This window comes from Carassius auratus, chromosome 1, assembly GCF_003368295.1.
Source record: "Carassius auratus strain Wakin chromosome 1, ASM336829v1, whole genome shotgun sequence".
NCBI classification, from domain to species: domain Eukaryota; kingdom Metazoa; phylum Chordata; class Actinopteri; order Cypriniformes; family Cyprinidae; genus Carassius; species Carassius auratus.
The window spans coordinates 25,188,804-25,247,125 of record NC_039243.1 but is presented as its reverse complement, the minus strand read 5'-3'; the positions used below and the strand labels follow the sequence as shown (position 1 = coordinate 25,247,125).

Genomic DNA, 58,322 nt, shown 5'->3' with positions numbered 1-58,322 from the left:
ATAGAGCTCTATAATTCAATTTTTTTACTAGTACCAATTATGATTGTAGAGCTCTCTAATTGAATTATAGAGCTCTGTCAATGTATTCTTACTAGTAACAACTGAATTAAAGAGCTCTATAATTCAATTTTTACTAGTAAACAATTCCAATTAGAGAGCTTCTACAATTCATTTATTACTAGTAGAATACAATTGCAGAGCTCTGTAATTCAGTTGTTACTAGTAATAATCCAATTGCAGAGCTCTGCAATTCACTAGAGAGCTCTCTAATTCAATTGTTACTAGTAAAAACTGAATTATAGAGCTCTCTAATTGTAATTGTTACTAGTAAAAACTGAATTAGAGAGCTCTTTAATTCAATTCTTACTAGTAACAATTCCAATTACAGAGCTCTATAATTGTATTATTACTAGTAAGACTCCTATTCATGAGATGCAAAACAGATTGCAGATATCCCGCCTACAACAGTGCCATTTCAAAATAAAAGCCCTGTAGCGTGGTTCTAAAGTATCCATGAAATATTTTACAGACTTAGGTAACATTAATCATGTTCACATTAAGCAAAATTAAGATGATGCCTGAGATGAATATTTACAGTGTTTTAGAATTGATATGCAATAAATAGAAATGATTGTGTTTGTTTGTTTAGTAAAATAGAAAAACATTAGGCCAAATAGTCTTAAACTTTTTTATAAATTTTGACTCGGGGTTAAATCTAGCCTAAAGTTTTTTTCAAGTTTTTTTTTTTCTTCTTCTTTTTTTCTCCAGGTTGCAATATTGTTTTATATTTTGCCTTCAAATAAGCTTATGCCTGTTGTGGTTGCATGTGTTTTGTTGTTAAGTAAAATGAACAAGAGAACACTGAGGAATTCTGACTCTTTTGTATATATAAAAATATATATTATCGTTAGTCTCATATCATAAATTGATAAAAGTTATATTTCCAATGTTTTTGGTAAACAAGAAAAAACACATTTTTTTAGAAATCACATTGTTATTTTTTATTGATATTATAACAGTACATTCAACCAGATGTGTGGATAAGTATGCAAAAAGAAAAAGATCCATCATCAATTGCCTAACCAATAAAAGTGACTTAGGCAGAATATGCCATGACTTTCTCTTACATATAAAATGCAAACATAACAAAACTTGTTTTACTCTCCTAAATGTAACCAAGATGTGTAACTTGTGAACCCTAACCAAGTGTTTCTATTAATGTCTAACCTTAACCACTGTTTTCCTTTTCTACCCCTAATCAAAGTTCCACTTAGGTGCTGTGCAAACATAACCAAAGTTTTTTTATTCTCCTAAATATAACCAAGATGTGTAATTTGTCCTGACGGCAGTAATGGGATGGGACTGTAGGCAGTACAGAGAGCCATTCTTTCAGGAAGGTCTGGTCAACATCTGATATGGGCACACATGGGCCAGTCTTGTTGATCTCGGGTTTACACGGATCAGTTTTGGATTTTAACCATGATCCGATGGTTCTGGGGGCGATGCAAAGTGTTGAACAGAAAAGATTCTTACACACAGGTAGTTTACGTCTATCTGCCAGTTGCAGGTGGTATAATAGGGACGTTGTTCTCCAAGATGCAACACCACCTTTCTTCTGTTTTATGGGCACATTTTGGACTAGAGTCTGGATATACAGCTTGCGTGTCTCCCAGAAAGGCATGGACCAGAAATTGTTGAAGATATCTGTTCCATGCTCTTCAGTCAGTTTCTCTGACTTTAAGTAGTGATGTGATGTGCAGGGTGGGCCCATGGTCTTTGGTGGTCTCTCCTGTCCCATTGGATTCTTCTAATTCTCCCCCTTAAGACGCTTCTCCTTTATCAGCTCTCTCGTCCACATATCTGGCCTTGGTGCCTATGACGTTGAACAGCAGAAGTTTCAAGTACATCTCCTGCATCTCCTTCACTGACAGCTCCTTGAGCTGTGTCTGTATCACTACCATTATCTGGGCTGTCATCTTACTCAGGTGTATAGTCCTCATTCAAGACAGTGTCATCGATTTCACTATTTGACGATAAATCAGGATCTGATTCTGCTCTGGAGGCTTTACTGGCTGTTTCCTCTTCTATTTGTTGCCACATGTCTACGCCATTACCTTCTTTCTCAGGTCTGCTCTCATCTAAATCCTCCAACTCCACTACAGTGGTATCAACTTTATTTCCTGACATTAAAATAGAAAATGGAGTGCTGTTGAGTATTTTAACTCAGTAAATCATGTTAAATTCATAGGTCCACTGCAAAAAAAAAAAAAAAAATTCTTACCAAATACTTCTTATGTCTAGTCAAAATGTCTAATTTATATATATATATATATATATATATATATATATATATATATATATATATATATATATATATATATATATATATATAAAAAAACTATTTTACATTTTTTATTTTACTATTTTTACTTTTATTTGCATTTAAAATAAAAAGTAAATGCTTGAAAAATTACTTCACTTTATTTTTTCCAGCATCTTTGCATATCTGAACCCATTCCAGCAGTGACTGTATGATTTTGAGATACATCCTTTCACATTGAGGACATTTGAGGGACTCAAACACAACTATTTAAAAAGATTCAAACATTCACTGATGGTCCAGAAGGAAACAAGATGCATTAAGAGCTGGGGAGTGAAAACTTTTGGAATTTGAAGATCAAGGTAAATTGTACTTAATTTGTGTACCGGGAAACATACAAGTATCTTCTGTTGCTTAAGAAGGGCAGAACTAAATGGGAAAACAATTATATTTCAACAAAATAAGAAAATTTGGCCATCTTCATTGTGTTCAAAAGTTTTCACCCCCCAGCTCTTAATGCATCTTGTTTCCTTCTGGAGCATCAGTGAATGTTTGAATCTTTTTTAATAGTTGTGTTTGAGTCCCTCAAATGTCCTCAGTCTGAAAAGATGCATCTCAAAATCATAAAGTCACTGCTGGAAAGGGTTCAAATATGCAAAGATACTGGAAAACTGAAGAATCTGCAGGACCTTAAAGATTTTTCTGAAGAACGCTGCTCAGTTTAACTGTTCAGAACAAACAAGGGACTCATGCACAACCATCACAAAACAGAAAGACAGTCGAGGATCATCAGGTAACAGAACACAGTATATATAACTTTTGAGTGGGGTTATTTTAATAATTTCAGCAATTCTTTTGTCTTGTGGACTAAATGTTACTATCTTTTATGTACAATATCTTACTCAGGACAGTACTAAATAAAAAATAACACGCATTTACTATGATCTCACTTATTTTTTGAAAATTACTCATATTTTCACAGATTCTGCAAGAGGTGCCCAAACTTTCGTTCCCCACTGTAAATGCATAAAAACTATCATATTGTATTATTTGTCTGATGATGTTCAATTATCAATCAATCCATCCATAACCAAGATAATTACTAGACGATTTTAATTATCATTATTATTACTATCATCATTATCATAGATTTTGGCCTTTATCATAGACTTTGGCCTTTTCAGAACTTTACTATTATGATCATTATTATTATCAATATCATTATTATTATTATCATTACTATTACTATCATCATTATCATAGATTTTGGACTTTTATCATAGACCTTTCAGTGTCCCACATTATCACTAAAGAAAAATGAAATGTTGGGTTTAATTAAAAATATTATGTCAACAGGTTCCACAAAATTTGTTTAACTAATCTCAACAAACAATAATTTAGTTCATTTTACAAAAGATATTAAAGTAAACTAAATTAACAAACCTTAGTAGAATCAACAAACAACAATTCAGTTCATTGTACATGAAAATTGTGATAAATGATGACAAAGACAAATCAATGATTCCGCTTCAGAAACACCGCACCCTTCAATAAAGATTTTGTAAGACCATAACATCAAATCCGTAAATAAGAGTGCGGTCGCTCAATACAAGTCAACACTAAGAGTGCGGTCGATCAATACAAGTCAACATTAACATCTGCTTATTAATTAACATTCATCAAACAGACCACATATACACGTTTGAAATGAAATGTTACATTTCCAACCACATAACCATGTGATTTGTTCTAAATTATATTAGAACAAGTTCATTAACTCAACTGTGATCTGTTATTACTCAGGTACCTATCTAATGGTGCTACACTTCTGCAAGAGGGTGACAGAACAACAATTACCCATAATACACTGCAAAATCCTCAGCCAATGAGATTCAAGTCTGTATTGGTTTTATTAATCTGTTACTTTTATGCAACAGTTATGTTGGCTGAACAAATCATTTTTAAGTAAAGCTGACAATACACACTTTTTTTGTTGAATGAACTAGACTAAATTAAGTTCACATTGTTAAAGTAAATTGGCAAAAGTGAAAGTAAATTTTTTTGAGTGTAGGAAGCACCAGATTGTTTTTAGACAACTTGCACTAAGAGCACTAATATGTCTATAATTTCTTTTATGAATGTGTTATCTGCATTTTCTCTTTTTATTTTGTTAGGAGACGTCCTGGGGTTTTTAAAATGGTATTGTGTTTGAATTTAATGTTTTGGCTACAAATCGCAGATATTGCAGACTGCTCAGCCCTGCCTCTCCACCGTGTACTTCGTCCATGTCAGCTGGGGGCGCCAAAATTTCCCGCCTGCCTGTTTATATACCCCAGTTGAATATGCATAAGGCACGATTAGCATAATGATATGTCACCGATTACAGAGCTCTGTAATGCAATTGTTACTAGTAAGAATTGCTATTGTAGAGCTCTGTAATTCAATTTGAACTAGTAAGATTGCAATTACAGAGCTCTCTAATTCTAATTGTTACTAGTAAGAACTGAATTATGGAGCTCTGTAACTTAATTCTTACTAGTAACAATTCAATTATAGAGCTCTGTAATTTAATTATAGAGCTCTATAATCCAATTGTTACTAGTAACAATTGAATTAGAGAGCTCTATAATTAAATTATTACTAGTAAGAATTGCAATTAGAGAGCTCTGCAATTGAATTCTTACTAGTAATAATTTGATTATAGAGCTCTATAAATGAATTACAGAGCTCTCTAATTGAATTGTTACTAGTAACAATTATGATTCGAGAGCTCTGTAATTCAATTGTTACTAGTAACAATTACGATTAGAGAGCTCTCTAATTCAATTGTTACTAGTAACAATTCAATTAGAGAGCTCTGTAATTCAATTAGAGAGCTCTGCAATTACACATATCTTTAATGTGTATTTTTACTAGTAATAAATCAATTGAAGAGCTCTGTAATTCAATTGTTACTAGTAAGAATTCAATTAGAGAGCTCTATAATGGTAATTGTTACTAGTAAGAATTCAATTAGAGAGCTCTATAATTGTAATTGTTACTAGTAAGAATTCAATTAGAGAGCTCTAAAATCATAATTGTTACTAGTAACAATTGAATTACAGAGCTCTATAATTGTAATTGTTACTAGTAACAATTCAATTAGAGAGCTCTATAATCCGAATTGTTACTAGTAACAATTGAATTGCAGAGCTCTATAATTAAAAATGAATGGAAGTCAATGGAGACATATGACTAGTAATAAATGAATTGTAGAGCTCTCTAATTGGAATTGTTACTAGTAACAATTGAATTAGAGAGCTCTATAATCATAATTGTTACTAGTAAAAATTCAATTAGAGAGCTCTATAATTGTAATTGTTACTAGTAAGAATTCAATTAGAGAGCTCTATAATTGTAATTGTTACTAGTAAGAATTCAATTAGAGAGCTCTATAATTGTAATTGTTACTAGTAACAATTGAATTATAGAGCTCTATAATTGTAATTGTTACTAGTAGAAATTAAATTATAGAGCTCTTTAATTGAATTGTTACTAGTAAAAATATAATTACGACGAGTAACGCTGGGACGTTTTTATGCTGAAAGGGCCTCCCATAGACATACACGTTTTAGCTCATACCCTAAGAGTGGCAGTTTCAAGAAGATATAAAACAGGTTTCCTCAAATCTTTCCCTGGAGGGTCCAATGCGCTGCAGAGTTTAGCTCCAACCCTGATTAAAGTCACCTGCCTGTGATTTTTTGAATGATCCCAAAGAGTTGAATATTGAGGATCCCATTGTAAACGAGATGATTCATCTCAAGGAGCTTGTCCTCTTAATAAAAATTATTGTCAACATTGATTGGCATTGATTAGCATGCTTAGGTGTGTATAGGGTTAGAGTTAAAGATTTGAGGATCCCTGCTATAAAAAATTATCTGTGGGGTATTTTGGAGTAAAACTTAGCATACACACTCTGGGGTAGAGCTGAAGATCCGATGGGTTTGGTCGAGTTCAGGCTTAATTTATATCATCTTATGTGGGCTTGGGTCGGGCTCGGGCTTGCGCTCCAGTTTGCGAGGTAAACGAGCGGTCATGTGATGTGTTTTGATTAGCATGAGAAAGATGCAAAAATGGATGTTGAGTAGGTGTAAGCTGTCAATCAAAATGTACTTGTCGGGCTCTGGCCAAAACCTATCGGGCTCAGGTCCTGTCGGGCCTAACTTTTATGGCAAGATTACAGCTCTACTCTGGGGACATCAGAGAACAATTTAAACAATTTAAAATATTGTATTAATGCATTCTGTGGCACCTTTAAGATGTACATGTCATTTTCTACCCTAATTTTAGCCCTTTTTGATTTAAATGGTTAATTTGAAGGGGCGTGTCTGTTGTGAGACTTCATTGTATACGTCCACTGCTATGATATGATTTCTTGAAAGCTTTTACTGAATATTTACTGCTAACAGCTGCCAAGTTGTTGTTGTTGTTTTTTTGAGAACTGTAGAGCTGTATACTCATGTTGCATCACAGTTAGTAGCTCTGCCCTGTAGCTAAACACAGTAATGTCTGGTGAGCATGATGCAATGGTCTCTTTATTGCAGTGCAATTTTTGTAATGTCACAAATACTTATCATATTATTATAACTTAACACAGTGAAAACATGCATGTTAACTGTCAAATGCAGAAATCAAATCACTGATTTGACAAACCACCAGCCGGGAGAAGATTTGTGATTTTAGAGGGAGGGGGAATGATTTTATGGATCACAGTGATAGAGTAGAAATTTGTCAAGGTGATAGATAAAAGTCTGACCACTTTGGGAGTGCATCATGAATAAGAGTGCATTTACTGTACTCTTGGTCACTTTTTTATTATTATTTGTTTATTAATTTCTTTTGGTAAATAGTATAGCTGTCTGATTGGGTGTGCCCATGTAAGATCTAACCAGTGAGTGCAATGTCATTTTTGGATGAATAAATCTTCTGGGAATTCTCTCTATCAGAAGGACCTATACCTAACTTCACTGTTGTGTCCATGTTTCTCAGAGAGCGTAGCCGGGACCGCCACAAATCCCTCAGTAAGGAGAGTAGTCGCTCAGAGAAGTCTGTCACTATCAACGCTCCACCAGAAGGGCCATTGTTAGGAAACCAATCAGTGCGAGGAGAAGAGGTTCAGGTGAGAGAGGTTTTGTGTTATTTTTAGGACTGTAAAATGTGAATCACTGGTTAAATTTAAATTTAAATTAGTGTTAACTTATATATATATATATATATATATATATATATATATATATATATATATATATATATATATATATATATAAATATATATATATATATATATATATATATATATATATATAATTCAGCAACCTGCATGCATGTTAACTGTCAAATGCAGAAATCCAATCACTGATTTGACAAACCACCATTTGATTTAGGGGGATGGGGAATGATTTTATGGATCACAGTGATAGAGTAGGAATTTGTCAAGGTGATAGATAAAAGTCTGACCACTTTGGGAGTGCATCATGAAAAAGAGTCCATTTACTGTACACTTGGTCACTTTTTTCTTTTGGTAAATAGTGTAGCTGTCTGATTGGGTGTGCAATGTGCACTTTGTTTTTCAATCCAATGTAAATTAATGTACCAATTTCATGAAAGTTAATACATTTTTGACTAATGTTCACTAAGTGTTTTTGCAGAAATAATTTATAGTATTCGTTAGTTTTCTTCTGCTGCTGCTGCTGCTGCTGTTGAATCTATGGCAGGCAGCCCATACAACCACTTGTGGAAAAGTTATGAAAACTGGCACATGGATAGAGGACAATCTCAACATTAACTATAGCAAGTTTGAACACCAGCAGCTCAAATTTTCAGTCATGTTTATGCTAATATTTTTTTAACTACAAAGTCTAGGGGTGTGACAATACACGTATCATGAGACAATACACAATAGTTTATAGAAGTAAAATAATACCATATGTCTTTGAAAAAAAAAACGTTGACTAAAACTAAATGAAAAAAAAAATAATGTGTTGAATTAACAGTGCTTGCATTTTAATGTATTTCCAGGGCTTGCATTTTTAGGTCCTGAAATTTAACATAGTTTTTTATTTGTGCTGTGAATATTTCAAAATATTGCACACATATTTTCATAATTAAAAAATTAAGTAATTCTTATTCACCTTCCTGAATTCACTTCCAAAATATTAAATATTTTTAAAAATACAATGTATAATATTTGACTTTCCAAATTTGCTTCCACAAATTCAGTGGTTAAAGGTGGCGCAAGTGGCTGTTGAAGAAGTAATTTACAAAAAATGAACTGCAGAAATTGAGCAAGTGCTAAGTTGAAATTTTGATTGTCGGGGCCAGTATTATGGGATCAGAATCCAGCCAAATGTATTGCAGTCACAGATCGAAAGATATTAAGCATAAATCAAATATTTAAAAATACATGTAAAATAATAATGCATAAGACAGAAGAAAAATTTTTTTTTTTTTTTTAAACTAACCAACAGCGCAGTTATGGATCAAAAAATAATAAGTGTAAATCAAAAATGTAAACACATAAAATTAAATTGAACAAAACTGAAACGGGTTCAAAAATTTCCAAGTCACAAACAAAATCAGGTTTCCTGCTCATATGTTTTTTTTTGTGTGCTTATGGTCTTTTCCCCTTTCCACTTGTTTCCACGTTCTTCGCTTGCGTTCCTAAATGTTGCAGTTAGTTTCATGTAAATCAGGACAGGCTTCAGCGTCACCATTGGGCTACAAGTTCTAGATTGACAGTTGCTTGTCTAGCCAATCAGTCCAAGGGGGAGTTGACGTCACTCCAATGCGACTCGTGGCTGCTGTGGCAGGTGTGTAAAGTAGAGGGTGGATTTTCAAACCTCTCCCGTACCACTCCTGCAAAAAGAATAAATAAATAAATAAAATCCCGTCCCAATCCCACAAAAAACCTTGGGGAAAATCTTGTCCCGTTTCATTTAAGAATGACTCACATTCCCTCCCACTCCCGTGTTTTTTTTTTTTTTTTTTTTATTGAACTGAATTCATGTGATAATATGTTACTACATATATCTTTTAGATGAAAAGCTATATTTGAGGTCTGTGAATGATAGGTGGGCTTTTGGATGTCCTGCCCAATGTAGGCTACTATAGACCAGCCGTTAACTATCTGTCCTTTATCAGCCACAACAAAATCAAACAGGAGGACAGGCAAGTAGAATTGAGTTAAAAATTACTTAATTACTCTATACTTTATTTACAAGGTAGGCTATAAAGTTGAGGATCAAAGTGTTATTAGGATTCCAGGTCCCACTGACATTTGGCAGGTGATGGAGATTTACCGCTGATTACAGAGACGGCTTTACTTAACCGCGTGTGATTTACCATGCAGCCCTACTGCCTAAAATATAAAGTATTGCTCACTAAACCAAACTAACAAGACGTGTTCACAGGCTAGATATCAGCCTACTCGGACTACATAGAGCTTGTAGAAAATATCATAACACACAAAGGGAATTTTTCTGTCACCCACTAACAAAATAATTATTGTCTAATTAGATTGTCTGCTATGTGCCTGCTGACGCTGGTTATCCATCTTCACACAGCAGCCACGAGTTGCATTGGAGTGATGTCAACTTCCCCTTGGACTGATTGGCTAGAGGATCAGCTGTCAATCTAGAACTTGTGGCCCAATGGTGATGCTGAAGCCCACCCTGATTTATATGAAACTCTAACTGCAACAATTAGAAACGTAAGCGCAGAATGTGGAAAAAGAGCAAAGGGGACAAGACCATAAGCACACAAAAAAATTACATATGAGCAGGAAAATTCTGAATTCATGTTTCAGTTTTGTGCAATATAATTGTAAATGTTTTCACATTTTTGATTTACGCTTATTATTTTTCGATCCATGACTACACTGTTGGTTATTTAAAAAAATTGCATTTGTTTTTCTGTTTTGTCCGTTATTATTTTACACAACTGTTTTTAAATATTTGATTTATCAGGGCTCCAAACTGCGACTAAAACGGTCGCATTTGCGACCATAAATATTAAAATGTGAGTGAAGTTTTTGCTGAGGTCGCCACTGGCGACTAGGCATATGTATTTACATGTTATCTCTTAAAAAAATTGCATGTAATGCCTTTTTTACTGATTGTTTTGCATTCACATCTTTTGTTATATTCGCGCACTGAGAGAATGCGCATTGACGTTTTAGTGGGAAAAAGAGTTTTAAACAGTCCTCAACTGCCGCGCAGCAGCGCTGACACACACCTGATAAACGCGCGAGAGAGAGAAAGTGCAGAAAAACAGCGTCTATTTTGTTCATAACTTGAACAAACTACAACAGGTAAAGCTGTCATCTGTGTGGATATTGGCAAAATCGTTAGCAGTTCTCGTTTATAATCATAAGGCTTCTTCTTAACAAGATCTTAGTCCATGCTGTGTTCTGTTAATGCATGAAGTTCATTATTTGACGTGCACTTGCCTTCCAGTAATCGCAAAAAGCTTTGTGCTTTGTTACTTTTTAATTTACAAAGTATCAGCTTTAAAATTATTCCAAATGGTTCTTGTCACATGACCTGTGGTACGCTTGCGGGATTCTGAAAAGTTGAGATGTTTTTAACTCGATGCGGTGCGGACGCACCTGGAAAAAAACGAGCACGTCGCTTCCATTATGAGCACGCGCGCATACCGCGTGCCTGCATTAGAAATAACGAACGTGACCGCGCACAAGACTTGACATGTGAACGGTCCCTAATGCGGCAGGCGCGATCGCGAGTAGTGCCTCAGTTCAAGCAGCAAGAGAACCTATCATACCTTGCTCTTTACTACTAGAGTACATAATGAACATGAATTAACATCAGAAGGTAGGCTTTTTTATAAGAGATTCTACAATACAACACTTTCAAACTGCAGAAAACGTGTAAAGCTTGTAAACATTGCAACGTAATATTAACCTCAGTAACCTTTCGGGGTCCATCATCAGTCAGCTAGAAAAATAACTATAAAGAGGAGCATTTTGCTATATTTATGAGCTATTGAATTTTAATAATTTTACTTAACCTGTTGTCTACATGATTCAACTCCTCCTATAAAATTTAATTTTACTAATTAAGAAAAACAGACTGAAAGTGTGAGAGACATGCACTCTTAAAAATAAAGGAGCTTAAAAGGTTCTTCACAGAACAATTTTGGTTCCACAAAGAACCATTCAGTCAAAGGCTCTTTGAAGAACAATCTCTTTCTGACCTTTTCATAATCTGTTATTGTCTTGAAATGTAAAAGGTTCTTTATGAAACCATTTAGACAGGAAAAAAAGGTTATATGGTATCATGAAGCACCTTTATTTTTAAGAGAGTATGACAACATTTACAGGATGCATTGAGGAGGACCCCAAACTATACTCAGGGGCCAAGTGTTGCTTATGGTTCATGATATTGGTACAGATTTTGTGTAATAAACAACGCATGACTGTATATTTCAAGTTGGAAAAAACATTTAGCTCCCACTTTAAGTGAACCTTCATTCCCAGGTCATCTACAAGATGGAATAAAATGCTGATAAAGTCAAGAAAAGATGAGACATAAACATGTCAGTATGATTAAAAAGTTAAAATGTAAAATAAATAATTTAAATAAAACACATAAACATATTTATTCTGTGGCACCTAAAAAAATAATTTGGCGCCTAAGTTTTTTTCTTATAGGAGCCAATGGCTCCTTACTCTATTTTTTTGTTTGGAGCCCTGTTTATGCATATTTTTTTTGATCTGTGACTGCAATACATTTGGCGGGATTCTGATCCCATACAGTATAAACGTGGGAAAGTTAATTGTGGTTATGTTTTCTTCTTCTTCTTCTTCTTGCTTTACGGCGGATCACTCCTAACACTCCTAATTGAGATTGTAGATAGAGTGTGGTCCATTTGAAGGATAGGTGGCTAAATGCACTTAAAAGTTATCTGCTGTAAAGCAAGAAGAAGAAGAAGATATTAGGGCTGGGTATCGATTCAGATGTTCCAGATTGATTCGATTTCGATTCACAAGCTCTCAAATTGATTCGATTTCGATTCTCGATTCGATTTCGATTTTTGATTCTCGATTCGATTTCGATTTTCGATTCGATTTTCTATTAGAGCTGTAATCGGGCCTTAAAAGTTAAGCCCATGTCCCGAGCCCGACACGTACATTTTGATTGACAGCTTTTTAAAAGCCCGAACCCATTTACAACCCAACATTATTCAAATGTATGCAGCACACAGCTCTTTTGCCTTTGTCAGGAATGAGTCATTTATACATGGTTTAACATAATTTATACATGACTAACGTAATAGGACACTTGGAAGTTTGAACAAAGAAATAAAATAAGTCCTCTGTAACATCGTAACATCTCAGCACTCTATAAATAGCCCTAGGTATAGGCTCATTTAGCATATAAATAGGCCAACGCACCAATAAAAACAAGTCTTTCTTAAAAAATTTAATTAAAATAAATTATAAATTAAGATGGGTATTTGGCAATAACGAAATTAATTAAGATAAAGGCTCTGCCGGATTTGCTGACATAATAAAATAATAATGCCAACATTAGCTTATATAGCCTACTCTGTCTACATTATGCATTTAAGACTCAAATAATATTTAGTTATTATTTGAAAAACATTTACTTAAAAGATTAGGTAAGGCCTAAGTTTTTGTGGAGGAATGATTGAATCCACTGTAGATGTCTTCAGCGCGCTCCTGCGCTCGATGATGGTGCGTTATTATTCACTCATTATTCTCATTATAAACAAGGTCAAAACTTTTCCAAACCTCAGACTTTGCTTTAGTTGCTGGTGCTACTAAAACGTAATCGTTAAAAGCAAGCCTCCGTTTCAACTACTCAGCATACATTTTCGCATCTTTCTCGCGCTAATCGAAACACATTACATGACCGCTCATTTACTGCACAAGCCCGAGCACGGCCCGATTGGTTCGATTGGCAATGGGCTTCTTCACACTGGCTGAACATGTGCAATTGTGCTTTTGAAGACAACTGACCACGCGCACCTGTCCGCGTGGTTGTCTGCTCAGACTCGATACACACTCTCCGATGGCGATGTTTACATCAAGCTTGCATAGCGGTCCATAGCGGACTCGAGGACGCAGAAAGTATAAGAGGCTTTAAGATGCAGTCTGTTAGACGCGAACGGGAGCATGACCTGACGCACATTGCAGAAAATGTGTTCAGCATATGGTGAGCCGCATTTGAATTCGTGACGGAACCACTGCTTTAAACTGAATGAATGAATGACAGGTTCGTTGGTAACATCTATGGTAACATCGCACAAGGCACATAAGAGGGTGACATCTAGTGGAGAAGATTTGTAATTAGATTAACGCTAATCTTACGTTCAATGTCTGCGGAAATAAATATGGAAAAAAAATCGATTCATGGCCTTTGAGAATCGATTTTGAATCGACCACATTTTAAAAAACGATTAATCGAAAAATAGATTTTTTTTACCCAGCCCTAGAAGATATGTCAGGCGCCAGCTGTTGAGAACACTCTCAAAGCCATAATTTCCATCCACTTCCATTATATGACTGGCCTACTGCAACGGTTTGAGTTACAACTCTTTGTTTGTGTTCTACTGAACCTACATCACCTACATCTTGGCTGCCCTGGGGTTAAAGGGGGGGTGAAATGCTCGTTTTCACTCAATATCCTGTTAATCTTGAGTACCTATAGAGTAGTACTGCATCCTTCATAACTCCAAAAAGTCTTTAGTTTTATTATATTCATAAGAGAAAGATAGTCTGTACCGATTTTTCCCGGAAAAACACGACCGACTGGAGGCGTGACGTGTGGGCGGAGCTAAAGAAACACGAGCGCGAGTAGGCTTTTGTGTTAAGAGCATGTGGAAGCTGTGACACCGTGAGGAAAAAAACAAACAAACAAACCATGGCTAACAGTCAGATTCAGCTGTTTATTTATGATCCAGAATCAGATCCCGAGGCTGAAACTGAACGAGAGCAGCAGCATCAACGACTCGCTCCGAGCGGGGCTCGAACCCGGGTCTCGGCATGGGAGGCGGACGCACTAACAAGAAGGCAGAGATATTTGAAGCAGTTTTACTCACCGCCTGCGGTTCCAACACACGATTGTGACCCTTTTTCGTTGGGATTGCATCATCCTTAAGAAATGAACGATACGCAAATCCGGCGTCAAACTGGGCCTTGTTTGTAAAACAAGCATCTTCGAAATGCAGGGAACAAACACAAACACTTGCACAACTCCGTTGATGCTCTGTAAAAATAAACTCCATCCACTGGTCCCTTAATGCTGTTTTTTTTTTTGGTAATCTGTGCAGGGTTGTCTTGCCCTGGCAACCAAAAATACACTTCTTTTTAGACATTTCGCGACGCTCTCGCTCTGATCACTGAATGCCTGTGCTCTCATTGCTCTGCTATACGGGAGTGCGCGCTCTTCCGGCAGAAGTGCCCTTAAGACCCATATAAGGAAATTCCGCTCCATCTAACGTCACACAGAGCCATCCTCGAAAAAAACTTTAGGAAACTTGTGACAAACCTGAAGGAGTATTTTTGGAACAGAAATACTCGTACAACTTCATTTTTGAAACTTTGTCCATGTTTAGCATGGGAATCCAACTCTTTAACAGTGTAAAAAACTCAGTATGCATGAAATAGCAAATAATTGCACCCCCCCTTTAAGCAGATAAACATGAAATATACACATAACGTGGAATCCAGTAAAAGAACTGTATAGCCACACTAGTGCTGGGCGGTAAACCGGTTCATACCGAAAACCGGTGTATATTTAATATACTGCATTCATACACTCAGCGTTCAGAACAAAATATTTATGTCTAATTAGATTGTCTGCTATGTGCCTGCTGACGCTGGTTATCCATCTTCACACAGCAGCCACGAGTTGCATTGTAGTGATGTCAACTCCCCCTTGGACTGATTGGCTAGAGGGTCAGCTGTCAATCTAGAACTTGTGGCCCAATGGTGATGCTGAAGCCCGCCCTGATTTACATGAAACTCTAACTGCAACATTTAGAAACATAAGCGCAGAATGTGGGAAAAGAGCAAAGGGGACAACTCTTTGTTTGTGCATATGCTGCGCTGCGGCTGCGCGACACCGTTTCAGATGGACCCTTTACAATGTTGCACTTCTAAGCAGCGACTGCGAGGCGTGGTGAGGGTAAACACAGCAGTTCTCTGGTGTTACGTTATAACGCCTGTATCACACATAGTCCGTCTGCAGTACTTATTAATAGATTCCAGCTGCACGAGGTTGCGGTGCGTCGTCTGCAGCAGTGCAGCGATTGTTAACGTAGTGAGTCTATTTTTGCTGTGCTGTAGGTGCTGAATTAAAGTGAAAGCGCATTGTTCGCGGTAAAAATTAACATAGATTGACATGGAAACGCAGTCAAATGGGTTTTTGGCCAAGTTTAAAACAAGAAAAAGAGCACTTTTAGATAAACAAGGAAAACAATATTTATGTTTAATATACTAATATATTAAGACCCGTGGGATTGCTTGTGATAAAGATTTAAATGCAAAATGTGTGAGACTGTTTCTGACTGTGGTGTTTTAATTTTAAATATTTTAACAAGAAAAGTAGGTTAATTTTTGTGTTTAAATGTTTTGCCGCTTGCTTGAGTAGCTTATTATACAAACCTAATAATGCATTGTTTATATTTATTGAGTTTCAACTTTAAAACTTTTAAACTTTTAAAAATGTCTATATGAAAGATTGTTACTGTTCTGTGATAAAAGACTTACAATGCTGAAAACAAAACACACACACACACACACACACACACATATATATATGTATATGTTTTTTTTTCCTTTTTTACTTGATATGAAATCAAAACAATGAACAAATGTTGTGTTTGTGGACTAAACTGACACGGATCAGTAGCGGACTGCAAACACGTCCTGTGTGAAAGCACAATGAGTCCATGCTGCGGTCTGCATAGGCACTGCAGGCAGATTATGTGTGCAACAGGCGTTACAGCCAAAAAGAGAAGCCTGGTCTGTTGTTTGGAGGTTTTTTGGTTTCCAAAACTCCGACGTCGACCAAACATCCATTTTATGCAAGTGCTGTCAGGCTAAAATTGTCGCCAAAGGCGGCAACACGAGCAATTTGCTTCAGCACCTTAGCCGCAAGCACGTCTTGCAATATCGACCAGAAGAAAATGCATTGTACACCTGATTATGCATGAAAAAAGTAATTAACCAGAAAAAGGAATGGAATGGAAGATCTCTCCACTGAGGCAAGGGTCTGCTTATTCAACATGGATATGTTTTGTGCATGAGAGATTGCAACCCTTATTTTTGTAAATATGGACATTTAATTTCATTAAAAAGGCTTATTTTACCTTGGAAGTAATATCAGTTTCATTGATTATAAAGATAGCACTCTTTGCTTGCTTTCTGTAGATAGTCCATTGACAATTTAAATAAATGTTTTATTTACCATGCTTCTGAGTGCCTTCTGCAATGATTCGAGAGTAACAACTATATTAAAATGTGAACTGAATCTGAAATTGCAATGTCTGACATAGTGATAACCATTAGAAATAGACAAGACAAAAAAAATCTCTCAGAAGAACAGATATGTGCATTAATTATTGAAGTAATAAGTTGCATTAGACCACCCACTTTTTATCTGTTACCTGTTGTCAAGATCGTCAGCTGGAGTGCCCATGAACTTCACTAGAGGGCACTCCGCTTAGGACTCATTCAGAACTCCAATTTCCATCCTGCCTCATACCTGGGACTGATTGCACACACATACCTACATCTGATTACACACCTGCAGCTAATACACACACCCATATAAGCAGCAAACTCATGCCAACTCACAGCTAAGTCTTGTTTAGCCTGTCTTACATTTCCGAGTGTTTTCTCTGTGTTTGTTCCTTCCGTGTCTGACCTTTGGATTGTTTTACCGACTGTTATTTTCTGCTGCCTGCCCCGATCTCTGCTTGTTATTGTTACCGATTCTGGATTAGCTCTGACATACCTGACGCTGTTCTGGATTACTGCCTGTCTGACCATTCTTATAATTAAAGACCTGCATATGGATCCGAATGTCTTTGTCTCCTCCTTACAGAAGACTTCGCCAAACCAGGATCCAGCAGCTTTATTGAGCACCATGCCAAGTATGGAGCCAGTTAAAGGTTCATTCGAAAGTAAGTGTGCTTTGGTCCATTTTTCAAGATGGACAACCCATTGAACTTTATGTGGAGGAATTTCTTCAGTACACCTTATGCCTGGGGATGAGGAATTGTTAGGGACTGTTTTTGGAGTGGTCTTGATGCTAATACAAGCTTAAACTTACCAGATGAAGACCCTACTGGACCCTGGGACAGTTTATTGACTTTGTTTCGCAGTTTTGTGACATTCCCTTTACAGTTGAGGAGGTCACTACTCTGAGGTGTCCAGCTCCTTTCCTTCTGTGGTCCTTGTACCTGAGCTTCATCACAAGATGGCCGTCAGCCCGGCTCCACTGCATAAGATGGCAGCCGCCCGCTGATCTTCCAAAGTCAAGTCAGGTCCCCATCTACCTCCCAGAGTCAAGTCAGGTCCCCATCTACCTCCCAGAGTCAAGTCAGGTCCCCGTCAACCTCCCAGAGTCAAGTCAAGTCCCCGTCAACCTCCCAGAGTCAAGTCAGGTTCCTGTTGATTTCCCAGAGTCTAGTCAATCACCGTTGACCATCCAGGGTCAGGTCAAGTCACCGCTGACCGTCCAGAGTCAGGTCAAGTCAGGTCCCTGTCAACCTCCCAGAGTCAAGTCAGGTCCCCGTCAACTTTTCAGAGTCTAGTTGAGTCACCGTCAACCTCCCAGAGTCAAGTCAGATCCCTGTTGATTTCCCAGAGTCTAGTCAAGTCACCGTTGACCATCCAGGGTCAGGTCAAGTCACCACTGACCGTCCAGAGTCAGGTCAAGTCACCATTAACACCCATGAGTCAAGTAGATCCACAGTTAAACTTCATGAGTCAAGTCAAGTAACCTTTGATCTCCATGAACAAGGTCAAGTCACCAATGATCTTCGTGAGTCAAGTCAAGTCACCATTAACACCCATGAGTTAAGTCAAGTAAGACCGCAGTTGAACTTCATGAACAAAGTCAAATCACAGTTGATCTTCATGAACAAAGTCAAGTCACGGTTGATCTTCATGAACAAAGTCAAGTCACGGTTGATCTTCATGAACAAAGTCAAGTCACAGTTGATCTTTATGAACAAAGTCAAGTCACAGTTGATCTTCATGAACAAAGTCAAGTTACCATCGATCTTCATGAACAAACTCAAGGCACCAATGATCTTTGTGAATCAAGCTAAATCACCATTAATCTCCATAAGTCAAGTAAAGCCCAGGTAAACTTCATGAGTCAAATCAAGTCACCGTTGGTCTTCATGAGCAAAGTCAAGTCGCCACCAGTCTTTGTGAACTAAATCAAGTCACATTTGATCTTTATGAGCCCAGTCAGATCACCACGGATCTTCCAGAGCCTCGTCACTTCTCAGCAGATCTTCCAGAATTTCATCACATCTCAGCAGATCTTCCACAGCTTCATCGTACCACAACAGATCATCCAAAGCCTTGTCATGTCTCAGCAGAACTTCCAGAGCCTCGTCACGTCTCAGCTGAACTTCCAGAGTCTTGTCACGTCTCAGCTGAACTTCCAGAGCCTTCTCACATCTCAGCCAGAACTTTCAGAGCCTCATCACATCCTGTCTGTTGCACCCAGACTGTTACTGCTGTGGAACCTCCAGAGGTGGTGGCAACTGCTGCAGAACCTTCAGAGGTGTCAGTAGTATCCATCCATGAAGTCATTGTCTGTCCTGTCATGGCCACGGAGCCCATCCATGAACTAATGTTAGTTAATGTTAGATATATTTTTTATGTGCTGCATCGTTACTCGTTACAATTATAAAAATGTTACGAATCATTCCATAACAAACCCACATTACCACTGCCAGAACTGTAGATGGCAGGTTTGATGAAGCTGGCACATCATTGAGCGAATCAAGCGAGACTGCACGTGCTGACTGAACTGCGGTGAAGAGAGAGATGAACACCGAGCCGAGCCAGATAATGACTCGTTAGCGAGTCAAGAACCGGTTGCATCAGTTCTCGGATCACCATTAGTTCTTTCTGTCAGTTCGATTCAATAAACCGGTTGAAGAAAACAGTTCACCGGTTCTTTTGCGCTCAACGTAATGGCGTCATTGGCGTTGACTGCAAGCCTTCGGTTTACCTGGGCTCATAACAATAACATTAGCACAGAATCAGTTCAGAATCAATCACCAAAAGAATCAGCTCAGTTCAGACGCTCTGTGTGTCGGTTTGCTTCACGCTGAATCACATGTGCGCAGTATCATCAGCTCCTCGGTCCTTGAATCGGACGCATCCGACTGAAACGGTTCTTGACTCGTGAACGAGTCAGTCTGTTGTTCGCTATCTGGCTCGGCTCGGTGTTCATCTTCAGTTCTCTCTTCACATCAGTTCAGTCAGTGTACTGTTTGAGTACATGAATTACTCCGGGATATTGGTTTGTTTGAACTCAGAGGGAGTGTCAGGCATATTAAACAAGTTAACAGCTTAAAGGGGGGGTGAAATGCTCATTTTCACTCAATATCCTGTTAATCTTGAGTACATATAGAGTAGTACTGCATCCTTCATAAATCCAAAAAGTCTTTAGTTTTATTATATTCATAAGAGAAAGTCTGTACCGATTTTTCCCGGAAAAACAAGACCGGCTGGAGGCATGACGTGTGGGCGGAGCTAAAGAATCACGAGCGCGAATAGGCTTTTGCATTGAGAGCATGTGGAAGCTGTGACATTACCCAGAGCTGTTGAAAAACATATTAAAGGCTCTGACATTACCGTGAGGGAAAACCCATCATCCAAAACAAACCATGGCTTACAGTCAGATTCAGCCGTTTATTTATGATCCAGAATCAGATCCAGAGGCTGAAACTGAACGAAAGCAGCAGCAGCAACGACTCGCTCCGAGCGGGGCTCGAACCCGGGTCTCTGGCATGGGAGGGGACGCACTAACAAGGAGGCAGAGATATTTGAAGCAGGTTTACTCACCGCCTGCGGTTCCAACACACGATTGTGACCCTTTTTCCTTGGGATTGCATCATCCTTAAGAAATAAACAATACGCAAATCCGACGTCAAACTGGGCCTTGTGAACAAGCATCTTCGAAATGCAGGGAACAAACAAAAACACTTGCACAACTCCGTTGATGCTCTGTAAAAATAAACTCCATCCACTGGTCCCTTAATGCTGTTTTTTTTTTTTTTTGTAATCTGTGCAGGGTTGTCTTGCCCTGGCAACCAAAAACACACTTCTTTTGTGACTTTTCGCGACGCTCTCGCTCTGATCATTGAAATGTCTGTGCTGCTCAGCCTCGCTATACGGGAGCGCGCGCTCTTCCGGCAGAAGTGCCTTAGGACCCATATAAGGAAATTCCGCTCCATCTAACGTCACACAGAGCCATACTCGAAAAAAACTTTCCGAAACTTGTGACAAACCGGAAGGAGTATTTTGGGAACAAAAATACTCCTTCAAACGTACAACTTAATATTTGAAACTTTGTCCATGTTTAGCATGGGAATCCAACTCTTTAACAGTGTAAAAAACTCAGTATGCATGAAATAGCATTTCACCCCCCCTTTAAGTCATTTGTGGATTAATGCGTACTGGAGACGCGAACCGTTTAAAACGATTCAGTTCGATTTGGTGAACTGTTTCAAAAAGATCCGGTTACATCGAATGATTCGTTCGCGAACCGGATATCACAAACTGCTTTGTTTTGAACTGTCTTACAACAGACACAGAAGAGAAGACAATCCTGAATAAAGTCGTAGTTTTTGCTATTTTTGGACCAAAATGTATTTTCAATGCTTCAAAAATTATAACTGACCCTCTGATGTCCCATGGACTACTTTGATGATGTTTTTCTTACCTTTCTGGACATGGACAGTAGACCGTTCGCACAGTTTCAATGGAGGGACTGAGAGCTCTCGGACTAAATCTAAAAAATCTTAAACTGTGTTCCAAAAATAAACGGAGGTCTCACGGTTTTGAAACAACATGAGGGTAAGTTATTAATGACATAATTAATAACTAATAATACAAAAAGTTACAGCCAAAGGAATTGTGATTGTCCTTTAGGTTAATCATTAGAAATAATAAAAACAATATGTTCAAACTTTTGACTACTTTATTTAATAACTACATAACACAATACTTGAGTAGTAAATTTTAAAATAGACTACTTGCAATACTTAAGTACAAAAAATGTTGAATACTTTAGTACTTCTACTTAAGTATGGTGCTTAAAGAGCACTTCAACTTCTACTCAAGTCACTTTTTTGATAGAGCACTTGTACTTTTACTCAAGTATGGTTCTCTAGTACTTTATACATCTCTGGCTCTGACATACCTGACACCATTCTGGATTACTGCCTGTCTGACCATTTTCATTTGTTCTTTTTAGTGTATGCATAATTTAACTATTTAAAAGCTACATGCTAATGTTTTGATGTAATGAGTTGTGAACATAAAAATTTTGTTAATGTATAATATTGTAAAAAAATTGTAATCTAATTTTTTAGTTGCGTCATTTTTACTTAATGTTTTCTAGCATGTAAATAAAAAAGTCAAGTCTCTCTCACTCACACATTATTCTTTCATATTCAAGCCTGCAGATTAAAACAGTATGTAATGCTGTATGTATTAGTATTAGTAATGTGATATGTGTGAGAAATAAAATGAAAGGAACATAACAACAGTAAGTGATTAACAGAGAGATATAGATGTTGTCTAAACATCAACAAGACTTGCAAGTGATATTTTAAGATAAAGAGCTGAATGTAACAGGCAGAATTACTGAACTGGTGCATAATTACAGAACTGGCATCTACGCAGCCCCTAATTGGTCAATTATGTTGTTTGCCATCTCTCCCTGGTGAGGGAAATTGTTTATTTAATGGACTGACCCCCCTCCTCCTTCTTACTTTGCTTCTCTTTCCTCTCCTTGGACATCACATGTGACATACCCTCCCTCATCTCCTGGACTCTTCTAAAGACTTTTATTAAGCCTCAGCACATGGGCATGAAACAACTTAAACTGCATGATGGATAATTTTTTTGCAGTAGGACAAAAGCAAGTCAGTGAGCAGTGACCAGATTCTGAGTGGAGTGTTTGCTTTACTTGCTGCCTCAGAGAGTGGAAAAGCCATATTGCAAATATAATTTCCATTGTAATGGCAGAACCTGGGCAGGCAGAGATCAGTATGGAAGAACTGGCATTAGACATTGAAACTTCAGAACGGCACAGATCACTGCCTGCACAACCTCGTCAGGTAGGATATCTATTGGCATGTAGCTCTTAATCTCATGAAATGACAGTATGTTGTCCAGGTGCCTGCTATGAAATATTGACTGCTTAAGATTTGCCAAACATTCTTGTTACATTTATAAAGCGTGACTGTTGACTGTTGACTGTTTTTTTTTTCCTACATGACCCTAAAGACAGGTAACCTATGATTATAGATTATATTATAACGTTTCAAGGTAGTGAAATGTACATTTATTGGGATCCAGTAGAATGTGTGTTAGAACAAACACAAATGTAAGAATATGATAGGTTATTGCTCTAAAACTGTTGGGAAAAATGGCTTAATGTTATCAAGAGTGCTTGCATAGCTTTTTTTCCCCTCTGGCTATATCGCATATCCAGTGGTATTACCTTCAATCATATGTCTCATACATGTCTGTTAGTTTAAGAAGTCACAATGGGTGAATTTTGTAGGAACACACTGTCCTTATTTTTCTTCTTTTTGTGCTATATATACATATATATGTCAATATCTTTCCATCTGAGAGCATCTACATTCTCTCGCTCTCCTTTATGCCTCTAAAGTGCACCTTTGAACAAAGCTTTAAACAAAGAGCACCAATAAGATTGAGGTTCTTTACATCCCTTGTGTAGGCCTGATACTATTCTGTATTTATAGTGCTCAGAGCATCCATACATTTCAGAACTGCAGGGCTGTAACAGGGTCAGTGCTGCAGTCAGACCTGTGGTACTAAGTGAGTGATTTATGTGTTTGTAATCAGTTTTTTCCCCTTATCGTAAAATGATAATAGAAAATATATATTAAATAAAAACATAAATAATAAATTAAATGCATTTAAGTTACTCAGATATCTCAATTTTTGTTCATGTCCCAATCAGTATGAACCTGAAGTGATGTGAATGAATGACTGAATGATGACCTATGAGTGCACGGTTTTAGCACTGGTAGTACCTTTGTATTTTTGGTCATAGATTGGAGGCTGATACAAATAGAATGTCCTACATACATCCACGTATTGAGATCGAATGATGAAATGTCAGCCACAGTACTTTGTGGTGGTGGTGAAACTGAGCATTAGTTACCACCAGAGTTAAGCAAGGCTGTCATTGCATTTGTAGAAGAATCATGTGTAGATTCTGTTCGTTGGTTTTACTCTCAGAGAAACTTCTTCTACGGGCCATCACCCACCAAAATGCTATAAATTCAGCAATCCATGCTAATAATGTTAGACTTCCAAATATATTTTTTTACCTCTTTTTTACCTGTTTTACCTCTTTTATCTCAACAGCATTCTCTCCTTAAAAGTCAATATTGACATTAAAATATAACAGACTGTGAAAAGGGTCTTTGAAAATCTTGACCTGTAGGCCAAAACTAAATTATTGGTCTACAAAGCTATAATGTCTTAAGTCCATATGCTCCCAGTGGTCTTGTCAGGATACTCTGCAGGTCTTGTGGAAACAATGTTAAAGGCGCAATATGTAATTTTTCTGCTTTAAAAATAGCAGAAATCACTATATCTATGTTATATATATTTTTTAGTTGTGTACTTACATCATCCCGACAGTTTCCACGAACTTTCAAATCCGGAGAAAATTATAGTTTAATTAGAATACACGGCACGTTTCTTTATTTCCGTTTTGTCGCCCGTCTATGGCGTCATATAAACTTTGACCCCTCTAGTTTATCTAACTTCCTGCGAAACCGCCAAATACAAAGGTGAACAAAAGACGAGAAGAAAAAGAAAAAATATTAGCCTTGATTGAGACTATTAATTTTATATTTATATTCGTATTTAAACCTCAATCAATAACTTAGTTATGGATCATGATTATGCTTTGCCTGCACGTTCTGTGAAGCGCAAACGCACGGGTGAAATAAATGACCCGAGATGGTTTTGGGACAAGAGAAGCTACAAGACACAGGTAAATATTGGAGTTGCATTTCCAAGATAGAGAGACAAGCTGAAACTACAGAGAGATGCCAAACTCGCTTGCATTCTGATAAACAGGTATGCATCCATTCAGCTAACTGTATCTATCCGTATTTTTTGTGAAACGATATGATGTCTTGTGTAAAACGCAGACGGACTAGCTCTCATGTAAATCTACATTTGTTCTATATCTAGCTGAATAAAGTAGCTTCAAATGCAGTTCTCTAACTTGTTCGATATCATAGTATAACGTAATTATAATTATTAACGAAAGGCGGTCGTGTTTTTTAACATATATTACTACTAGCTACATGGAATATTGATTTGATAGGGGCTCATAATTCATATAGACGGTTTCTGGGCGCACGGTCGTGTATATCGGTATGGCTGCGGTGCCTTCTACAAACGCAGTTAAAGTCAAGGTGATGAGTAGACTGAAGTTGGGCTCAGGTGTTTGTGCTGCGGGGTGTGTTTCCCATACATTTATTTATTTTTGGAGACTTGCCACAATTTTAAAACTGATCTTTTTTCAAAAAGGCTTCATTGAATAAACATGAGTAACGTTACTTACTGCACATTTCATAATAATAATTCCTTACATTTATATGTTTAAATATCAAAGCGAGGAACAGGTGTTTTTATATCGTTGTATTTCTGAAGGAAGACTTGCATGTTATATGCCTGATAGCAGCGTATGAGCGTACCAGCTCTGCTTCGTTTACAGCTGTTACTGGAGAAACCTCTATTTCTCGCGCTTTATGTCTATGCTTTAAAACATCTCCTGTTGGCAAATAATGAATTTGCATTTTCATTAGGTCCGCCTGATCCACGCAGCAAACATTGTTTGTTATCAAAAAATATCTACTCTAGAGGGACTTTGCTGTTGTTATTGATTCTATTTGGAAGTCTACCGGAAGTTAAGTTAGGTCCACAAAAGCGCTCATGCGCAGTAACGTTTGTTTATGTTGTTGCCCTTGAAACCGTCTCTCAGTTCGAAAAGACGTGATTGTCAAAATACTAAGTTAGAATCAGTGAGGAATGATAGGGAGCGACAGAGCGTGTGTTCCAATGAACAACAACTCCCATGAGCCTTACGCTCTTTCCCGACGTCATCAAAGTACGTCTTATGTTATTATTTTGATTGAGTGACCCCTGGTGGCCAAAAATTCCATACTGCGCATTTAATGGGTCTCTATGCCCAAGAATGAATGTAAATTTAATACACATTTTATCTTAAATGTCTAAAGCCCAGCACTCTTTCTCCTTCGCCTTATCTTCTTTTTTCATATCATTTCATCCCTTTATGAAATCCTCCCTTATACACCAACTCTGCTTAATATTTTATGGTTATATACTGTAGACATTATTGAATGCACTCATTCAATCCCACAATGCATCTCAATACCACAGTGTTCCAAAGGGATCTGTCTTGTGCTTTTTAGAATTTATATGCTTCCTCTAGGCCAAGTTATTAAGAAATATGGTTAAGAGTAGGGCTGTGTGATATGGACAAAAAAAAAAAAAACCTGTCACGATTTTTTTATAAATTTTGCAATTTCGATTTTTATCAAGATTTTGACATTCAGCAGAATTTGAAACATATTTCCAAAAGAAAACCAATGAGAGCTTTATCAAAAAGTTGTAACATGTCTCTAGAACAGACTTGAGTCAAAATAATCACAAAGTAAAGATAAGATAAGATAAGATAGGCAAAACATAATAAAAAAATTAAATAAAACCCGTGTTCAGGGATGTTTTTTTTTTTTTTTTTTGCCATGCATTGGTCATAAAGCTCACTGTAAGCGGTGCCTCAGGTGTTATATGTTTTGCCCAATATATTTATTGCCCAAGGTTCACACGTACTCTGTCTGCAGTGCGAATACAGTAAGTCGTGTACACGGTTCAGAAGCAGCAACGTGAGCATTACTGTAATGCGAAAGCACATTTAAATAATGCACGATCGTAAATCTATCCGCTCGCACGCAGATTTCCTTTGCTCTGCTAACAAAACCAGATGCGCGTGCTCAGATCATAGACTGTATAAGGCTCAGATACTACTGCTGCCTTACAAAGTGTCTCCTCTTGCTCAACCTGTGTCCTGTGCACTCACAACTCTCTCTGCTCATTCGCAAGATATTAAATATTTTCGCACCTTTCTATTTATAACCTTTTCTCTTCTCATCTTTTACCGTGTGCAGTATGAACATTCTGTTCCATTAACATGGGCTATAAAAAAAAAAAAAGGCTTCGCATCACAGACAGGTTAAGCATATGCCCAGTCCTGATTGGTTCAGATAACATACTGCAGGAGGTCGGGGCTGCGGAAAATCATGCTATAAAGCGATTTAGAAATCGCGCACACTCATCACAATTTTATTTCAATTTATCCCACAGCCCTAGTTAAGAGTATCACTTTTTTTTTTCTGTACTGTACTCTGTTATGTACTCTTTTATTCTATTACTCACCTACTGTATGTATTTTACAAATCTTTAAGTGAAGTCCTTGTGATCGGTTCAGGCTTATCTGTTTATTGCCTTACTTGACAGTAATTCAATTCAAGTTTATTTGTATAGCGCTTTTTACAATACAAATCGTTACAATGCAACTTTACAGAAAATTACGTTTCTACAATATCTAGTAGTAGCTTATAAGTGATGACTGTCAGTTTGTATACGTATGTTACCACCCTTCTTTAGCTCTTAACAATCTAGGGATTGAGAAGGGGAACATTAAACCAGTTCGGGCACCATTCAACAATATCACTGAATGAAATGAGAAAACAGAGAGACACGAGAAATCACATGAAGTTAATTTAATAAATGTAAAATAACCATTTTACATCAAGAAAATCAATATTTAAACAAAGATAATTTTTAGGAACTGAGGAGGACAAAGGGGAAACCTGGATGGTGCCAAATAAAATAACAATCAAAAAGGAAACTAACTAAACCATTTCCATCTACTCCTAAACTAAAAACAAGAGATCAAAAAAAAGTATTCAACATCCGTGACGTTGTAACTAAACTACTCTAACTAATCAAACCAAAAATACAGAGGGTGGCACAAATCCCTAAACTAGTGTGCATAGACAAAATTAAATCTGAATGTGTGCAAATGTATGTCACGTAACAATGCTTACCTAAACCCCTTTTCTCCTTCCAAATTAACCCAGCTTTGAAGAGTTATTTAAAACTTTCAAAGCTCACACATAAGGAGTTAAATCACAACAGGCAATATTCACATGACAAACTCACTTAACAAAAGGCACAGCACAAACAAAAATTAAAGCAAAAAGTCTGCACTGGCAGTAGCATCTCCCTTAAGTAGCGCTTCTCCAGGTGTCAAGCGTCGGGATGATTAGGATCACACCATCAAAGGCACACCCAATCAACTCGTCACAGATGATTTACAGGCCAAACAGCCAATCAGCAACGGCCTGTTAGTGACAGTAAAAGAGAGGCAAAAAGACACAGAAAAGAGAAACAAAACACACAGAAATGCTAAGCGTCCCTAAGGACGTAACAACGTATGACAGAATTTTTCTGAGAAAATTAATACAAGAGGTAGTCAGCCAGACGATGAACATTATTAACAGCAATTATTATATGACTCAGTCACACTTGTAGCATTATTTGTTAGTTCTGTTTGTTGATTCAGGGTTAGCATCATCTGGGGTCCTCTGAGGGGTCAGTATTATCTCTTCTCAGGTGTTCTGGATCCAGACTGGAGCTTGTGTAAATTCTAGTTACCATGGGATGTAAATCCCATGGCAAAACATAGAAACAAATGGAGACAACATTAGCATAGCTGCTGTTCCAACAAAGTAAAATTAATTAGTTTAGCCCAAGCTAAAAAATAAGAATGCGCATTTGATCAGATGCAACTACACTCACAATTTAAGAGATCCATTATTCGAATGCTTGGCAAAAGAGATGTGTTTTACAGTAATACACAGTGGTATATTAGCTTTGGCAAGACAGAAGCAGTTCCTTGGCCATCATTTCTGTTACATGCAATTGTGGAAATTGTATTTTAGGCAAATGTACCTGAGGTCCACAGGGCCAAAAAAATGTAATAATTGAAGGAAGATTCACATCTGCACATTCACATTGCTCTTATCTGTCACGTCCTATTGGTTACCCCTCCTCATGCACCAATGATGCTAAACTGTACCTGTAGCTTTCTCTATTTTTGTTTTATTATGTGATAGAAAGTCTAAGGCCTTCTCAAGCCGAAGGGCAAACTCATCTACAGGGCTTGGAAACGAAAATAAAATTCAATTTGTTCACTCCGAGCAGAATCGATATTTTAAAGTTTCTGTTTCTGCGTTCCTCAGATTTATTACCGTTCCGAAACCGGTTTGGGTGGAAAAAAATCCCGGTTACTAACGTTATTTTTTAAAAACAATATTATGTGTCTATAATTTGCCTAATAATATTGTAACGCTCGTCGTTTCTATATGCAGGCTTTACAGTTCTTACCGTGCACTAGCTCGTTGGCTTTGTTGGAAGGAGGACACCAACAGGGAGCCCGGCAGATCATGACACTTGATTTATCAAACATGAAGAGGTGAACATTAAGAATTAGCCACATCTGATTACACAGTGTGTGTCATCTTTCTCTCTCGCGACTTTTCTCTCCCGTGATTCTAATCGCGGGTCTCTGTTCTCGCGATATTACCTTTATATCTTATTTAAAGTTATAGAACATTAATTTTAACCTTAAATTTCACTCCCTACAATAATAGTAATGTAATAATAATGAAGTACAGCGTTTTATTTACTCAAAAAGAAAAAGAAAAAATAGAAATATCTTCTAGATTTTGGCCAAATGTAGGCTACTAAAAAAAATAAAGACATCAGAGTTTTTTTTAAGATATTTACAAATATTTGCTGCATTGTAAAAAATAAAAGAAACACAAGGATTAAAGATTGTGTTTTGAAAGTGAAAAAATAAAAAACTACAGTTGCAGCATTGCATTTTATTAGCCCTATTACTTTACGAAATAATGAAGGCTAAAAGGCCTGTAGTCTAAAGCAAAATGTTTACAAACATTATAATAACAGCTATTAGTTTCTCTCCAAAACAAAACTTTAGGCTATAAAAATGTCAATCTAAAAACAAATTAATTTAAGCTGAAGCTGACACCTGCATCTCTCATCTGGCATGAATCCAAATGTTTCCATGTTCCCGATGTATCTGGATGCTAAAATATTATTTATTATATAGTGTTTGTACTTTTATCTACATAAAACATCATCTTTCAAATCGGCTTTATCAGCACAGTGAGGCACGGTCACGCTGAACGCAACGTTGTACAACGGAGCATACTAACTTTTTATTTGTTTCTTTAACACTATTTTATTTTGATAATGTACAGGGCATTAATAAAGCAAAATGATGTTGTGTCAGCGCGATGGGCATACCAAAGCTGATTAGTTATATAGAAGCAAGACATTATTCAAAACTGTCAGCTTTTGCAAAATAAGTAAAACTGTAAAGCTTTTGCAAAATAAAGAAAACTTCTCTCTGCAGTTTGGTTTATGAACCATAATTTAGCACACTTTTTCTTTCATTTCGTTAATCTGTCAGTATGATTTAAGTGAAATATATTTAGTGTATATGCCTATATTCCTCTTTATGTAAGCCTATAGGGGTTCGATTTTCAGTTTTCTCCATTCACAGAAGGCTGCAGGTGTGTGATCTATTGAATTAATCTCACATATCCTCAGATAAACTCTAAGGGCGGTTCATTGCCATTGAGACTTGCCTATGATGAGTTCACAGCTGAGCCAGTTGGCTGAGCGGACATTTCACTCGCTGGCTTCAGCGTCACATATGCATATACCGTACTGCAGGAATTCATGATTCATTGACAGCAAATTTCAAATATTAAATGGAACGATAAAATTACGTTATTAACCGGTTAATGGCCATTTCAAATTTTCGATTCTGTTCGGAACTATACAATTTTATTTAGTTTCTGTTTCTGGTTCTGTTCCTTTCAAAATTTCGTTTGTGTCTGGTCTATTATGTATCAAACTAAGATTGCTGTAAAGACACAAAGCACTGCCATCAAGTTAGAATTTTTAAACATTCGCTAACTAAAAAATAAATCATTTCTAATCAATTACTTTATAACCGCAAACTGTTGCAGTGCAACAGTCCTCAACGAAGCAGTCCCTCCTAATTTTACTTTCATGTGTGTCTGCAGGACTGTTATGGGAGGTGGAGGTGAAGCTGCTCTATTTAAAGATGTCTGTCAATGAAAGCAAGTGTCATTTGGTCAGTACTGGTCTTTTGAATATCTAGGGATTGTGCTGAAAGGTGCTCCACATTCTGTTTATTATTATTTACAGGCCTCCAAAATACTCTCCAGCCTATGTTGAAGAGGTTACAGAAATGCTATCAACGATTTCCTAAAGTTTGACTGTTTTGCTGTTGCAGGGGATTTTAATTATTCACATAAATAATGCAGAAAACAACACTACAAAAGAAATGATAACAGTTTTAAACACTTTGGACCTGATTCAGCATGTGCATGGGCCCACACACAAAGGTGGACACATTCTAGATCTAATCATCAGTAGGGGTCTAAACATTTCATCCATTGTTATTAAGGACATAGCACTATTTGATCACTTCTGTATTTTCTTTGATATGTTGATCTCTGCTACCACTGAATGTATTTCTGTCTCTATCAGAAGGAGATGCATTAACGAGAACACTAGTGTGCTGTTTATGGAGGCTATATCTTTAGCACAAAGCATTTCTGCAGACTCTGTTGATATTCTCCTTGATTCCTTTAACTCAAAAGTTAAGAATGTTATTGATGCTATTGCTCCAATAATAGTCGCTAAGAAAATTAGCAGACAAAAATCAGTTTGGGGAAGATCAACAGCAGTTCAGACTATGAAAAGACAATGCAGAAAAAGCCGAGCGGATGTGGTGGAAGACAAAACTTGAAATTCACTATTAGCATCTATAAAGACAGCCTTCATGCTTTTAATGTGAAACTAGCCACAGCTAGACAGAATTTCTTCTCAGACCTTATAAACAGTAACTTAAATAACACTCATACTCTTTTGCCACTGTTGAGAGACTGACAAAGCCCCCAAGTCTGATTCCCAGTAATATCCCAGACAGCAAATAAAGTGAGTTTGCTTCATTCTTTTTTGAGAACATATTCAATATCAGGAAGGCGATTAGCGCATCCTCAAGTAATGCAGAAGTCAGACAGATTCAGCCGCAATATCAAAAAGAGACTATGTCTATTTTTGAAGCAATTACTAGCAAAATTTTGGAAGATATTGTGCAGCACCTAAAATCATCAACCTGCTATCTTGACACACTTCCCACATCTTTTTTTCAAAAGTGTGCTTAACTGTTTAGAAGCAGATGTCTTAGAAGTGGTGAACGCCTCACTTCTTTCTGGGACATTTCCAAACTCTCTGAAAACTGCAGTTAAGCCCATACTTAGTTCAGGTCATACTTAGAGGGTGGGAGAGGTTATTATGTGAGTATAGGGGAGCATAGGTTTAAGTGGACGTCCATTACATGTGGAGTCCCACAAGGCTCAATTCTTGCACAGCTCTTGTTTAGCCTGTATATGCTCCCACTAAGTCAAATAATGAGAAAGAACCAAATTGCCTATCACAGCTATGCTGATGATACCCAGATTTACCTAGCCTTATCTCCAATTGACTGCAGCCCCATTGACTCCCTCTGCCAATGTATTGATGAAATTAATAGTTGGATGTGCCATAACTTTCTTCAGTTAAACAAGGAAAAAAAAATATTCATTGCATTTGGAAACAAAGATGAAGTTTTCAAGGTGACTGCATACCTTGACTCTTGGGGTCTAACAGCTAAAACTCAAGTCAGGAATATTGGTGTGATTCTGGAGACAGACCTTAGTTTCAGTAGTCATGTCAAAGCAGTAACTAAATCAGCATACTATCATCTAGAAACATTGCAAGAATTAGATGTTTTGTTTCCAGTCAAGACTTGGAGAAATTTGTTCATGCCTTTATCACCAGCAGGGTGGACTATTGTAATGGTCTCCTCACCGGCCTTTACAAGAAGACCATTAGACAGCTGTAGCTACTCCAGAACGCTGCTGCCAGAATTCTGACTAGAACCAGAAAATCTGAACATATCACACCAGTCCTCGGGTCCTTATACTGACTTCCACTTACATTTAGCATTGATTTGAAAGTACTTTTACTTGTGTATAAATCACTCAATGACCTAGGACTGAAATATATTGCAGATATGCTCACTGAATATAAACCTAACAGACCACTATTTTTAATCAGTTAGAAATTCCAAGGGTTCACACAAAACAAGTGGAGTCGGAATATGACGGAATAAATTACTGCTCATATACAGCATTCACGTTGAATAAGAGTGAATGATTTGTCAGGTACCTCTTTTTCTCAGAATTTGAAAAATCTTCGCGATCGACTTAAAATGCTTCCAAGATCGACTTGTCGGTGCTAAAACATTAGTCACATTTAAATCTAGACTCAAAACACATCTGTTTAGCTGTGCATTTATTGAATGAGCACTGTGCAATGTCCGAAGTGATTGCACTGTATTTTACGTATTTGCTGTGTTTTATGTCAAATCATTTAGTAATTTTTTTTATCAATTCCAACGTTTTTAAATTGCTTGTTTATTTTTGTGATTTTTTTACTTCATGATTATTTTACTTTCTTTTAAAGCACTTTGAATTACCATTGTGTACGAAATGTGCTATATAAATAAACCTGCCTTTCCTTGCCTTGCCTAAACTGAGCACTAGACTACAGTCTAATCTCTCTCTATTTCTTCATGCCCTCATCCCTCTTTCTTTCCAGGATGATAACTGGGGTGAGACTACAACAGCTGTCACTGGCACCTCAGAACACTCTCTGTCTCAGGAGGACATTGTTTGTATCAGCAAAGACCTCGACGACAGCGTGGGCCTAGACTGCAAACATTATCTAAATGTGGCTCTGTCTGTCATCCTGGGACTCGTGGTTCTTCTGACTCCACTTGCCTTCCTTATCCTGCCTCACCTCCTCTGGCCTGATAGACTGAGAGCCTGTGGAACGGCCTGTGAAGGTCTCTTCATATCTGTGGCATTTAAACTGCTGATTTTGTTGTTGGCAGTGTGGGCTCTATTCTTCAGGCCACCCAGGGCTGGTTTACCAAGAATCTTCATCTTTCAAGCCTTATTAGCCACATTGGTGCTACTGTTTGTGCTTTCCTATTGGTTGTTTTATGGAGTACGCATCCTGGACTCACAGGTGAGGCTGAAGTGTGCATACTTCTTCCAAAAATGAAAATTCTGTAATCATAATTGTAAAATGGTTAGTTCCATTCCTCTGTTCTGATTGGTCATCAGCTGTGTTTTATTCACGATACAGCACAGTTATGACAGCTTCTGAGTATGGTAGATTGCACTGTAGTTATTTGTTTTCTGTTTATTACACTGTAGTTATTCGTTTTCTGTTTCAGATATGATTCTGTTTGTCCATCAGTTTACAAGAATTTTAAACTCTGCTGTACCGTGAATCGGTCTCTTTTAAAAATAAAAGAATGAAAACAGATGTTTTCTCATGCTGAGAGATAAGCAGATGTTTGTGTGTGAGAAAAATTTTCACGATACAGCACGGCCTCTCGTATATGATTGCTTACATATAATCATCCTTCAAAAAAATAAGTACAATATTTAGAAAAATGTTTTAAATGCTGTTGTGTCCATGCAAAGTCAGTGGGGTCCAAAACAACATTTTATGGACAAAAAACATCTTTTAAAAAATCTTTTTCCACATGCACACAGGTTTGGAATAAATTATGACAAAATTTTCATATTCACATTAACTGTCTAATAGGGGTGCTCCGATCACGATCGGCCGATCGTTATGCGCATCTCGTCAGTAAAGCCGGTTTTCTAATCAACGGTTAATTCCATCAGGTGCGTGATTTAACATAGAGCAGCTGTTACTACACAGAGCCATTGTTAATCGAGAAGATGCGCAAATCCACTTCATTTTCAGCGTTTTTTGGCGCATCTTCTCTATTAACAACGGCTCTGTGTAGTAACAGCTGCTCAATGTGAAATCACGCACCTGATGGAATTAACCGCTGATTAGAGAACCGTTTACTGATGAGATGTGCATTAACGATCGGCCGATCGTGATCGGAGCACCCCTACTGTCTAAAATATGTCTAAAATATTGATGTGTACAGTTTAAAACTGTCTGAAAAGTGACAGTTATTTGTGTAGCACACACAAAGTACAGACTAACCCTAACACTAACTTTGGAGTCATATTTTTGGCTTACAATAATGAGGATTAATCTTAAATCTAGATTAAATCAAGTTTTATGTAACGATGTTGCACTAAACATAAAAGTCTGTTCAAAATAAGACAGACTTACATTTAAAAAATAGTTTTGATCCTGGTTTTAATTAGCATTTTAGATATATTATCTTGAATTAAATCTCAGTCAGGGATGAGCTTTACATTTGAGGAAATTAGGAGGTTTTAATAATAATAAAATCAGTTATAATATGTGCCTGATTGAACGAATACAAGCTGTGTAACCGCTTTTATATGTATAAACTGAAGTAGACTTTGGGCTTAACTGCGCCAACACAAAAAAAGAATTAAGCTCAATAGTGTAACGATATGAACTTCTTAAACATCGGGAAGAAGGAGGCGGGAACCGGCGCACAATCAAAACACTTTAATAATCAAAAATAAATACAAAACGGCGCGTCAGCCCCTCACGGCGACTGACACGCACAAATAAAAAGCAAACATAAAATAATGTCCCAGGCCTGGTCCTCTCTCGTCCTTCACGGTCGTCACTCCAGTTTTATATCCTTCCATCTCCTACGTGGGACTCGATACGGGCGGTGGGGCGCAGGTGTAGCTCATCTCCAATCACTACACCTGGCCTCACTCCCCGTTCCCACGCCTCTCGGCCCCGCCCCACTCGCCACATACCCCCATCGCCCCTCGCAGGCCGGGGGGTACCCTCGAGACTGTGCTCTACTCCCCCCACCCCCACCCCTTCCCTCCGGGGGGGACCGCTCACGGGAACCTGCAGGAACCTTGGGGTAGGACAGACGAGGCGAGAGAAAAGGAGATGGAAGGAGGAGCGACAAGGACGAGAGAGGGGAGAGAGGAAAAAAAAAAAAAAATTCGGGTTCCCAGACGCACTGCTGCTCGGCCCTCCACCGGCTGGGTGATCTCCTCCGCGGTGCCCGGCGGTGGCACTGGACGGCCCTCGGCGGACGGCACGACACTCCTCCGCTGCCCGGTGGACGGCGACGGCTCCTCCGATTTTGGGCAGCGGCAGGAGTCCCCCGTTCCCTGCCCCTCCGGATTCCGTCACGGAGGCGGCAGGCTCCGGCCCCCTGGCGAACGGCGCCGACTCCTCCGCTCCCTCACGGACGGCAGCCGCCCCTCCTTGTCGTGGGCGGTCGGCAGCGAGCTCGCCCGTCCCCGGCAACTCGCTCCAGCCCACCGCCTCGAGCGTCCCTGGCGGCACATACCTCGCCTGCTCGAGGGCACCGCGGATTCACCACAGCGGCGAGGGATCTTCAGCAGCGCGTCCCTCCTTCTCCCGGGTTTCGGCACCACTGTAACGATATGAACTTCTTAATCATCGGGAAGAAGGAGGCGGGAACCGGCGCACAATCAAAACACTTTAATAATCAAAAATAAATACAAAACGGCGCGTCAGCCCCTCACGGCGACTGACGCGCACAAATAAAAAGCAAATATAAAATAATGTCCCAGGCCTGGTCCTCTCTCGTCCTTCACGGTCGTCACTCCAGTTTTATATCCTTCCATCTCCTACGTGGGACTCGATACGGGCGGTGGGGCGCAGGTGTAGCTCATCTCCAATCACTACACCTGGCCTCACTCCCCGTTCCCACGCCTCTCGGCCCCGCCCCACTCGCCACAAATAGCATGGCCCATTCTTGCCAATCTCTAATAACATCTCTGTGTGACTACTAGTTCTAATCTCCTCTACTTTGTAACTTTAAAATATCAACATGTTAACATATCACAGAGAAACATTTCCAGTAATGTTATGTACCAGCCAATTCTCACATGGCCCTACTATATGTAACAGGCACTGACAGTCTCTCTGTCTGTTCCAGGATGAAGACTATCAAGGGATTGTACAGTATGCTGTTTCACTAGTGGACGCTCTGCTCTTTATCCACTACCTGGCCGTTGTGCTGCTGGAGCTCAGGCAGTTACAGCCGTTCTTCTCTCTGTGTGTCACCCGCTCCACGGATGGAGCAACACAACACTATAACTTGGGTCAACTCAGGTTAGAACATTGTCATCAAAATGCTAGATTTATGTAGTGAATTCCTTTTTAAAACTCATATAAAGTGATTTGATTTTAGAATATATAATTTTTTTTCTCTTTTGTTATTTGTATAATATATACAGTATTGTTCAAAAGAAGAGCAGTACAATGTGACTAACCAGAATAATCAAGGTTTTTAGTATATTTTTTATTGCTACGTGGCAAACAAGTTACCAGTAGGTTCAGTAGATTGTCAGAACACAAACAAGACCCAGCATTCATGATATGCACGCTCTTAAGGCTGTGCAATTGGGCAATTAGTTGAAAGGGGTGTGTTCAAAAAAATAGCAGTGTCTACCTTTGACTGTACAAACTCAAAACTATTTTGTAGAAACATTTTTTTTTTCTGGGATTTAGCAATCCTGTGAATCACTAAACTAATATTTAGTTGTATGACCACAGTTTTTTAAAACTGCTTGACATCTGTGTGGCATGGAGTCAACCAACTTGTGGCACCTCTCAGCTGTTATTCCACTCCATGATTCTTTAACAATATTCCACAATTCATTCACATTTCTTGGTTTTGCTTCAGAAACAGCATTTTTGATATCACCCCACAAGTTCTCAATTGGATTAAGGTCTGGAGATTGGGTTGGCCACTCCATAACATTTAATTTTGTTGGTTTGGAACCAAGACTTTGCCCGTTTACTAGTGTGTTTTGGGTCATTGTCTTGTTGAAACAATCATTTCAAGGGCATGTCCTCTTCAGCATAGGGCAACATGACCTCTTCAAGTATTTTAACATATGCAAACTGATCCATGATCCCTGGTATGCGATAAATAGGCCCAACACCATAGTAGGAGAAACATGCCCATATCATGATGCTTGCACCTCCATGCTTCACTGTCTTCACTGTGTACTGTGGCTTGAATTCAGAGTTTGGGGGTCGTCTCACAAACTGCCTGTGGCCCTTGGACCCAAAAAGAACAATTTTACTCTCATCAGTCCACAAAATGTTCCTCCATTTCTCTTTAGGCCAGTTGATGTGTTCTTTGGCAAATTGTAACCTTTTCTGCACATGCCTTTTTTTTAACAGAGGGACTTTGCGGGGGATTCTTGAAAATAGATTAGCTTCACACAGACGTCTTCTAACTGTCACAGTACTTACAGGTAACTCCAGACTGTCTTTGATCATCCTGGAGGTGATCATTGGCTGAGCCTTTGCCATTCTGGTTATTCTTCTATCCATTTTGATGGTTGTCTTCCGTTTTCTTCCACGTCTCTCTGGTTTTGCTCTCCATTTTAAGGCATTGGAGATCATTTTAGCTGAACAGCCTATCATTTTTTGCACCTTTTTATAGGTTTTCCCCTCTCTAATCAACTTTTTAATCAAAGTACGCTGTTCTTCTGAACAATGTCTTGAACGACCCATTTTCCTCAGCTTTCAAATGCATGTTCAACAAGTGTTGGCTTCATCCTTAAATATGGGCCACCTGATTCACACCTGTTTCTTCACAAAATTGATGACCTCAGTGATTGAATGCCACACTGCTATTTTTTTGAACACACCCCTTTCAACTAATTCAACTAATTGCCCAATTGCACAGCCTTAAGAGCGTGCATATCATGAATGCTGGGTCTCATTTGTTTTCTGAGAATCTACTGAACCTACTGGTAACTTGTTTGCCACGTAGCAATAAAAAAATATACGAAAAACCTTGATTATTCTGGTTAGTCACATTGTACTGCTATTATTTTGAACAATACTGTATGGGCCTACTATAAATTTAAGTATTTACAAAAAAAAAAAAATTGTATATTCAGCTTTAAGTCCTCAGACTCAGACTCAAACATGGCCACATGGTACTTTGTAAAATCAGACATGATAACTGTTTTGACAAAGCCCATGAAAGAGACAATGACCATGGAGAGCTCAGCTGCTGTGTGATGTCGTATACACGCCATTCAGTGTGCACTTTTTTGCATGTCCTGCCCTTATATTACATGAGAGTCATTCTTAGTTTGGTGGCCTTTAGATTGAGCAGGTTTGTAGAAAAAAATATAAATTCACAACCCTCTCTCATATGCGTCTAAATTTTACTTTGGGCGACTAAATTATGTCTCTTGTTAGCCATTGGCTATTCAATTCTTTGATTTTACTCGCAAATGTGTTTGTTCAAGGCTATTATAAGATAAGCACATTTTCACTCACTGAACACTGACTGAGCCCCTTCAGAGTTGTCTCTCCATCAATCCATCTGTACTTTTCAATTCATCTCAATGGACGCACAGTACACCTGTATTTGCTGAACTGTAAACTCTGTGTGAAGGCGGACGACTCGCCATCGATTTACTGATAGCGCTGTTTCTCACACATGCAAAGAGAGAGAGCGAGAGTCTTGCCACGCTGAATCGACACACTACATGTAAACTATATTCTTTGTTGTCTTCTCCTGTCAAAATAATGGAGTTCATTTAGAATTATTCAACTTTTTCGAACAAGCAGAATATATGCCTTTTTCTCCGGTAGTGGGCGGAGCTAATGCGCAATTGGCAATTTCATTGGCTTGCACTCATTTATTACCATCCCTGTTTTGATTTCAGCAAATCAGTTAGACCGAACACAGACAATGTGATTAATATTCATGAACCCAGCAGCTCATCTATCCATAGTGCATTGTATATTGTTAGTATGGTAGTAGAATTATTAGTAGGATTTTCTTTTAATAATAATTAATATGATCTATTACTTTTCCTTTTTTTTTTTACAGAAACCCTCAATGACCAAACATATCTTAAAGGGTTAGTTCACCCAGATAGCAAAATTATGTAATTAATAACTTACCCTCATGTTGTTTCAAACCCGTAAGACCTCCGTTTATCTTCGGAACACAGTTTAAGATATTTTAAATTTAGTCCAAGAGCTCTCAGTCCCTCCATTGAAGCTGTGTGTACGGTATACTGTCCATGTCCAGAAAGGTAAGAAAAACATCATCAAAGTAGTCCATGTGACATCAGAGGGTCAGTTAGAATATTTTGAAGCATTGAAAATACATTTTGGTCCAAAAATAGCAAAAACGACGACTTTATTCAGCATTGTCTTCTCTTCCGTGTCTGTTGTGAGAGAGAGTTCAAAACAAAGCAGTCTGGATATCCGGTTCGCGAACGAATCATTCAGTTCACCAAATCGAACTGAATCGTTTTAAACAGTTCTCATCTCTAATATGCATTAATCCACAAATGACATAAGCTGTTCACTTTTTTAAATGTTTTTCGCTCAGAAGAAATCAGCAAGATATTGGAATATGGAGGGGAATGCAGCCTTTAACCACTGGACGTTCAGACATCATTTAATTTTTTTTTTTTTTTAAGACATGGCAAAATGTCACTATTCCGTGTAAACTCTGCCTACCATGGATTCATTTTGCTGTCAATGGAAATCTTTGACCTACCAGAGTTATTGCTGGGAATTTCATGTCCTTTGTTATATTTTAGATATTTCTTCATTGTTACTACTTTATGCACTTCAAGTGTTTTGAGATGAAATATTTGACCTGGAAATGGTCTTTATATATTAGCCAGGGCTCGACATTAACGCTTGTCTGGGACAAGTGGATTTTGTCAAGGGGCAAGTGAAAGAGAATTTTACTTGTTCTACCGGACAAGTTACCCGATCAAAATTTTAATAACAAAGAATAACTAGGGCATTACCGAAACTTTGAAGAGAATGATTCTGATTTTATTACTTTCAGTGTAAACGGTGACTAATAACAGACAATGTATTGACAGTATCGAGGTCGCGTCAGTTGAGGATCGTGCAGTCTGTCTGACTCACGAAGAAATAGAAACTATAAGAACAGCACACACAAAGAAACAAACATTGCGATACAAAAAATATAAATATTCTGTATAATATGTGCAACATCACACGACCAGGATTTTTGTTTTTCCGACTTTCAGCTCGATTGCAAATGTGATATTGATTTTTTACATCAGTTAAATAAACAAGTAATATTAACTGACTTACATTTAAGAGACATTGTGGATTTTTACTTCATTTCAAACAAAAATTATTAAAAGCAAATCCAAAGCAGAACAGTCGCGTGTCTCAGAGCAACAGTCTTTTGTTACTAAATGATTCATTTTTAAATGAGTCAATGATTCAGTGAGCCATTTATAAAACGGTTACCTCCCTCATTTATTGAATGAATCAGCCGTTTGAATGAATCGGTTGAATCAGTGATTCACTCATTAAGACAGTGACTTGTCACCCCCTACTGGTGGTTTAATATCATATTTAAAAGTGTCATTGCATTTTTCCAACATTTCATATTTTGTATGTCAAAAAGTAAAACATTAATCTAATAAAATAATTTATTCATTGGACAGATGGAGTTTGTTGATACTGTTTTCATTATAATAATAATAACAATAACAACCTCAATGTCTTATTATTCTAATGTAATGTATTGATCACATGTGAGAATTCAACATAAATGTAGACATCTACATTTAATCAGTTTAGGAAAATATTTTCCTTTATAAAGTTAAAGTGTAACAGCAATCAATTTAAGGCAAATATCAAAAAATATACTGATTAAAGTAATACCTGATAGAGCACTGATGAGACCATTTCAGAATAAATTACATTTGTGCCAAAAAACAAACAAACATTTTTTTTTTCCCGGACAAGTATACTTTTTTACTCGGACAAGAGAATGATTGATTTACTTGTCCGAAGGACAAGCTCATGTAAAAGCTTAATGTGGAGCCCTGTATTGGCAATGTTATCGCTGTGAGTTTCATCCTCTTTAATATTAATTTTTGTAATGTTGTTATTGTTTGTCTTTTCCTCATTTTTACTTTGCACTTAAAATGGTTTGAGATGGATAGAAATGTCATCGCTGAGTGAGTTTAGTCTTTTTCAAAATTCACGTTCGCAGTGTAGCTATATTGTTTGATGTTTTTTTCATTGATACAGTCTTATTCACTTCTAGTGTTTTTCTTTTTTAGATTAAATATTTTACCTAGTAGTGATATTGCTGTGAATTTAATGTTTTTCAATATTGGTTTTCAAAATGTACTTAATTATAAGTAAATATGCTTTAAAATCATAAGATATGATTTTTTTTTCAGTGTTACTAGCAAACTCTAACAGCAAGGTAAATTAGTGTTAGTATTTTCTAAGTATTAATTGTCCATATATTGCACTTGACAAATAAGATATTGTGGCTTTTTTTGCTGAATATTTTATATATTTAAATATAATTTTAAAAAAAGTACAAGATTAGGCTAACTGAATATATGTGATATCAAATAAGGGTTAGCACAAATGTAATCTAAATGTAATCCAAAAGTAATCAGATTACGTTACCAAAAATTTGTAATCTAAGAGATTATATTACTGATTACAATTTTTTTCATGTAATTTGTAATCAGTAACTGATTACAATTCATAAGTAATCTACCCAGCTCTGCTTATGAGGACATAACCCATGTCCCCATTTTTCAAAACGCTTATAAATCATACAGAATTAGTTTTTTTGAGAAAGTAAAAATGCACTAAATTTCCTGTGAGGGTTAGGGTTAGGTGTAGAGTTGGTGTAGGGCCATAGAATATACAGTTTGTACAGTATAAAAACCATTAAGCCTATGGGATGTCCCCACTTTTCACAAAACAAACGTGTGTGTGTGTGTGTGTAAAATAGTATATCAGTCTGGCGAGTAAACAATAAACAAAAAATTCTACTAGTTACTAGCCAGTGGCGATTATATTGCCAAGGTGTGCATAGATGGTTGATTCAATTATTGTTAGTGTTATCATAGGGATAAACTATCTGTCCATCAGAAAAACAAGCTCAGGCTAATATGGCAATGTCAAGCTAGTACTGTATGACCTAATAATCCTGATCAAATACATGTTCTTGAAAAAAAATTCATTCTGTTACATTATATTTTTATAATGCAGTATGTAACAGGATGGACATTTTAAGCCAATGAATCATATTACTAGTTGCCAGCAGATTAACATTTAGGAAGATATTTGATATTTGTATGAAAACTATAGAAAGAAAAACAAATTATGTTCAGTATAAATTGACACAATGGGTAGATGTTATGTTTTAAGCTATTAGAAGAGTCTTTTTAAAATTGAGAAAAAAGTGAGAAAAGACCAGTGGCACAATTCCCGCAAATCTTTTTTAAAATTTCCACCTTCTACTTAATGCTTTATTTTTGATTGTCACAGAAGTTCATGTAAGGATTCAAATTATTTTTAACTGTTCATGCACAAGAAGACACAAGAGAACTTTATTCAGTACTTACACACTGTTTTCTGTGCACTCACACCAAAAGTTAGATTCAGTCATTGCTCCAGGTTGTTGCTATGATGGACGCTCAAATATGGGTGTAGAATTGTTGCATTATTTCAAATAAATATTCAGAGATTCACAAATAAATGTAAAGAGATTTACAAAAATTGAAACGTATTGGCAAATACATAGAATGAAATCCACAAATAAATTTCAAAGTTTCACAAACATGAATTAAATTGACAAATAAAAACTGAGACCAGCAAATAAAATATATTTTCACAAATATAAAACTTTGACTGGAATATATTTGTGATTCGCTTTCTGTGCTTTTGTAGATTGTTGTGCACATTTGTGGATAGCTCAGTGTTTATTTGATCAAGATGCACACAAATGCACAAATGTATGGACTTCACCCACCATCTCTACTCAAGCCAATCAGATAACAGCCACACTTCGCTGACTAGGGCTGAAATGATTATTCGGCATTATCGACAATGTCGACAAAAAGAATTGTCTACAAATATTTTTGTTGTCGAGTAGTCATTTGATTCAATTTGATCTAATTTAGAGCCTGCAATAATGCGGTTTGACAAGTGTGGTGCTATAGTACAAGACTGTAATTCAGCCCTCCTGGATTCAATTCTAGAGAAGAAGAGATACAGTGCTCAGCGCTGCTTCAGAGAAATGCACCCTAAGCCGAACCGAATGGCTTTTCCAAGGAAAACCTGGAAGTACCTGGATACTCAAGTTATGGCAGTGGTGAAATTTTGCAACATTAAAGCTATAATTCCTCATGTAAAATCATTTTAATAATATTAAGCTACTATTAATATTAACTCCACACTATTCTTTCTTTACACAGTTATTGAACAAATCTGAATCAACACTGAACTGAGACAATTTTTTTAGAGCTGCTTTACTGCAGAATTCTCTGTTTCCCTTTCCATCATTGAATCATTATTGTCATGCTTATTTCTGTAACCTGCTTTGAAACAATCTGTATTGTCTAAAGCGCTATATAAATAAAGGTGATTTGACCTCACTTGACTTCTTCTTCTGGTCTTTTCCATGTGTAGCATTCAGAGGGCAGCAGTGGTTATCTTAGAGAACTACTACAAAGACTTCCCTGTCCATAACCCCGCAATACTAACAGCTTCCAAGTCCCGCACCACCAAGCACCTGGCAGGCCTCAAAGTCTACAACGTGGATGGTGAGTTCACAACCATTCGAGTATACAGGAATCATTTCCAATTGCTAAAAAAATGTGTTTTGCTTGACAAATGCTTTTCCTGATCAGTGATTTTAACTCAGATCTCAGGTCTTTGTTGACTTTGACATGACTGTACTACTGGTACTGAAGTGATGTTGTGATTATTTGTTTGCGACCACCGAAGATGTTGCTGTTGTCAACATATATCTTGTCTGGTTTTGTGTCTCTGCCTGAAAGTATTTTTAATGAAACTGAAAGCATACCTTTTGGACAGTAAGTGGTTCATAAAAAATTGTATTGTCCCTTTATTTTGTCCCTAAACACTTGCTGCACTGTAATCACTGATGGCATTGCACATGTTTTGTGGGCACCAAAGTGGAATTTTTGTAAGAATTTTGTTTACCGTATTTTCCACACTATAAGGTGCACTTAAAAGCCTTTAATTTTCTCAAAAAACAACATTGCGCCTTATATATGGATCAAGATGCTCTGTAAAAATGTTGACATTCCCTTTAACACAGTTCCATCTAGTGGATGCATAACGCAAACCCAGTATAATGTTTGACTGCAGTATCTTATATTCTATGCGCCTTATAATCCGGTGCGGCCTATATATGAAAACAGTTCTAAAATAGGCCATTCATTGAAGGTGCTCCTTATAATCCGGTGCTTCTTATAGTTCAGAAAATACGGTATATATTATTTGTTTGTCTGCACCAGTAAAGTCACATATTTCCCTAAGAACTGCACAGAACTAGTTATTTCAGATCCCCCAGATTTTTATTTATTTATTTTCACCAATAGCAGCTGATGTTTTTACTGTAAGACTGTGTGCATGTATGTCTGCACCACTACAGCTTAATGTTTAGATCAGTGGTTTTCAACCTGGTGGGCCGCCAAATACTATTAAAATAAATAATATTGTTAATATATTATAATATTGTTAATATTGTTATATATATTAGTTGTCGGTTTGGTGTATAATAGCCTTAAAAAAGACGAGTCTCTCTCTCTCCTGTCCAAGTATGCAGAGAATGTTCAGGAAGACTAAAATACACCACAGTATTTACAACAAGCTAAAATGTTAATTGTTTTGCCAAAGTATAAGAATGTTTATTAAATATCAGAAAATAGACAGTAAAAAAAAAATTAACACAATGTTACTTTTCATCAGCACATTATTTGTGTTGCTGTCTTTATTACATTACTCTAGCCATTCTGGATTTTACTGGGAAGACTTCATAAACACTGCAACAGATGTTTATATTTGTTGACGGCAAAAAATAAAGAGCCTAAATAGCAATATTTTTGGAAAGAGACTCTTTACACATATTCATCGACTCATTTAATCCTTAAGAATGATTCAGTAAACAGATGTCACTTGTTATCCGAGATAGAGGGATTGTGCTAAAGATTCAACTCTTAAAAATTTCCGGGAGTTGGGTGGTGATGGAATAATGTGCTTTTACATTATTGAGCTAAACCGCTGTTTATCAACTCTTGCTTTCTGATTTGAAGGATTAAATTAACAAATATTTTCCAAACCTCTCTTTAGCGCTCCAGATTTTTTCATGAATTTTGTGGAAATATTATGTAAATAATTTAATTTGAGTTATTTTGTATTTTATCAATTGCAATCATCAAGCATCAGTGTGATCCAAAAGCTAATGAGCTAATGAAAGTAATTCTGTTTTGTATTGTTTTTTCTTCACTAATATGCACTGCAAAAAAAATTAAGGGAATACTGAAATATCACAGTATAACACTGTCAATTCAATTAAACTTCAGGGATATAAATAGCTACAGTATGTTTCCATCACCCGATTATTATGCGCATTTTGCAAGTATTGCATCAGAAAGAAATTATGGAAATGGCAAATAAAAAATAAATAAATAATTAGCAAAAAATAAAAATAAAAAATATATTGGTTGAGGTGGGTTTGAACGTGTATGAAAATAGGGTTCATGCGAATAATGGGAGGTGCAAACACATTTTGCTGAAAAAATTCCCCATACACATCAAAAAAGATGTGACTTTGCACAATGGAATGGCATCACCTGAGTAAACAGTGGACTGATCTCATTGCTAGCATAGGAAATGATTTTATGGTCATTCTGAAATCCCTTAAGTTCAAAGTATTTCTGTATAATGGCCTTGCAGAACTGTCTTACATGACTGTGTTCTTAAACGGGAGGCATCCACCTATGAAAGCAATGAACGCATTTATTGTGTTATGTTATCTAACTTGATTTGAAAATGTTCTAAAAGGTCTGTGCATTCAAGCAAGGAAATCTGACCTATTGTACAAAAAAGCTTACATAATGTCAAAAATATGCTTACCTTGTAAATTAGAAGTTATTCTTCATTTCCATGGTTGTGTAACATAAAAGAAGATGGAACCAAAACTAATATGGTTATACCAGCCATCTAGCTGCTATGCTTAGAGCAGGAGCAGCAGTTTCTCAAGGAACACACTAGTGGATTTATGCAACTTACGTGCCACACTAACCACCCAGATCGCACCCTGTGCACAAAGGCAAAGGCACTCCTTGCCAGTGTTGGTCCTCGAGAGGATTTTGGTGGAATGGGTGCTGGTGAGTTGCAGATCTCCATTCGCCATCTCCACTCCAGACCCAAAGCCCAGCCAGCCACCTCCCACACTTTACATGGACAAGACACAAGAGCCCACGGCAGACATAGTGCCCAAGCCTGCCGCAATCAAAAAAAAAAATCGATTTTGTAACTTTGTTAACAACGTGATGTCGGAACAATATTTGTAACATGTCTTTAAAGTTTCCTTATATGTGTCACACCCTCAGCTCGTTCCCTTAGCCCCAGTCACCATTGCCAGTCACCATCCACTCAATCTCCCATGCACCGCTCACGTGCACCGTCACCTGAATACTGATTACCTGCACCTGCACCAGCAATCACCACACCTTTAAATACTCACCTCACTCATTCACTCACCGGCTGGAATCACGATTACATGGACGCTCTGTGTGGATCTTCTGCCTGCTCCTTGTGGACCGTATTGTGACTCTGTGGAGATTCAGATACAGCTATTAAGGGAAGTGACTCTTTGTTGTCTGGCCTAGCTTTGTGCTTGAACTCACCTATTGATCAGTGCTTGAAGATTCACCGTCTGTGACCACACTTACCAGCTCTGTTGAAATCCTATGTTAATAAAGCTTCACGAAAATACTTACCCGTCTTCTCCTCTCCTTGTGTGGATGTGACAGGATTCCAGCCGCTAAAACAGAACTTCAGATCTCCCATGGATGTTAACGCTGCTGCTCAGGGAGCGGCTTCGGACCCGTTCACCGAAATGGTGACCGCCCTCCGCCAAGTAATACAATCAGTTTCACCACCCACCGAAATTAGTGCTTCCACCACCAACAGCACGCCCCTTGCACGTCCCGCGTGCTATACGGGAGAACCGAGTGGCTGCAGTGGGTTTATTCTGCAGTGCTCACTGTTCATCAACGCAAATACCAGTAAATTCCCCAATGAGGCCACCAAAGTCGCCTTTATGATCTCTCTCCTCACCGGACGAGCGCTACAATGGGCAGAGGCTCTTTGGAACTCCCAGAGTCCGGTTCTATCCTCATTCGACGCCTTCGTCACCCACCTCCAGGAAGTGTTCGGGGTGGCTCTAGCTCCTCTGTCAACCCATGATGAACTCTTAAATCTCCGCCAGGGAGCCACGGAAATACATGACTACACTCTCCGTTTCCGGACATTAGCCGCCACCAGTGGTTGGAACCAAACTGCCCTGCTAGCTGCATACCGTAAAGGTTTAAAGCCCCAGATCAGAAAGCAAATGGTCATTTACGACGATAATGTCAATCTCGAGACGTTCATCAGAAAAACTATAAATGTTGCTCAACACCTCTCGGCCTGTGCCTCCCCGGCCTCATATACCATCTCTCCGTCAGCCAGAACGCCCTCGCCCCAACGAGACCAGGAGGAACCCATGAACACCGACTCCTACCGCCTAGATGCCTCTGAACGGAGACGCCGCATCCAGCAGCGGCTATGTTTATACTGTGGCGAGGCCACTCACCTGATCCACGCCTGCCCGGTCCGTCCGCCTCGCCCAATGGTGAGTACAGTTTCCATTACCCCATCTGTATCTCACATACCTCATATCAGAGCCCAGATCACAATTAACTCACGCAATCTTTCCATCCATGTCCTGGTGGATTCCGGAGCCGCAAGCAACTTCGTCTCATCTCACTTCGTAACCAAGCACCGTATACCCATCGTCCAGAACGAGACCACTTACCGTATCACTACCATCCAAGGATCACCATTGGGCGGTGGCAAAATAACTAAAAGGACACACGAGCTGGAGCTCGTTCTGCCCCACGGACACCGGGAACAACTGGCCCTCCTCGTACTTCCTCGCGCTACTGTTGACGTCGTCCTGGGTAGGCCGTGGCTGGCCCAACATAACCCACAAATCAACTGGAGCACAGGGGAGATCCAGGCATGGGACCCGAGATGCCAGAGTCACATTCACCGTCCACCAGTCCAGAATTCACAGTCTGCGCCGCCGCACCTTCAATTGCACTCCACCTCCATGGGTAGACCTGCCCTTTACTCCTCCTACTCCGATGTGTTCAGCAAGGAACAAGCCACCCGATTACCACCACACCGGCCCTGGGACTGTTGTATCGACCTGCTGCCAGGTGCCAAGCTACCACATGGGAAAATATATCCACTCTCCCGTCCTGAGCAGGTGGCAATGGAGGAATACATCCAGGAGGCTCTCGATCAGGGGTTCATCAGGCCGTCCACATCTCCAGCTGCGTCCAGTTTCTTCTTCGTCCCCAAAAAGGATGGCGGACTTCGACCATGCATCGACTACCGAGTGCTAAATGACGCCACCGTCAAGTTCGCCTACCCGTTACCACTCGTTCCGGCGGCTCTGGAGGAACTGCGGGAAGCCAAGGTGTTCACCAAACTCGACCTCCGCAGTGCCTACAATCTGATCCGTATCCGAGAGGGAGACGAGTGGAAGACTGCCTTCATCACCCCTGCCGGGCACTACGAATATCAGGTTATGCCCTATGGGCTTGCTAACAGTCCATCCATCTTCCAGAGTTTCATGAACGAAATATTCCGTGATTATCTCCACCAATTCGTCATTGTCTACATAGACGATATCCTGATCTACTCCCGGAACATAGAAGAACACCAAACCCATGTCCGCCACGTCTTACAACGACTCCGAGACCACCACCTCTACCTAAAAGCTGAGAAGTGTGAGTTTCACTGCACTACCGTCTCCTTCCTCGGATACGTGATCTCTGCGGAGGGAGTTCAGATGGAGTCAGCCAAGGTAGATGCTGTGGCCAACTGGGCGGAGCCCACAACGGTGAAAGAACTCCAACGTTTCCTTGGCTTTGCCAATTTCTATCGGCGCTTTATCAAGAACTACAGCCTGCACTCGGCTCCTCTAACATCCCTTCTAAAAGGAGGTCAACGCCGGCTGCGCTGGACACCCCAAGCTCGAGAGGCCTTCAGCCATCTTAAACACCTCTTCACCTCGGCACCCATTCTTCGACATCCTGACCCGTCCAAACCGTTCGTCGTAGAGGTTGATGCGGCCAATCACGGCATTGGAGCCGTGTTGTCTCAAAGGTCTGGTGAACCTTGCTCACTCCATCCGTGTGCGTACTTTTCTAAGAAACTCTCTCCTGCCGAATGCAATTATGGAATCGGAGACCGTGAGTTGTTGGCCATTAAACTCGCCCTTGAGGAGTGGCGGCACTGGCTAGAGGGAGCTCAGTTCCCATTCACTGTTGTCACCGACCACAAAAATCTCCAATATCTGCAGAATGCCAAAAGACTCAATGCTCGTCAGGCTCGGTGGTCACTCTTCTTTGCTCGCTTTAATTTCCAGATCACGTATCAACCCGGTCACAAGAACACTAAAGCAGATGCCCTGTCCCGTATGTACTCACCAGATCTGGACACCAACAAGCCTGATTCAATTCTACCACCCTCCGTTTTCCTCGCGCCTATCCTCTGGCAGATCGACGAGGAAATTCGAGCCGCCACCCTCGAGGAGCCTGCACCTCCGGAGGTACCCACGGGTCTAATGTACGTGCCCACCAACCAGCGACTCCCCCTACTGGAAAGTACGCACACGTCACCTGGCTCAGGACACCCTGGCAGCAGGCGAACCCTCTCGCTCATCCAACAGAAGTACTGGTGGCCTAACATGGTTCGTGACGTTACCCGGTACATCCTCGGATGCTCGGTCTGCGCCGTTACCACCACACCTCGTCAACTTCCCGTGGGTAAATTACAACCACTACCCATTCCTCGCCGACCCTGGACCCATCTGGGGGTGGATTTCGCCACTGACCTTCCCCCCTCAAGGGGGTACACTACCATCCTAGTTGTTGTTGATCGTTTTTCTAAATTCTGCAAACTAATCCCATTAAAGGGTCTTCCCACAGCGTTCGAGACCGCCGAAGCCCTCTTCACCAACGTGTTCCGGAATTATGGCACTCCAGAGGACATTGTCTCGGACAGAGGACCTCAGTTTGTCTCCAGGGTCTGGCGAGCGTTCTTCCAACTCCTCGGAACATCCGTCAGTTTATCTTCTGGATATCACCCTCAGACCAACGGCCAGACCGAGCGGAAGATTCAAGAGATCTCACGGTACCTCCGTACTTACTGCTCCCAACACCAGGATACCTGGAGCCAGTATCTGCCGTGGGCTGAGTATGCCCAAAACTCCCTTCGCCAAACCACTACAGGCTTAACCCCTTTTCAATGTGTTTTAGGCTATCAACCACCGCTGTTTCCCTGGTCTGGAGAAGTCTCTGAAGTGCCCGCGGTAGATCACTGGTTCCAGGAGAGCGAGAGGGTGTGGGACTCAGCTCACGTCCATCTCCAACGGGCAGTTCGGAGGCATACAGAGGCCGCTAACCGACGCAGATCGCCTAATCCCGTCTATCTACCTGGAGACAAGGTTTGGCTCTCCACTCGGGATATCCGCCTCCGACTGCCCTGCAAAAAGCTGAGTCCCCGCTACATAGGGCCGTTCACCATCCATTCTCAGATAAATCCCGTCACCTACCGCCTGGACCTACCACCACACTACCGGATCTCACCCACGTTTCACGTCTCACTGCTAAAACGTCACACTGATCCAGTTTCTCCTTCCTCCACAGAACCAGAACCGCCTCCCCCTCCAGACCAACCCGAAATCCTCGGAGACAACATCTACCAGGTCCAAGAGATCCTCGACTCCCGGCGGCGGAACGGCCACCTGGAATACCTCATAGATTGGGAGGGGTTCGGTCCCGAGGAGAGGTCGTGGGTACCACGCAATGACATCCTGGATCCGGCTCTCCTCGAAGATTTCCACCGACAACACCCGGACCGCCCGGCTCCCAGAGGTCGTGGTCGTCCCCGTCGCCGCTCTAGGATGCCTGGAGTCACCCGTGGGGCGGGGGGTAGTGTCACACCCTCAGCTCGTTCCCTTAGCCCCAGTCACCATTGCCAGTCACCATCCACTCAATCTCCCATGCACCGCTCACGTGCACCGTCACCTGAATACTGATTACCTGCACCTGCACCAGCAATCACCACACCTTTAAATACTCACCTCACTCATTCACTCACCGGCTGGAATCACGATTACATGGACGCTCTGTGTGGATCTTCTGCCTGCTCCTTGTGGACCGTATTGTGACTCTGTGGAGATTCAGATACAGCTATTAAGGGAAGTGACTCTTTGTTGTCTGGCCTAGCTTTGTGCTTGAACTCACCTATTGATCAGTGCTTGAAGATTCACCGTCTGTGACCACACTTACCAGCTCTGTTGAAATCCTATGTTAATAAAGCTTCACGAAAATACTTACCCGTCTTCTCCTCTCCTTGTGTGGATGTGACAATATGAATATGGGAACATACTTTTAACATCTAGACACAAGAGAGGCTGTATTTGAATACCCTAAAAATAATGAGTAAGGTGAAGGAATTTTAAAGGCATAGTTTATCCCAAAATGGAACTTGCGTCATATTTATACACCCTTATGTCATTCCAAATCCACATGACCTTTTCTTCTGTGGAATACAAAGGAAGAAGTCTACTAGTAGCATTTTTTCATGCCGTTACAATGAATGGTGGTGAAGCTTTCAAGCTTTAATTAGTATGCAAAAGCAGTGTTAAGTAATCCACAAAACTTGTGCTCAGTATTCCAAGACTTTGAAAGCTGTATGAAAGATTTGTGGGCGGAGCAAACTGAAATCGTGATTAAATCATACCAGTTTTGTGAATCAAAAGCATTGAAAAATATGAGGAAACATGTCAGTAACTTGCCATATATTACAAGCCAAAACATATTTTCAGTCAGACACATCAGTCACAGCTTGAATGGTAAATGTCACTAAAGCACAGTCTTCACTTATCAGTCCTGACAAACCTTGTTACTCAGTATCAGTATTACCAGTATCAGTGCACTAAAAAAAGTAAAATGACTGAAGTGCATTTTTAGATCATTCTAATCAAAAACCTCTCTACACGGTAACTTACAGACTATGTGGTTTAGCATAAACCTATTAAACTGACACCACCAGATGACAGCAAACACTTGAATTGAATTCTGTGGAGCTGCTCCACATCGACACTGTTATCGAACTGAGCTGAATCAACATTGAACTGACTAAAACTGAATAACAATATTGCTGCCTTTTGTGAAATTAACACTGTTATTGATTTGAACTGAACTGACACTACACTGACTTGTACTGGGCAATGACAGTGCTGTCTTTTAGAACTGCCTTATAGCTGAATCTGAACTGTCTCCAAAGTTGAGTTTCCATAATTGATCCTGCTGTTTTTCTTGTTCATCACTGTGAAGCTGCAACAATCTGTAAATGTACAAAGCACTATACAAATCACTTGACTAAACAGTCTCAATGCATGTGTGTCCCATCATGTTCAGGTCCGGGAGGGAATAATGGAGCTGCAGGTATAGCCCAGTCTCAGTCTCGAGCAATGATTGCTGCTGCCGCCCGCCGCAGAGACAGCAGTCATAACGAACTCTACTATGAAGAGGCCGAGCATGAGAGACGTGTTCGCAAACGCAGGGCTAGGTGAGAGAACCTTGGTGTAGAGATTTAGAAAGATATTTGGCCAATAGGTTTTTGTTTTGTTTTGTGTTTTTTCGTACTACAGAGTTCTTAGTGTATGTCTGCTGCATTCCCCAGTTTACAGTGCCCCACACTTTTGAAATCACTGCTTTAGAGAACTGAATGATTGTGAAACTAGAGGAATTTTGAATCTGGACTGTGTGACAGCAACCTTTCTTTCCCAGGCTGGTGGTGGCAGTGGAGGAGGCATTTACACACATTCATCGCATGCAAGAGGCGGAGCAGAAGAAGGCATCTGTTGACGTGATGGACCCACGTGAAGCAGCTCAAGCCATCTTCCCTTCCATGGCCCGAGCACTGCAGAAATATCTCCGCACCACCAGACAACAGCACCTTCACAGTATGGAGAGCATACAGCAGCACTTGGCCTTCTGCATCACAAACAACATGACACCCAAGGTGCGTCCACTCACAGTGAGAATCCCATTCAGATGGTTTTTATCGCAAAATAAAATATATGTGATATGGCACAAACCTGAATGTTCCATTCCTTGATAGTTGAGCTTAAAAATATAGAGTGCCTGAGGCCATGTCCACACTAATACAACTTAGTTTTAAAACGTATATTTTTCTCTTCGTTTTGGCCTTCCATACACACTGAGACGGCATTTTAAGTCAGACATAGCTTTTTGAAAACGCTCTGCACGGTGGATAAATTTGAAAACGCCATCTTTGCGTCGTAGTGTGGACTTTGAAAATGGAGGCTTTTCAATATGATGATGTATTTTTAGTCATGTGATGCAGTCATATGACCAATTCAGTCAAAATTACATTTGTTTTGCCATGCCTCCCAGTCTACATTCTCGCTTGCTTTGGTCACTTTATACTCCTGTGTTACTCGCAGCAACAACTCCGCCTCACTGTCGGTCCATCTAAAAATTCCTCAACATTGCCGCAGACTTTCAAACAGCCGGAAAGTAAATAAACAAAAAGTCGAAGCTTTACTAATACGCAGTAGGAGATGTAAGCGTTTTCATACGTTTCAGTGTGGATGAGCAACTTTTGGAAAACGTTTGAAAATGATAGTGTGGACACGGAGCGTTTTTAGACGAAAACTCAGTTTTCAAATATATCCGGATTAGTGTAGACGTAGCCTGAAAGTTATCACAAAACCTATACTGTTTTGTTTTTAACTCATTATACTGTTAAACTGTCTGAAATCAGTTCCATGAGGCACCTTCGTGTGTAAACACTGTTGCAAAGTCATTGTCTGATAGAGCAGCAAGGGGAATAAGTCAACTTTCTAAGCTTTTAGATACAGCTATAGACATTAACTGTATTCAGTGATTATAATGTGAGTGCTTCAAAAGACATTAAACTAGAAAAATATGGTTTTGCTCTCATAATGCAGAAAGATTTAATATTAGTATGCCATGATTGAGCAGAATGTAGGATGCAATATTTATTAAGACTGATACAATGTTCCAGGCTTCAGAAGAAGTCAGTGGAACTTTAAGTAGAGTCAAAGATATGTTTGCTTGACTCATTATTGCTCAAGCTCACATTAACTAGTGCCTAATGTTAGATGACTGTAATGGTGAAGTGCTGTGTATTTTTGTTTCTCAGGCATTTTTAGAGAGTTATCTGACCACAGGCCCTACACTGCAGTATGGAAAGGACCGCTGGCTTGCTAGGCACTGGACCCTTGTCAGCGAAGCCTCAGTTACCAGTGGTCTGAAAGATGGGACCATTTTTCTGCTCAAATGCATTGACTTTAACTTAGTGGTCACTACCAAAAAGATACCTTATATTCAGCTTGCTGAAGAATTCATTGACCCAAAGTCACACAAGTTTGTGCTTCGACTGCAGTCTGAGACTTCAGTTTAGAGATTTTTTGTTTTTTTTCAGCAAAAACTTATTTTCTTCTGGGATGTATTTTTGTTTGACTTTCAAATAATATATATGTATATCAAATATTGCAATATATTCTTTATACGTTTGTTTTGTTTGTGCTTACATGTTTATTAGAAATAACATGTTTGCAGTCAAATCAAGCAAAATCAGATCAAAAACTTTTATAGAGGTTGAATATAACTATTGAAGACTACTTATCAATGTTTGTTAAATACAGAAACATTAAAGAATGGAGATAATGGATGCAATCAAATACTTTTTCAATGGACATCAGAGAGATGAATGGACTCAAATGGGCAAATTTTCTCTGCCTCACTACGGTTTATAAAAACTCTCTGGGAATGTAATCTGCAGACTTTCTGCAAGATCCACCATAGTGCAGTTGAGGTTGCACAGATGAGATTTTGAGAAACATTGACCAATTACTGTAGCACTATAGTAACAGATTTTCATGTCATTAGGTTCACAAACACATCATCATCTCAGCCAAATGACCCTCTACTACTGTAAATGCACATCAAAACTTTCCAGTGTGTATATGTGTGTGCGTGTGTGACATTGCTCAGTCAGTACAATGATCCACATACATATTTTTTTACATTATATATATATATATATATATATATATATATATACACTCATCTAAAGGATTATTAGGAACTCCACACTAATACTGCATTTCAGCCTGTCTGAGTGACATTTCTAGCTGGATGAATGACCATCACCTTCAGCTTAACCTTACAAAGACTGAACTACTGGTGATTCCAGCTAACCCATTGATTAATCACAACTTCTCTATACAGCTGGGCTCGTCAACCATAACTCCTTCGAGGACAGCCAGAAACCTAGGAGTTGTGATGGATCATTAATTAAGCTTCACTGACCACATTGCTACAACGACCCGGTCCTGCAGGTTTTCCTTATACAACATTAGGAAGATTAGACCCTTCCTGTCAGAGCAAGCAACCCAACTTCTTGTCCAAGCTCTTGTTCTCTCCAGACTGGACTATTGTAATGCTCTCCTGGCAGGCCTTCCTGCATGTACTGTCAAGCCTCTGTAATTTATCCAGAATGCAGCAGCAAGGGTTGTCTTCAATGAGCCAAAAAAAGCTCATGTTACTCCTCTCCTCATCAGGTTACACTGGCTACCAGTAGCCGCTCGCATCAAATTCAAGGTACTGATGCTTGCCTACAAGACAACCACTGGCACGGCACCAACTTACCTAAACTCACTGGTTAAATCCTATGTGCCCTCCAGAAGTTTGCTCTGCAAGTGAACAACGCCTTGTGGTGCCATCCCAAAGAAGTTCAAAATCACTCTCACGGACCTTTTCCTGGACTGTGCCCAGCTGGTGGAATGACCTCCCAATCTCAATTCGTACAGCTGAGTCTTTACTCATTTTCAAGAAACATCTAAAGACTCATCTTTTTCGCCTGCACTTAACCTACTAACACCAGTACTTTTCCTTTTCTTGTCTTTTTCATTTAATTAAAAAAATAAAATAAATGCATTCTATACTAGACTGAGACTTGTCATGACCTGACTGCTTTTATTGTTCTCATTTGTAAGTCGCTTTGGATAAAAGCGTCTGCTAAATGATTAAATGTAAATGTAAATACTGTGTTTGACCCCCTTTCGCCTTCAGAACTGCCTTAATTCTGCGTGGCATTGATTCAACAAGGTGCTGAAAGCATTCTTTAGAAATGTTGGCCCATATTGAAAGGATAGCATCTTGCAGTTGATGGAGATTTGTGGGATGCACATGCAGGGCACGAAGCTCCCGTTCCACCACATCCCAAAGATGCTGTATTGGGGTGAGATCTGGTGACTGTGGGGGCCATTTTAGTACAGTGAACTCATTGTCATATTCAGGAAACCAATTTGAAATGATTCGAGCTTTGTGACATGGTGCATTATCCTGCTGGAAGTAGCCATCAGAGGAGAGGAGTTAACCGGTGGGGTCTTCTGCAACAGTAGATCATCCGCCTCAAGGTTGTGCATGTTGTGGCTTCACAAATGCTTTGCTGCATACCTCGGTTGTAACGTTTGGTTATTTCAGTCAAAGTTGCTCTTCTATCAGCTTGAATCAGTCGGCCCATACTCCTCTGACCCCTAGCATCAAGAAGGAATTTTCGCCCACAGGACTGCTGCATACCGGATGTTTTTCCCTTTTCACACCATTCTTTGTGAACCCTAGAAATGGTTGTGCGTGAAAATCCCTGTAACTGAGCAGATTGTGAAAAACTCAGACCAGCCCATCTGGCACCAACAACCACGCCATACTTGAGTTTGTCATGACCAGGACCACACCCTTAAATGCATTGAAGCAACCGCCATGTGATTGGTTGATTAGATAATTGCATTAATGAGAAATTGGTCAGGTGCTCCTAATAATCCTTTAGATGAGTGTGTATATATATATATATATATATATATATATATATATATATATATATATGTATGTATGTATGTATGTATGTATGTATGTATGTGTATATATATATATATATATATATATATATATATATATATATATATATATATATATATATATATATATAATTTTTTTATTTTTTCTTGAGAAGAACTAATGCTTTTACTTAATCATTTCTCTCATTAGTAAATGTTGGACTTGTGAAGATTGTATAATTTTGGATTTTTAAGCATGAGAGGCAACTAATTAACCTAAAAAAAACACAATCTGTTCTCAAGCATTAAAGCAAATGATCAAACCTACAAAATTACACCTGGACCTAATTTCTGAAAAATGTTGCATTGAA

General features: G+C 38.8%; 1 protein-coding gene across 2 annotated transcripts; it reads left to right on the top strand.

Moving 5' to 3' along the window:
• Positions 1-7,245: 7,245 nt before the first annotated feature.
• LOC113105570 (vang-like protein 1) lies at positions 7,246-55,626 on the top strand. Of its 2 annotated transcripts, none has more exons than XM_026266714.1 (7): positions 7,246-7,478; positions 33,516-33,947; positions 36,823-36,998; positions 44,373-44,506; positions 53,480-53,630; positions 53,852-54,086; positions 55,254-55,626. In XM_026266714.1, exons 1-7 carry the CDS (start codon positions 7,338-7,340, stop codon positions 55,512-55,514), a joined length of 1,530 nt encoding a protein of 509 aa, XP_026122499.1. In that variant the 5' UTR covers positions 7,246-7,337; the 3' UTR covers positions 55,515-55,626. The 2 variants fall into 2 exon arrangements, with proteins under 2 accessions (XP_026122499.1, XP_026122508.1); XM_026266723.1 differs by lacking the exon at positions 7,246-7,478 and adding an exon at positions 22,055-22,723.
• The last annotated feature ends 2,696 nt before the right edge of the window (positions 55,627-58,322 follow it).

Bases quoted from the DNA above. Each gene is read 5' to 3' on its own strand.
- LOC113105570 (XM_026266714.1), top strand. From the start codon at position 7,338: ATGTTTCTCAGAGAGCGTAGCCGGGACCGCCACAAATCCCTCAGTAAG. The intron at 7,479-33,515 runs GTGAGAGAGGTT...CTTTCTTTCCAG, and splicing joins TGCGAGGAGAAGAGGTTCAG to GATGATAACTGGGGTGAGAC. The intron at 53,631-53,851 runs GTGAGAGAACCT...TTTCTTTCCCAG, and splicing joins GTTCGCAAACGCAGGGCTAG to GCTGGTGGTGGCAGTGGAGG.